The 72,089-nt window shown below is 36.6% G+C and overlaps 2 protein-coding genes and 1 long non-coding RNA gene across 3 annotated transcripts in view; 1 reads left to right on the forward strand and 2 right to left on the reverse strand.

The window, feature by feature from the left end:
- The first annotated feature begins 22,563 nt into the window (after positions 1-22,563).
- Positions 22,564-22,992, forward strand: LOC125179067. The gene is made up of 2 exons (XR_007157137.1): positions 22,564-22,755; positions 22,958-22,992. It is a non-coding gene; the product is annotated as an uncharacterized LOC125179067 (long non-coding RNA).
- Positions 22,993-39,667: 16,675 nt separating this feature from the next.
- Positions 39,668-46,160, reverse strand: LOC108670946 (facilitated trehalose transporter Tret1-like). The gene is made up of 8 exons (XM_047884195.1): positions 46,001-46,160; positions 45,467-45,613; positions 43,929-44,135; positions 42,716-42,915; positions 42,266-42,416; positions 40,947-41,090; positions 40,429-40,532; positions 39,668-39,850 (listed from the first exon to the last, which is right to left on the reverse strand). The coding sequence occupies exons 1-8, from the start codon at positions 46,158-46,160 to the stop codon at positions 39,683-39,685; spliced, it is 1,281 nt and encodes a 426-aa protein (XP_047740151.1). The 3' UTR covers positions 39,668-39,682.
- Positions 46,161-71,416: 25,256 nt separating this feature from the next.
- Positions 71,417-72,089, reverse strand: part of LOC108670948 (leucine-rich repeat neuronal protein 2) — a 9,422-nt gene continuing 8,749 nt past the window's right edge. Inside the window, exon 2 of the mRNA XM_018158438.2 lies at positions 71,417-72,089. This exon is cut by the window's right edge and continues 675 nt beyond it. The gene's annotated coding sequence lies outside the window, so the exon portion shown is untranslated.

A 72,089-nucleotide genomic window follows, 5' to 3' on the forward strand; every position in this document is an offset into this window, starting at 1 on the left:
ATACAGCAGCCAGCGAAAAATAATTCCATAATTTTATATCTTTGGTCGCCAGTCCTAACATCTCCACTCATCGCTCAGAGAAATAAGTGGGACATTGTCCAAATAGTGATGTACAATCTTGGTACCTCATGAGTTTTCACTCAGTTTAACCCGACAAAAAAGCGTATCTGTGCTACGTGCAAAATATGTCTCACTTTTTGAACATTTTGACCCATTCATTTGTACTAGTGCTGCACCGTGTCCTCCCCTATTAGAATTAACAGTCGGTATATCCGTGTTCACTGCAGAGCGTTGATAACTCAAGTGTTTTTTCTTGCTTGTAAATAATGAAGGGATTGGTAATGCGATAAGAGCTTTATTTCAGGCCTGGGGCCATACTTTCAAAATTCGCTAAGTGAGCGTAAGTACTTACGCTCTATTTTCTTGTCTATGATTGGTGGATTTTGCTTGAAAGGCCGTCAATGATTGGCTGATGAACTTACGATCTCTTAACTTTTTTTGAGAGTATGGGCCCTGGTCTGCTATCAGCTGTCATGGATGTGGGCGAGAGCCACTCGATAAATTCTTCAACGCATTAGTGCAGCACAAAAATTTATTGTGCGTGATAAGAATATGATTTAGCGAAGGGATAACCGGCCGCTATTTTCTTGTCTGCCATGAGATGGTGTAGTCTGCTGCCACGAGAAGCATTTTTATAATTCGATGATTTCTGTACAAAGTTAATTTAACAAATGTTTCACCAATTGTTATTATTGATTTTAATGAGACCGAAGTCTTAGTATAGTATAGTATCTTCGGCATTAAATAAATAGGCCTGGATAGGCCTGTCGCCGATTCTTGTACTTTTCTTGACTAGACTGGCCTTACGGACGGAAGATATCAGTTGTTCCGTAGGGTACGAGGCATTTTAAGACTGAACATATGCTCATGCAGTCTTGACGACTATTTCTCTGAAATCAGACGGTCATACATTTTCTGTAAAAACTCTCTGCCACTCAATAGACCTAGAACAAAATAGAGCTTTTTCTGGAATAATCCCTTAAAAATTTAACTAGGAATCGACGCCTCAGCTGATCAAAGTAATTAGATATATTTTATAAAATGATACTCCTTTTCATAATTAGTTTCCGCTCAGTTTGGAATGATCGTTGCATGTTTTCAAATAAGCAGTTATCCCTTTCAAAATAAATATTCAAAAACCTAAGTATATATCAAATAGTTAATTTGAAGATCGTTTCTATGTATTTTGATGCATGATATAAATATACTCAATTGCCTCTGATAAATAAACTTTTGTATTGTACAAAAAATTGGACAGCCCAGTGCGGCAAACCCCAATCTCTTCCATCTCTTCAAAGAACACATAAAGGCTATCAATGCTGCAGATAACGATGACGCATCGACCAGGATCGATGCAATGCATGTTTCCTCGACGAAAAACCCCCGTAAACTCAGGCAAGTCGCAAGTGTTCCTGAGCAGGGCCTATACTTTCAAAACTCGCTAAGTGAACGTAAGTACTTACGCACTATTTTCTTGTCTATGATTGGTGGATTTTGCTTGAAAGGCCGTCAATGATTGGCTGATGAACTTACGATCTCTTAACTTTTTTGAAAGTATAGGCCCACTGGACTCCTGCTCTCAAAAAAATAATCGGGCTATCTTGTCCAAGTTATGACACGCTTTCTTTCTTACAGCCCCGAGCAGAAAGCACATGCCGCACTGATATACGCTCTTGTGCCAGGCCAAGCTGGGTCTTGATGACACTAATACAGAGAAAAAGTTAATCTTTATTTTTACAATGACTCTCTTAGTTCTGTGAGTGCACCGAGAAAAGTTTCCAGGGAGTTGCCCGATACTTCCTCTTAAAAACTGACAAGATTCTCGCTTTAGAGGCTATCGATTCTTGCCTCTTCGTAACCTCGGCGCATCAGTCCAGTGTTTTTATCGAGTTTGTTAAAAGACGGAGAGGCTCCAGCGGCTTCCAGAGTGTTCCGTCGCTTCTGTTAACGACTAGACGTTCTTTTTCAATTAATTGAAACCTGACTTGCAATTAAGACGACATTCGGATTCAGAGCTGGGGAATTATTTCAACGATCAATTTTTCCCGTTCTGGTCGAGTAGCAAGGCTATTATTTCGACGGTTACGTTTTTGCGTTCAGGTTGAAAAATTTGCAGAGCTTAGAGAAAGATTTACAAAGCTTTGCACCAAGCTTAGACTGACTCGTAATATTGTACAATAGACTTAAAATGTCTGGTCAGAAAGTCAATTTAAACAAATAATCTACACTAATTTCGTGTTTTGTTGCTGAACCGAGGTTCATGTTAGCAGATGATTGATCTTACCAGGTTTGTGAACCGTGGTTGCTTAAAAATCGAAATCAGTAATGAAATGAATTGAACACAACCCCGTTAATTGCAAATTTTTCAACCGATTGTTTTTTGAGTTATACTATCCTTCTCAATTTCTCAAAATCTATACCTACATAACCCAGGGTAAGGTGCAAGAAACATATTGAAGATTTCAATGAAATTTTGCGTCCTAAAAATTTGTGGAATTCATCTGTTCCACTACATATCAGTCCCACTCAGTTGCTCAATATTGCTTTGCTTTTCAACGAACTCGTAAAATAGCTCCCATATCACCACAAATGTTTTCGTTTTACCCGCATTCTTGCGTTTGAGGCCCCGTCCCGTTTTCACGCCTTCATAACCGTCACAAGAACAGCATGATATCATTAAATATAAATTCAAAATGTAAGTAATAATACATTTTCAAACTAAGTTTTAAATTAAACGTCATATTCTTTATATTCCAAGACCTTGCCTAGTTCATCACTTCGTAAATGTGAATATTACATAACCTCAAACAGGTTTGTCAGAATGCCTGTTAATTTTGTGCTAGTTCTTGTCCGTCACACATAAGATAGGCTATTTCTTAGAACAGAACCTGGTAAAAATAAAACTCAGTACTCACTGCAATGAGTGACAGAGAGCGCATTTTTTTGTCGACGAAAACGTGAAGTCTCGGACGGACAGACAGATGGACAGACAGACGGACACAATAGTGCATTTTTTCCATAAATGAGAAAATGCGCTAAAAAGGCGCTGTATCTTGCAGGGGATATCAGCAACGGCCGCGGCTTCTTCCTCCGAAGTTAGACGTGACCGACAGCATCTCGCTTCCTTTTGTGTGCCCAACTTTGGCACCTGACGAAAAAATCCTCTGTCTTTGCCTCAGCAGCTCCGAGGCAACGAGACGTCAATAACAATTAGATGTTTCGTGTTCTCTCTCATCCGCAGCGACGTATTGACACATTACAACTCCGGACACAACTCTGACCATCAAAGCAACTCCGAACCTTGTTAACATTTTCTCCTGAAGGTACTTCACCTTATTCATTGCTCACCGCTGATGGGTGAATCAAAGTCAACGAATTATTATATACATTGTTAAACCAATATAATAAATAATATTCTTTGTGTTTCACATAGGGTAACATGGGGCAGCGAGCCCACTGCGGGTCACGGGCCCATAGCGGGTTTCTCGCTAAGTATGATTTCTTGTCTATGATTGGTGGATTTTGCTTGAAAGGCCGTCAATGATTGGCTGATGAACTTACGATCTCTTAACTTTTTTTGAAAGTATAGACCCTGGCCTTCAGAATTTCAATGGACGCTTCGGGAGCGAAAAAATCTGTGCCAAATCTATGTTTAGATTGAAAATTTATCATAATATGTGAATCATATTCAAGATTGTGTTAGTTCGACGATGATTGAGTTGCAGTCATGCACAACTTGGTGGGAAAATTTATCATTTCGTTTTGTTTCGATATGAAATATAAAAAAAACACAATATTAATTTTTTGGAATGGAAAATTTATATGTATTGGTAACCAAGTGATTTTCAATATTATCAACATTCTCAAAGTAAATGAAATCATGGCAAAATCTTCCAGTATTTTGTACTGCGTTTAACATATTTCAAAATAATAATACGTTGAGTATTATTATAAGATCATTCACCATATATTTGTCAAAATTGTGAATTGTCTTGAAACCAATTCACTGCTTTAACTAGTAGTAGAAATCGAAAAAAATTGTGAAAGCAAATTGCTGTCTTGATAAACTGAAAACATCTTAAAAATTGCATTGAACCGAGCTCAAAGTTATTATTACCTCAATTATTATCATTATTAACTCAAATTTAACTTTTCCAATAATGAAGGAGGAATGAAGGAAAGCGTTCTATTGATTCACCCATCCATGATACCATGACGATCTCAATTAAGATATTTTTTTGCAATCGAATCATCAACATCTTTACCATGAGTTGAAAAAATGAGTTATCTTAAAATCTCCACAAGAAAGTGTGTATTACATATAGTGAGTTTGCCGACATGCTCGCCGCTCATATTGAAAAAAAGTGAATAAAAGCAAATTTATAGATAAAAGAAAAGTAGAGGGTTAAGGCAGCGATTTGAATAAAAATTCGTCGTTTGTTCAGGGTTTTTTAAGCTTGATCCAAGTCTGTTCAGTTGATTTAGTGTGCCCATCAAAACTCTATCATGTGAATAGCCAGCGCAGCACGCGACAACAGTAACTACTAGAAATTAACAGTTCAAATGACTGCCAGAAATTTACTAATACAATGAAAGCTAGAAATTAACGAAAACGGCCAGAAATTTACAATTCGAAACGACTGCCAGAAATTAACATTAAAACGACTACTAGAAATCAACAGTAACACGACTACCAGAAACTAAGAATTAAAACGACTGACAAAAATTAAAGTATAAAAATGATGCCAAAAATTACCGACTAAAACGACTGATAGAAATTAACAAATAAAGCTCTAAATTAAAACAATTAACAATTAGGCAGCGGCTAAAGTTAACCTGATGGCAAAAAAATTGGAGAAGAAGTAGTTGTGTATAATGTATCTTAATATGAAACGCCCATGATACCTTATTGTCGGTAACTTCTATCAACTCTATTCCATAAATTTCTATGGAAAAGTATGAGGTATTCTGATCCAAATTCTATCGTTCCTTATTTACGTGAGTCATTCTTAAACGCAATTAAGAATTCTTGAGCAACTATAACTATATGAAACTATAGTTGCACACCCATTGTATAAATCTGCTAGCCCTGTTGCAATAAAATGCAGCAGAGTGAAATAATGTTCGTATATATATAGTGCTTCTGGCTTTGGACATTATTACCGAAGCAAAAGTTTATTTTTCTGACACTCATACTAATTTGGGATTACTTTTTTTAATAATTTACTTTTTTTAATAAGTGCTTGTGCCGTTAAAATTTAGTCGGCTTCCATGGGATATTGTGCGGCATTAAAAGACTTCAATATTTTCCGATTGGACAAGTTCGGTTCGAAGCATCGGTCGAATTTAAGGTCATACCATGAACATTCTTGCTGTTTTTCTCTTTGGTGTGATGTCTGAAATGCTGTCATTCTTTTATATATTAAAATGCATCATATACCGAAACATTCAGTGGGGCTTTTAACCTGAGGATTCCTCCGCACCCGCCACCCTACTGCACCTAGCTACATACAGTAAATAGACTGCGCGTAATAATCTAGTCCCAACCTTAATGATTGTTTTCTCCATGGCGCTGATTGCTGGTCAGCAAATAGGATTAACCTTTAGCTGACTTTTTTCGCAAGCTCATCGACAGGGTCAAAACAAAAGAAGAGCAGGAGCAGTGAAAAGTAATCTAGAGAAATCGAGATTTCGGCTCTACACATTCAAAATATTCTTCGTGGCTTTATGCATTTGGGAGACTTGCTAAACGTGTCATAATATTTGACAACGATTGCTTTTTTATGTACAGCAGTGTTTATATTACAGTTATCCTTTCATGTTCAGGTATATCATTACTGATTCAGTCTTAGGATCAATGTCCAGAGGTTGAAATGAAGCCAACAAACACTTAAAATAGGAAAAAAAATTTAAAGGTAATATTCGTCCGACTGTTTTTGAGTGACGTGAAAAATATTGTATGTGCTTGGCAGTAATGTTCACGGGGACACTATATAGTGGCGGCCAGTACAACTTCTCAATGCTAACTGCTACTAACCTACTATACATGATTATAATATACCGGCCTAGTGTAAAGGTTACTTGGTCCTTCTTTGGCCTGTTGCGCCTATACACGAAGCCAATGGCACTGTAGGTTGTGTTGAACAAATGCTGACCGAGCGTGTTTGGTGCAGGCCCAGAATGAATGTATTCTACAAATCAGTGTTCAACCTCAAAGTTATAGAGTGAATAACATGACAAAAAGATTTATAGTTTTTAGCTGAAAAAGATTTAATCGACTTCCTCAAACCTAAGTCTCATTGGGTAAGAACCGTCCAATAATGTTCGGTAACATCTAGAGGCAATGAGAATATTTGAGCTTGAATCCCTAAATTGAAATTGTGAGGCTGGGAAATACTTCTCGACCTATCGTAATATCCTGCAAGAAATCCAGTCTAGCATTGCCGAACGTAAGCGGTTCGAGTTGCGCTGGTGCTGAACTTGTCTTTTTAGCGCATTTTCTCATTTATGGAAAAAATGCACTATCGTGCTCGCCATATGTCCGTCCGTCCGTCTGTCTGTCCGTCCGTCCGTGACTTCAAGTTTTCATCGACGAAAAAATGCGCTCTCTGTCACTCACTGCAGTGAGTACTGAGTTATATTTTTTTCTGCAACGCCCGCAAGGAAAAAAGAGCCGCAATTGCATCTCTCGTTTACAGGCAGGAAATAGTGACGGCGAATAGGAAATGATTGCGTCTTCGTGGGAACTAAGGGAATATGTCTATAAAAATGTATTACCCAGTAGGAAATGTTTACAAAATGTATTTCCACATTGAAAATAAATAATTTGTAAGTTTGATGAACTCGTTTTCGACTGGAAGGAATCAATCATAGATGTCGATTCGGCTAAAAACAAATTAAATTGAAGTACAAAATCTTGACATAAAATAAGATCTCATTATTATTAAAAGATATAGCTTTAACATAAAAGAAGCACAAATAAAAATTTTCCCGCTTTTATTATAAAAGAACGGCATCTTTCACCCGACAGGATCCAGGAGTCCGACAACCGGCAGCTAGGATCCAGGAATCTTACACCCGACATAATACAGGAATCTTTTACCCGACAGGATCCAGAATCTTCCATCCGGCCAGCTCCAAAAATTTCTCACACGGCCGGATCCAGGCATTTCTCACCCTGCAGGATACATGCATAATGATAAGGCTATAGAATTGTTTCATTCAAAACTTTGTATAAACTGCCTTTTAAACATAACTTCATATTAATGCGACTTCGGTTATAATTAATCCACAAATTTACCTATTTTTGTTGGCATGCGACTATAAGAGGAAGAAACTCTGAATTATGAAAAGTGCATAAAATTTCGCATAACGTTGGTGCGATTTTATTCAGAAAACTTACCTGCCAAGCGAGGTTCAGAAATTAAGCGAAAAATATTTTGTGGGATTGTGATTGAAGTGAATGATTGTTTTATAAAGTAAAGGAATTATTGGATTAATGAGTCGTGGGTTGAATGGTCATGGAAAAAATGCTCTATAAAAAATGGATTATGAGATACATATTCTAAAAATCAAGGGTTCATGGGATAAATGGACTATGGGATATGGGGCTTTTGCGAATAGGGATATATCAAATTTCTTCTCTTTGAAGAGTATAGTTTATTATATTTTTTTGGATACTCTCACAATGCCGCTCTGTTTATAACGATTCATAGGCCCGAACTCATGAAAAAATATAACTCAGTACTCACTGCAGTGAGTGACAGAGAGCGCATTTTCTCGTCGACAAAAACTTGAGGTCACGGACGGACGGACAGGCAGACAGACAGACGGACGGACGGACATGGCGAGCACAATAGTGCATTTTTCCATAAATGAGAAAATGCGCTAAAAATAAGCATAATGAAATATTCTGCCATAAATTCAGTAGAAATTCAACACCAACCTCACTTATTTACTGTTGAGCTCGAGCTTAAAGCAAAAATACCTTTTATATATACTAAAAATATTTTTTATTCGGAAGTCCCAGCGGCCTTTTGAAAAGAGTTTAGGATTTGCGGCTTGATTACGCCCCGTTCGTGGCTGAGCCTCTAGCGAAGGGAATCACAATATTTTATTTAATGCTAAAGGTGCTGCAGCGTCAAATATGAATCGCCTGCCTCGGGGCTTCGCTTTTGATCCCATGCAATTGTTATTGGCACAGTCGCGTCAAATACGAATAGCTTGCGTCTAAGCGTCGCTTTTCATTCCATTCAATTGTTGTTCTGGAAATACATCATGCGATTTTAGTTGGATCATCCCCGATACAAGATTCCCTGTCGAAGAACTTTATTCCTTTCTCTTTGATCTAAAGTACATATAGGGTTTGTTATAAATAGGACCACTATTAATAAGTGTCACTGTAGAACGTGATTTCTTTTCGGAATTAGGAAGGAGCACAGAGTAATTAACTCAGTTCACCATCGTAAATTATTTGTTTTTAAGTCTGAAGTGTCATTTTATCACTAAATTTAAATTTTAAAATCCTGAATTAGTGCCAGATTTTGAAACTGATTTTTTTGTTAAATTATCATAACTTTTTTGTTCTGCTGGAGGAAGCAGAAACGAATTTATTCAGAAAACTTCTTTAAGCCTTTATCATGACGAAAGAACTTTTCGTTACTTTATTTTCATCCACACTGATTTCAAGGAAGTTTTTGACGAAGAAGCTGGAGGAAATCCTCGATGAATTGCACTGGTCAAGTCTCGGATTCTAGCTGATAAATGAATCAAGAATCAGAGAGGTATTGATCTCTGTCGCTCTCTGACATCTTTGAAGATGCAGGAGAAACAGTTTGAAATAACTTATTTCGAAAACTTGGCAAGTTGTCTAATAGCTACCACAGTACTTTTGAGAAGACGAGTCAACTTGAAATGAAATTATTGCGAACACACGATTTTTTTGTCTCTCTCCCGTTTTTCCGCCTTTTTTGCATACTAAGAGAAAACAATTTCTTCGGTCCAGCAAATCCTCCTTCCAAAAAATCTCTAAACGATTCCATCGCCTGGAGTTTTTGTGTTAAAAGCACGAGGCTCAAATATTGCGAGGTTATATTTTAAATACGGGATATTTGGAGGGCTGCTCCCCTGAAATGCCCGCCGCTTACACTGCGGCTCGCCTGAATTTTACGACGCGGGCCGCGAAATTCGCTCATAATGACCGGCGAGAGGAAACCTGCCATTAAGTCCAATGGGAGGTGAAATTTTGGAATCGTTGGTGCCTTTGAAGTTTCCTAAACTAGAAAAATATTCGATTGAAGTTTTTTTACCAGAGCTTCTGTGAGGAGAGCATTTAAAATAATGTTAAAAAGTTTTCTCAAATGAAAAAATTTGTAACGAAGGTCTCAAAAATGAGCGGTTATTTGTTTCAAATAATTCTGTCAAGATGAACTATTTTTTGCTTGATACTGCGGTTTTCAGAAAAAATATTTTTTCATCTAAATTCGCAATTTAAATTGTAATATTTCTTATGCCCCGCAATATTTCAGATTGCCGATAAACGAATCATCGCAGTTAAATGCTAACGACCAGCCGCATTTGTTTGAAGTTCAGATGAAACACATTTTATATTTCACGGTTTTTAGTTGCCTTTTGTTTTCGAGTCTTATGAGCAGACCAGTAAAGTATTATGGATACCAGAATTATCGTACATAAGATCCTATAAAATTATGTAGTTAATCAGGAAATTAGTATAGGTTGGCAGAATTTCTTCTTTCAAGCAGGTTTAATTGATTAACGAAATAAAAATGTCCATCGGTAACCTGATTTTCGATTTGCCAGTTCAAACTAAAAATATTGTTCGATATATTGAAAAAACTAATAAGAAAATTGCGAATAAAACAAATTCTCTGGTCTTCAATGAAACCTGCTTAATCAGGAAATTATACAAATGATCTGGCATGAACTTTTTTTGTAGCATCAACCTTGAATAATTGTAATCAACGATGTCGAGAAAACACTTGCAGCGTTGGCCATCTTCCCAAGGCTGCATATCTTACAAGTTTATTTTATATTTACAAGTTATTATATATTATATATATATTTACAAGTTATTAGATATTTTTCTTCCTTCAAGCGCGTTGTAAACAGTAAATGATGCCTTCTCTATGCCGGTTCTAAAAATTTATTTCTGAAATAACTCTCGCGGGAGTGAGGAATTGATGTTGTTCAACCGCCCATCGCCGGTCGAGCTGAGCGGTGCACCGGGAACGGTTCGCCGGTTCACTTTTATTCAATCGTCGGTTCAGGTAAGGCTTCATTGGAATTTAATCCGTAAAATCTGCTCAAAATCAGGCGTAGTTGATCAGATTAACTGAATGAAGCAAAGCAACACATTAACAATGCATGAAATACGTGTCACTTCAACTATTGAAAAATACCTAAATAATATCTTAGACAAATTCTTACATTTTTAATTCATTCAAATTTCGATTAGATTTTCAACACAATGTGAACCAATTCACTATATTGCACAGTTCATTAGCATTGGAATTTGATCGAGAGAAAGATCGATGCCAAATTTAAGTCCAGCGTTTTTAAGCTTGTACATTAAACACCACGGACACATTACTTCAGATAAATTTATGCTGCGTTGCTGGAATATTGTGCATCGTTCCTTTCGTTAGCCTTGTAAATGGTATCCTTGAGTGCACTGGTAATGCTTCAATGAAAGCATTCAATCAGAATAGCTCAGTTTTATATTCAAAGCTAAACATTTACGGTGCTACTAGCTTTGTTCCGTCAATAGTTTCAGGAGCAAAACATAACACACTTCTATTTCCGGGGTGTTATTAATTTTCTGGGTGCGGCTTCTGTCTTATCAGTAGTTAAGTCTCCCCTCGAGTTACGTACAAAAGTTTTGAATGTTTACGCCAACATTGACGAACGTGAGCTTCAAGCTTTGCCTCTATAAACGCTGCTTTGTATTGAAATAAATAATGTACTTTGAGCTTGAATGGCTGCACTTGTACGCCTTTCCAGTCCACACAATTCTTGAACATGAATTTTATTATAAAGACGAGTACACATCGTTCTTGCGCATATCCTGCCTGCTGTAATAAATGAATGAACCGATAACTGCGGCAACTAAACCTTGATATTAACCATGTTTGGATCCAGATCAATTAAGAATACTAACTCTATTTTAGAAACGGCTGAACTTGAAACTGGTGAAATTATAACTGACTTTTTGACGCTTTAAAGTGTATAAATTTCTGGGTTTGGGAGAACTTTCGAGATGAATTGAAAAAATTATCATTACTAATTCTATTTTAAAAACGGCTGAACTGATGCTCGTGAAATTATAACAGACATTTTACCGCTCTAAAGTGAATTAATTTCTACGTTTGGGAGAACTTTCGTGTTGAATTTGAAAATTTATCAATACTAATTCTATAATAGAAAGAGCTGAACTTATCCTCATGAAATTTCAAACACTTTTTGCCGCTTTAATAGATTCCTGCGTTTTACACATTTCCTATTCGGGACTAGACGAGACGAGATGTCCCGGTAAAAATAGGAGTTTTAAAATTCCCCGGAATTTACATTTTTTATAACGAGACATAACGATACAGTAGTTAATACTTAATATTTAATTGGAATAGTGAATTGTTGCATACATTATTTGATCACTATTTTGTCTGTTCACAACGCTTCAGGCATATTAATATGTAAAATGACATCGCTATTGCCCATCTAGCAAATTTGATGCGCCAGAGTGAAATTGAAAAAATAACTAATTGTTAGAAATGCGCAACGGGAGTAATTATTACAGATTTATACGTCGCTTTGTTTTTGATTAAAACGAAAATAAAAATTACGCAACTGAACAGCTCACAAGTCCCTCAGTTCTGAACAGTTCTGCGTGAAACTTAAAACATATCTAATTAATAGAAAGATTCCGCAGTACCCATCGACACAAATTTCTGCGTTGTATAGTTTTTGATTTTAAACTACGGTCAGTACTAATCGCTCAAAAATTACCATGCAGGCTAGTGGCCTCGTGTACAATGGTACTGCCTGCTTCAGGGGTTATAAAAGCGAGTAGCGACCAGTAGCTGCCCTTTGTGAGCCTACTCACAGCTAACAAGTTTTTACGAGACATCTGCCAAGGAAACAATTATGTTTCTTTTTTTAACAATCTTATTTGGTTTAAAATTAAGTGACCGAGAGCTCAAACTAATAAGTTCAGAAAGCACAAGGTGGTACGTTTTCTACTTGATGGCTACGAATTACTTACATCCGTGGTAGCCTACAGGGGGTGATGGGATAAGAGACTTTCTTAAATGCTTCGCTAGGGCATAACCTTTGGCTTTGGTTAACCGACATATAAACTTACGACGTATCCGTCCAATATTCACATGTAAGTCTCGACTTCAATGAAGCCTCATCTTAATTGCAGATGTTCTCAAGGTCGTCTAATGCTATATTAGAGTCTGTTTTGACCGGCATAGCGTAGGCACGAAGAAGGTGCACTAGCTCTCTGAGAGAAAAAGGCCCCGTGTATTGAAACACTTGGGTGTTTCAAAGCCTCCCAGAGCTTGACGCGCTTATATTTGTGCGGCTAGCGTCGCGTGGTCAGTGTGCCGAATGCTGTCATAGGAGGTGGTTGTGTGGAGCCGCCGCTAATGAATGCCACGAATCTACACTACATACGGTTAATTAATTGGCCCAACTCAATTCGGTTAATTTTTTCAACTCACTGCTGGTCTTTTGTCAATAGTAATGTTAACGAGCGAGGTCTATACCATTCAATCACACAAGAAGTTGATCAGAAAATCAAAGATTTATTCTGGTAGTACCGCACGCAAGACAAAACTAACACTGCAACTCTATGTAGTTGCCGTCTCCGTAGCTGAGTTGACTAAGGTGCCTGCTCGCGAGCGTTTGGTTGAAGTCTTGGCAGAGGTTCGCATCTTGCCGGGCGACTCATAGTTTCTTCAATCAGAGTTCGATAGAGGTGAGAGCTAAGAGTGTAGTTTCATGATAACTGTACATACCGATATAAATTGTGTAATAAATATGTGTATAAGAGAATGAATATGTGACTAATTCTGCTGTGAAGGAGAAAAGCGTTGAAATCAGATAGACGGAGAAATATAGTTTTCATAAATTTGGTAGGGAGGTGGCCACTGATTAGACTGGGATTGACCGGAGGAGTAGAATATGTTGAAATAATTTCATCAGGCGCTGGAAACTGGACATGGATATTGCAGAGATTCCGAAAAGAAGGTCTCATTCTCCATAGACTTTCAGTGTTCTACCGTTGAAACACCTAGGTGTTTCAAAATCGCAAATTTTGAAACACCTGAACGTTATTGAAACACCTGGGAGTTTCGGTTTGGGCACGATCACTCCGGGAGGATTTGAAACACCCAGTGTTTCAAAACACGGGGCCTTTTTCTCCCAGCATATCTATGCATGCCCGGCGTGCTGCCATCATTGAACTTGTAAATATCGCCACAAAGATTGCACCGACTATTGGCCTGGATACTACCTTGACCATTAACTTGACCTTTAATTTTATATGCCACGTAATTGATATTTTATTAGCTTCATAATCGCCAAGCAGAGGTCCTTAGCTATGATCTAGCATTTGAAATTTATATTGATTTTCCGGCAGAAAACTACCGATGATTATTAATTCGCGCCATGAGATCAATATGTCAATATGAAACCTCCATGTATGATTACAAAACAAAAAATTTTATGATTTGGCTCTGAATATTTGATTGTGAATATTAAATTTGTAAATGACAATTGATCAATGAGTTCTCATTATGCGAGATTTTAATTTTTTATATATTTACCAAAGTATAGTTTATTGTTTCTTGGGATGGTGACTGGACCTGAAAATTTGTTCTTAGGGGAAAATTGTGAGGCATTCTACAACCAATATTGAAAATGATTTGGAAGTTTGGTTTTATAGTAAGAATATTTAAATTTATTTTGAAAAGACAGAAAATATGAGTACAATTTTCTTTACAAAATGATTTTGTGAATATTTTTTAATTTCAATAACACACATTAATTTCATCATAATTTGCAGAATTTGGGATTGAAGGATTCTAAACTTTTAATGATCATCGAGCCCGAGCAACACTTGATTGCTCGGACAAGTTGTTAAAAAGACACAATTGATCGCTCTGACAAGTTATTAAAAAGAGTTCGTGTCTCTATCGTAGTTCTAGTGCTTTATTGTGTGGCAGTGAGGAATATTATGGACCTGATTAATTAAGCATTAACACTCGATTTGTTAATTATTATTCAACATTTGAAGCTTCACTGCATTGCCCTTTCAAAACGTTTGATCACTCTGTGTAAAGATCTAAGAGAATTAATGTTCTCGCTTATTGGAAAGAGCTTCTGATTATATGAATATGAAAAAAGTTGAGTGACGTCATCCTTGCACATATCAGTCAGATGATCAAGTGATGATCTTTGTTTATTTGACCACCTCATTTCAATAATGCAATTGGATTGAGTTAAAAGTCACAATATGCAAGAGAACTTATATAAACGCGAATGTTTAATATGAAGATCAGTCTGCGGCAAATCTTCAAAGACATCACTGCAGGCAATATCTCTCTCGACAGTATGTTTAGAATAAAATTACTTGGCTCTGCTTGCATTATTAAGTTATGGAATTAATAGCCTATAGTGTATCTGAGTTGGTCAATTTCTTTGGATGCAATTAATTGATAAATTATCTCATTGCTCTGAACATTGGTTGTCAGAAATTGTATAATAATAATAAATGTTAAAATTTTCAATAAATCATTTATCAATATTAATAAATTTTTTATCATTAATTTATAAAATGGTACCGTCACAGGCCATGGAGGCTCCGTTGGCAGGCGGGTCGTCTGTCTGCATCAGAGCTACGATGGCCAATGTTAGTTACTACAGTCTTTAAGATACCCCTTACTTTGTTCATTATTCAATTTATGTTCCATTATAGGATTTTTTTTCAATTACCTAGTTGAAAAATATCAAATTTTTCATTACATCGATGCAATGAAATAAGCAATGCAATGAAATAAGATTTCATTGCATCGTAAACTTGAAGTACGAAACATTGAAGACTGAATATTTTCTTCCTACAGTTTGCACCCTACTTGACAATCAATGCTGATTCATCCCACGGTGCCGTTGGAGTAATTGTGGATGCTATGGAGATAATTACAAAGAAACTAGGGTGGTGGTGAGAATTTATGCAGAAATTGCTTTCTGCTGATTGCCGTCGACAACTGAGCGGTCAATTGACTTGCACGGTCACTTCATAATATTAAAATTTTCTGAGATGGCCGTAACAGGACTGACCTAGCTGTCGGTTGTAGCACAATTCTAGCAGCACAATCCGAAAAAGAAACCATGCATGCATTTCAAAATACTTCAGAATTTGATACAATGAACTATATATTATTTGAACTATTAAGGTTGGCTAGTGTATTAACTTTAGATACTTTCAGCATCATCTCTAAACCAGCAGCGTCAGGTTACATCGGAGGCCTGCTTCCTAACAATACCTGGGACGGTGCCATTGGTGAAGTTATTCGCCACGTGAGAATTACATTGATATTCTCTGTGTTCATAATATTTCAATGCCAGTTTTCTAGAGTAGGCTATTTACAATGAAATGTATTAATTCTGGAGGAATCCATTACACTTTTAATTCCATCTAGATAATGCGAATCAGCACTAGTGGTAGGCGCAACTAAACTGATTAACGACCATTAGTATCCTTAGTAGGCCTCATTGTTTCGGACGTAGCAGTCCCAAGCCACGATGGATCGCCGCCTCTGATTATCGCGCATCCGCCCTCATTTGGCCAGCTGACGCACGATGCTGTTGCTTGCTTCTCGCCGCTGGTAGTGTTGCAGGGGAGGTCGATCTTGGATTGTGCCCAGGAATACGTCCAGTCGTTCCTTGAAGGTCTCTAGGGTGAACTTCAAGAGAACTCTCTTAGATCCTTTGGTAGGACGTTAAACAGACTCGGTCCTGCCACGGAAAGTGATCCTTCTCACAGGGATCGAAATCTTTCTGAAGACCTGTTACGTAGTGGGGTGATCTTGCACAGTCTCCCCCTTCTCCCGTTATGATATTTCTCAATCCTGGAGGTCTCGCTCTCGAAGTTTGGCACAATTCCGGTTATCATTTTCCGTGCATACAGAATGACATATCTCTCCCGTCTCTTCTATAGTGAGTACAGACCCAGGTGCCTCAACCTCTGCCAGTAGTTCAACTTTTCCATCCCTCTGATCCTGGAAGTGAAGGTTCGCTGGACACCTTCCAGTTTCCGCACTGTGCCGAGTGTGAACGGGGGTCCAGAGCTGGCAGCAGTATTCAAGAATTGGTATTAAAAGGGATATAATGAGTGTGATCATCGGTTCTGCTTTTCTTGTTCTGAACGTCCGCCAGATCCACCCCATCTGTCACCTACCTCTTGCGGTTATTGCCGTCAAGTGATCACCACAATTGACCGGAGTATTCATCAATACTCCTAGATCGCAAACGAGTCGCTTCTTAGCGGCGGTCCGGTTTTGCAATATTGGTAGAATCGTAAAAGTTAAAAGAGGTGTGTAGTGTCGTCACTGAGGGGACTTCTAGCCCTATCTCCTTGTGGGTCAACGTTGGTTGAAAATACTCAGCCTTGCCTAGTTGACTCGACGCATTCATTGAAGCGAATGTTCAAATGAGACCGTACCTGTTGTTTTGTTACGATATTGAAATGGGGTTCAAGCAGTACTTTTTCACAATAAAGATTAATATCAATCCGTTTTCGTGGTTTTTGTTAGGAAGCCGACATGATTGTTTCCCCTATGCTGCCGAACTACGCGCGACATATGGCCGTGGACATCACGGAGTTCCTATGGGAAGCGTCTCACTCGACTATACAGAGGAAGGCACAAGTCCAGCCTGACATTGCTGGCTTCATAAAGCCTTTCTCGGCTACGGTGAGGCTAGTAAGGTTCATACATTAATTCATATATTAATTAGCAGAATGAATTTTTATTGCATGCTTTTTTCAACACGTCGAGTAGATGTTTACAGGCTAAAGCGCGCCGAATATTCTAGATTTATACATTATAATATTTTCCCTTGTCCTAATGACTGTAAAAGTTTCAATGCAATGAATGGCTAATATTAATTATTGAAAAATGTTATCACCAGCATAACAATGAAAGTTTATCGATAATTTCGCCGACCAATTGAATATCCAAACAGTCCCCAAGCACTTGGGTTTGAATCGTTAAAACTCAAATCTGCTCATCAGACTTGGCTGAGCGTTCTAGCAACGTTTGTTGCTTTCGTCATCAGCTTCATCTTGACGTTCAAGATGCGAGAGATTCTGTCGCCAAAACCCAGTTCAGAGTAAGACCAGTTATCCAAATAAGCGTGGAACGGAAATGATGCTTTAAAGTGGAACAAATATTATATCCTCATCCAATTTGCTTTATTTACAATTTTGTTCAAGGGACGAATTCAAAATTTACAATGTAATTTCTCATATTGTACCTGTTCTAACGATTGTCGATTGCAATGGAAAAAGTAACGCGTTCGATTGAGATATTACATTATCTATAGGAATTATATATTTTTCTAACAATATTTTATGATATGATATTTTGATATGTGTTACTTTTTCAGTAGACGCGGCCAACACCGCGTGTCGTCACCTGACTTCCGAATCTCCGTTCTCTCAGTGCTTAAAATTCTGCTTAACCAACGTAAGCGAAATCCGATGAGACGTAAGCGAAATCCGATGAGCGTCTGCTTCGTGCGATAAAGCAATTTTTTTTACCTTAATTGAGTCAATAATGTTGACCCAATGATTCATTCAAATAAGCATCGTATGACCATGTATCTGTAAACGTAACTGCATGGTGTGACTCGAGCTGATTGACAAATCATGATTCGAAAATATCTTGTATCTGAAAGTGAACTGAATATGTAACCTATTGCTACAGCCCTGGAACGCGACAAACGCTTGCCCGTGACGCGACTGTTGCTAATGACGACGATGCTGTGGGGCTTCCTACTGAGCACTTTCTACAAGACCTTCCTCACGTCCATGCTCGTCCTGCCGAGGGTTGTCGAGCCCTTCAACAACCTCGAAGAGCTCGTCACCAGGAGGCCCATGCCGTACATGATCGTTCCCGGGTCTTACATTAAAGCTACAATCCAGGTTTGTTTCATATATGTTGGCTTCAAAACAAGACTAATGAATTACGAACGCCTCGAGAACCCGCTGCCCAGTTCCATTGGCCCCGTTCTTCTTGGGGGCATTGCGGTGTTGCTACCCAATAAAAAATTTAGGTTGCGGAGGAACGTGTGCATTATGGGCGTAATAAGATCTTCAAAAAATATTGATACAACTCGGCTAAGCGTACGTGAATTGGCATGATAGCTTATATGCAATTAAGTATGAAAATTTACAGACACAAAAACCCAACAAATACATATGACTTGTGAAACTAAGCCGTACCGAGCAGAGTTGAAGTTGAGTGAGCCCTGTGCAGCCTCAATTCTGCTTCTGCAAATCTTAATTCATTGTTAATGTCCTCGTTTTAAACTAGTGTCCTGGATACGTAGTTCCTAAATTTTTAAAATGAATTAATCACTCACACAAATTACAGAAGTTTAGTCTTTTCTATAACTTCCACATAATAACATTGAGTAGAAGGCTTGCAGTGTAACTGCCAACAATTGACCCTCCAACATCAGAGGATGCGACTCTTCGCATGTCTTGCTGTACAGTCTACACGGTAGATTTTCTTGCGGTTGGACGGACATGGCTTTTTTTTACAGGTATTTCAGCCTTGGTTGATGATCAGTATACTGATCATCAACCAAGGCTGAAATACCTGTAAAAATAAGCCATGTCATATGAACATAGGCTGGCTATTGCGGGCCGATGATAATACGCGCAGAACTCAACGACTCGATGACTGCCGATGAAAAATATTAATGATGGTTAACGGTCGTACTTTAGACGTAGGGAGAATATTTGATTTATAACTGGATGTATGTGTAGTTTAATCGAACAGTCTTAACAACGAAATAGGCTTAATATACAATATTCTTGGAAGCTCCATGGTACAGAGTTGAAGTATGAATTCCTGACGGCTGCAATAAAAGTTACTTCGTGGCCTTTTTGGTTACTTTGTCAGGGGTAAGCGTCACGAATGTTCTCGTGTTACAAGTTGTCTTATTTTAGAGCATGCGAAATTAAAGAGTTGTTAAAATAAATACGATCCAATTTAATTATCTTATCGTTGAAATAGTTTCCACAAGACTAAATACTATATAAGTAACGAAAATCTCTCATAAATTCGAATATTATTGTCCGAAGATATTTATTATTTGAATTGAAACCTAAAGTCACAAATTTTTGGCTTCAGGAGGCAGAACCTAATTCTACATTCGGCAAGCTGTATCGAAACGTCGATTTATGGGAGCAGGATTATTACCGCCAAATCAAAAACATTGCATCTGGACAGGACGCTTTCGTTGGCATCAAATCCAATATGTACGGGATGATCGACACCGTTTTTGCAAAGGTGAAAGTGCTCCCGCACAATGCTTTTCTGTTTAACTTCAACAGAAATTAACTGTTAACAAACTTGATTATGGAGGTTCGTCCTAATATCGCCAAAAGTGCACTCAGGTTTTTTCGTAATACTGTCCTGAAATAAAATGTGCGACCTAACTCTTAAAGGGGATTATTCTAGAAAAATTCAACCTGTAAATGTTACACACATTAAACATTATCCTCCTACCAACAGACCCGTACGTGCCCTTTAATCATCAAAGACAACTTCCTCTCTTCCTGGATCACCGTGTGCTTTCGCAAAAATTCTCCGTACACGGCTCCGTTCAACAAACAGTAAATATTTTCACTTTAATTTTGAGCCACCTCGGCATAAATGCAACTGAGGAAAATATAATTATGGTGATACTAAGATATTATGAACATTGAACATGTCAAAATGAGTACAATGCACTCGTGCCTAGAAGAATTTTTAGCGCATTTTCTCATTTATGGAAAAAATGCACTATTGTGCTCGCCATGTCCGTCTGTCTGTCTGTCCGTCCGTCCGTGACTTCAAGTTTTCGTAGACGAGAAAATGCGCTCTCTGTCACTCACTGCGTAATGAGTTATATTTTTCTAAGTAACGCTCGCCTAGCCATCAAGTTTTGTTACCTTGCAAATTATAAGCAGCCACTTACTTATACTGGCTGCCACAAGTCGTCTCATGTGCACGCTTTAAGGCAGTGGTTCCCAAACTTTCTCTGCCTGGCGTCCCCTTTGGCTCCCCAGTGAATCTCTAGCGCCCCCCCACTCCGACAGACAAATATAAAAACAAAAGCTTCTTTCTTGATATTTAGTATGCTACAATTTTAAAAGAGAAAGGTTAAAGCAAACACAAATGTGTATTTCACAAATAGAGCCACATTTAGTAAACCAATAAATTTTTTTTTTCAGTTTTAACTGTTTCAGCACTAGAAATTTAAGACGGCTCGGACAAATTTATGGCCGGACTCGTGGTTGGACTAGCAGCCGGTCTCACGGCCAATCTCCAAATTCAGTGACCAAGGAATATCTCCCAAATAAATGAACGCAGCTCGATAAAACTTGGATCAAGTATTCATTAGGTCCTAACGGTGATCCTTAGCTCGTGAAAAAATTTTAAATTTCACCTTCATTCGGAAGTTATATGGTGATACGGGCCGAAATTCGCAGTGATCAAAGAATTTCTTCCCAACTCCTGAACAGATTCGAACGAAATTTTGAATATAAATTTTTATCTACCAAACGGTGATTTTTAGCTCGTGAAAATTTATTTGATTCGGAGTCATGTTCTACACGTGTTGTGTACAAATCGTCAAACAAACGTACGAACTTCTGACTTCGACTTCGTGGACTGCCGCCCCCCACCTGCCACTTTTTCCTCCCCCCCTAGATTTTTTCACCGCCCACAGATGGGCGATATCGCCCACTTTGATAACCACTGCTCTAAGGGAAGCTGCATTGTTGGAGCATTTGTTAACCATCACGGAAATTGTTGCTTGGGGATAGCGTAAAATTGAATGTGTTTATTTACATTTTCTAACAATGACTTATTACGTAGGGTGCTGCTGAACGAGAGCAGATTTTTGCGTGCACTAGCTGTTAGAAAAAACGGTCCCACCGGTATCCTAGTGGCCGGTCGCCCCTTGAAAATAAACTGTTTCGCCGTTTTTATCAGATGTTTTACGGATTTCTGGTGTTAAATTGGAAAAAAATGTGAAACGGTGTTTCTTTTCACGTGCCTACTGGCCACTGAAATGCCGGTAATACCGTTAACGGTCGTTTTTCTAACAGTGTGCATTCGTTTATTCTGAGAGCATTGATTTGCTGCGCAGGGTGAAGCGCCTGAGGGAGAGCGGGATCCTGAATATGCTCGAGAAGAAGGGAATGAGAAACGCAATGAGGTGCTTGTCCGCCACCAACGAGGTGGAGTCGCTTCGACCGCTCGCGTTGAAGGACTTCTATGGCGTCTTTCTGCTCTACTTCGGTGGTGAGCAATCAATGTAAACAATTCTTAAGGCTATAAATGTTTAAGCCTATAATGCATTCGCCTTGACAGGCTTTTATGCATGGCATGCTGGCAAGATAAATATTAAAAGTTGAGTGCAAAGGCAGATAACAAGACGTTAATAATTGTTAAAAACCTTTTTGATGTTTGATTTACACGATTTGTCGTGAACACTAAGATTGTTATGAAATTAATTTGCCTACCTAACAAATCAAACAATGGAACTTTGCCGCATCTGCATGAGTAAAAGTGTTCCTCATCAGCTGACCCTAGATGCATGAAAAATTATTAACAGTTTGCATCTGTAAGGAATTTTTCTGAAAACTTATCCTTGCTCTCAGGTCTTTTTGTATCTCGTGTATTGATTACTGCAGGGGATATTTTTTTATCCCCGGCAGGCTTGGGCTTGGCTACAATATCGTTTATCGTTGAATTAAGCTTCCGCAGCTGGATGAAAGACTAAACCCAGCAGGCATCTGACGTTGAAACAACGTTGATTATTGGTTGATTTCATGTTGAAATGTTGAACAACCAAAATTAAACGTCATATCAACGTCGAAATTTGACCAACACTGAAAGGGACGTAAAACAACCTTATGTCAACGTTGAAATAACGCCGATATTGGTACGTTGAATGTTTACTAATTTTTAAACGTTGAATCAATGTTGATTTCAGGACTGACACTCTACTGCCATTGTCTGACGCACTCTCCTTCCATTACCTGACACATTCTCCTGCCATTATCTGAAGCACTAATAAATTATTATCTGAAGAACTTATCTGTCACAATTAGGCCCAATGTCTCACCATTAATCGGAACTCCAACCTTCCATTTTACTCACATTGGTTGATAGACGCTGTAGCTGCGCTATACGTCTGTCTTTTGTTTGTCCAGGTTCACGCTGGCGACGAGTAGGATGCGTTGCATTCGACCTGTCTCTTTTTAATGATCAGCGTTGAGGGCGACTGCAATCTCGTGTCGCGTGAATTTTGGAACATTATTTAGTAATTTTATCGATCCTATGGTTGTTAGATTACCGTAGCAGTGACCTTCCTTTTCTCTTTGAGTGGCGGGTAAGCCTTGAGAGCAAATGATGTCTGTACGAAATGTCGATACTCTTTGCTTGGATTTGTATTAGATAGTTTGGCACAATTTCCACCGTGTTGAAATGCATAGGATAATTGCTGATGTACACCCCGTAATTTTCTCATTTTGTGGCAGAGCGTAGGTTGATAAGAACATTATGCTACTTCGTGTATTTAATGCTTATTCCAGGTGGACGTGGGCACCAGACTTACCTTCTCTCTTATGGTTACGAGAACTTCCAATGAGACACCTTGAATTTCCAATGCACTGGAGGAAGTGAAGAGCCCAAGCTTTATACGAGTGAAAACCGATACTTCATGTAGTAAAGTGGTTCACGCTGGCCGGGAAATACACCTGGAGACCAATGCTTCTACTGCGAAGTTAGGCGTTCATCGCGCTTCTGGTAGTTTGTTCGTGCATTTTCGCATTGTGTTTCAATGGTGTATGACAAGTGGATTAGGGTTAGTGTTTCTTGCAGATTTTAACAAGGTCTCATTATTGTATGCTGNGGAAGGAGTGGGAATTTCGGAAATCCGACAAGAAGGTTTGGTAGAAAAAATATGCGTACGTCTCTGTGCCAATTTTCATGAGATTCTAACGGTTGAGCTCCTGGGAAAAACGGCTCGAGTGAAAACTTTGACCTCAAACCCCCCTGTACGTGATTATACAGCAGCAGCATATCAAAAGTGGAGAGTATAAGTTTAGCGTCCGCTTCGCTGGCTGTAGGCACACAGAAAGTGAGCCGCTCCTGCCGAATCAAAAGTGGAGAGTATAAGTTTAGCGTCCGCTTCGCTGGCTGTAGGCACACAGAAAGTGAGCCGCTCCTGCCGAAACATGTGAAGAAAATAGGAGAAAATTTCACGACATTCACTTCGACTATTGCATGTACCCGAATAATATGATTAATTGTGTTTTCGAAGCTTGAGAATATACCGCAAGAAAAGTAATATATTATAAACTATATATTCCATACTGCAATAGATAAAATATCCGTTATCGGAACATTTTTAAATTTTCGCCTGTTTCTGTGGCTCAGAAAAGCGAGCAGGTTGAAATTTTGTCGCTGGAAATTCATATATGTATAATAAATACAATAAAGCATTGCAAATCATGTTACTTTACTTTCGACCATCGTTCGCCCTAACAATAGATCAATGTACATAGAATTCATAAGGCAATGACAATATTAATAAGGCAATAAGGCCTTAGACCATAAGGGCCTTAGACAATATTAATAAGCTCTTAGACAATATTATTAAGGCAATGAAGAGGGATTTCAACACATGTCCCTCTCAGGATAATACAGTCTCAATAGATAATATGAGGCAATGCAGCGCATCCTCGACTGTCTAAATACGGCAGAATTCACTTCATGCCTCAGTCGTTGTTAGCTGAATGTTGTTCCCGTGTAATGTCATAATACTGGCAACTTCAGCATTCTTCCAGTTTAATTAATTCAAAATTGAGTCTTTCAATACTTATTCTGATAACAAAATAATTGAATAATAATTGAATAATTATTTTCAATAATCATTCTGTTTTGTTCTATATCTATCATCTTTTAACGAACGCGACATCGGATTTTCATTCATAATGTAAATATTACAAGTAAACCGCGAAAGCTTGATAGTCACTCGTAAAACTAGTAACTCGGGACACAATTAGTGCAGCAATATTGAGAAATTTGGGGAATTGTTCCAGATCATTTTAGATTAAGCGTTATCTGAGGATCGGGTTCGTTGACTAAGGTAGTGAGGGATAAGTAAGACACGTCTGTCCAGATAACATATCTTATAAACGAGGTGGTATTATGTGAGAGTTACAATAGATATATATGCGAGTGCCGGCCGGTTAGGCCGGAGCAAAAAACGCGACGCGTTACATCGCTGAGCGCTTATCAACTACTGCGGGGGGCTTTACTTAAAGGTTGCTAGCCCTTATATAGGCTTCGCTTCCGCCCACCGGATTATTGTCCTCGTGACACATGTGCTGTATGGCAAGGTCTCAGTGACACCGTGAACTCTATAGCTAAATAGGTCTGCTGGTAAACACTTGAGGACTTGTTTACACAACCATCTCTCGGACAGAACTGCGTATCATTTAATCGAAAGATGGAAATACTTCTTTAAAAGTTGTATTTTGATCCCATTTCAACTGTAAATATGAAAAATGGTCGTTTTGGAGCAGAATATGAATTGTTTTTACATCCACTGGAGTAATCCAAAATATGCTCTGTGCGACTTTAGCTGCTCTCTCTGAACTCAGCCAATTTTATCATTAGCAGCGAGGGCACGGGTGCCAAGGAAGAGAAAGGAGTTCGATAACAAGAATTATCGCTGAAGAAATACCTACCGAAATACTAAAATAAGAGATAATGGCTGTTGAAGATAAGCCATAAAAGTTGGTGAAGGTATCATATGTATTAAATAAACTGTGAAAATTCTCTTCATTTAGATATGTTTTTTTCGCGTGGTTGACGTCGTAATAATGCTACGCAACTATCGCAAGGTTTTTAATCATGCTGTGAATTAAAGAGAATAATTATGCAAGTCATGGGAAGCACCGTTCAGGAATGGGAACCAGAAACGTTGGACGTGAAAAATTTCCATGCATTTCGCTACTCTGAACTCTCTTAGTTTACCGAGTTTACAGCCTCCCAATCGTAAAAATGCGTCTTACTAGGAATTAGTGAAATAGTTTTTCTGTGCTTAGGTTCCAACTAATTTGTTGCATATCTTTCCAGCTGACTAGAAACTGAACAAAATTCACTCCCACGTCATTCAGTCTTCTGAATCTCTAACACAGTACTTGTGGAAATTTACCGTGCCAGAAATTAGTTCAAGACACATCTGTCTCAATCATCACGCACAACTTCCAAGGCATAAAACTGTCACATCACGTCAGAACATAGTCCTAGCAATCCTACGAAACACCTGCAGATTCGTCATCCTTCATCCTCACCCAAAATACAAATTGAAAAGGGTATTTTAAATCACCACCCTACCATTCACCACTAATTTATCCTACCATTGAACACCCGAAAAAAGTACAAACCCGATCACTTGGAGTTTTAACCAATGCTCACTGGTCAGACTTCATTCCCTTTTAATCACTCCACGAACAATACAATGTAAACACCTTTAACACGTTCTTTCAGTGACACGCCCTCAACATCCGGAGCAAAATGCTGATATTCGACCTGATCAACCTTCTCACTTGTCTAATCAATCAACTCACTTTTCCACCAGACATTATTATTTATTCACTAACGATACCAACGGTTCAAAAGTTCCAAGATAATATCATGGATGCAACACCACCCTCTTTATTGATAAATAACCCACAGGGTGAAATAATTTCTAGGTTTGGGAGAACTATCGAGTTGAATTGAAAAAGTTATGAATACTAATTCTATTTAAGAAACAGCTAAACTGATACTCGTGAAATTATAAGACTTTTTGCCGATTGAAAGTAAAAAAATTTCAGGGTTTGGAAGAATTTTAAATTTAAATTGAAAAAGTTTACTGCTTCTATTCAAAAAGTGAATAAATTTCTAGGCTTGGGAGAATTTTAATGTTGAATATAAAAAGTTATTAATACTAATTTTGTTTAAGAAAAGGCTGAACTGCCAGTCGTGAAATTTGAACTGCATTTTAGCAGTATCAAAGTGAATAAATTTCTAGGTTTGAGAGTATTTTCAAGATGAAGTAAAAAGTTTTTATTTCTAATGCAATTTTTGAATCGGTTGAACCGACACGCGACATTCTAGAAGCATTTTGCCGTTTTAAGGGGAGCGTCGTGGCCAAAAATCGAAAATTTTGAATTAACCGTTTTTAAAAATCCGGAAATTGCGCATCTAAAGAGCCCAAAGTCGTGTTTGCGCGTTCATTTGTTCGTTCACGACATCCATCGAAGCGCAAGTAAAACCCATAACTTTAATGTTCACAAATTAAGTTTTTTGGTTCTCCTTGAAAAGTTCGAATTTTCCTCTTAAAAGTTCGAATTCTCATCTCCTCCTATGATTTCAACCTACAGCATTGAGAGATTTACTATTCGATTCGTAATAAAAATTTCTAGCTATCATCCAGCCACTTTATTGATTTCTTTGTAGTTTGGATTAAATATTGAAGAAACGGAGGGAAGGAGGTTCAAAAATTGAAAAAATATAAAAATATCGCGCCACCCAAAAAATGTGAATTTAGAAAAAGTGACCGGATGTACGCTAAATTTACGACTTTACAAGTGACTTAACTAATGGAATGATATGTCTCTCGATTTTGTAGCACGTTAAATGAATGAGGAGATAGAATATTACACGAAGAATTAAGTCTCAGATTTTTATTTAACAAATGAGCACGAAGTTTTAAAACGATCCGTCCGTAAATAAGAAAGTTTTTTATTGGCCAACACGCTTCCGTTACTGACACTAGTGACATTTTAAAAGCATTCTTGCCGCTTTAAATGAATCAATTTCTATTTTTGGGTGAATTTTCAGTTGAATTAAAAAGTTATTTATTTTTAATTAGCATTTTTCAATATCAGTTTTTCTGACGAGTGTCAATATAACTGATCGTTGTGTCAATATTCTGACAATCGTGATACATAAACGGCATTTTGAAGCCATATAATGAGTATATTTTTATTTTTGGGAGAATTTTTCACTTCGAATTTACCCTACATTAAAAAGTCTGGTTGCGAAGAAAAATGATCCAACCCCACATGTATTTATTATTATTAGGCATACATAGCAATCATAGAATTTTTTCGGGTATTTTTTGAAATACAATGTTTTTTTTTTCAAAAATGTTTGTTTCTTTCAAATTGACATAATTATGCTTCCTAGTTAATAGCTGGCAATACATGCCAGGCAATTATTCTGCATTAAGTAATAGAGCGCTCAGGTTTTAAAGCAACAGGGTTCTCGTTCTCTACAAAATATTAATATGATTAATAATATATTAATTTTACTCCTGCTTATGAGCGGGTTCAACTCCATTTACATGGGTTTAATCGTTTTAAAATAAAACAGTTAACCGATAACTGCCTCAAATAAACTTAGATCTCCACTATAATCGAAAAATTTGTTAATTTTTCACTTGCGCAAGATGTGCAAGCTGTTATTTTTAGATGCGCAAGCTGTTATTTTTAGATGCGCAAGCTGTTATTTTTAGATGCGCAAGCTGTTATTTTTAGATGCGCAAGCTGTTATTTTTAGATGCGCAAGCTGTTATTTCATGCATGTAAATCTAGTCGTTATGTGGCTTCTAAAATATGACAATTAACTGGTAACTTTTGAAAATGGAAGTAGATCTCCACCATGATCGAAATATAATTTACATATACACTTGCACAGAAGCCGTAATTATTTCAGTAATGTGGTTTTAATCGTTTTTAAATTAAACTATTGACTATGTAACTAGGTTTACTTTGATCTCCGCCAAATTCAATAGAATACTGAAATGTTATCCAATATGAGAAATCTAATGTTCATTACAGGCTTTTTGCGAGTAAATATATAGTCATCACCTGATTTACTTCGGAATGCAATGATACGGCTACAATCAAGAATTTTTTGCCATAATATCGTCTCTCAACCTGGCGGAATACATTCTTCTATCCTATGAGAGTAGGCTAGGAGAATCGAATTTAGGAAAATAACAAAAATTTATGGAGTTGTGTCTCTAAGAATTGGCTGAGTGACAGTGACTGGGGTTACGAAATAACAGTCTACACTGTTATTTGTGCGAGTGTGTCAGTAAATTAGTTGATATTTTGTGACCGATTTAATTTATTTTTGAGCAGTTTGTATTTGAATATCATTTGTTAGCTAAAGTAAGAAAACAACGGTAATGTAAATTACAAGCGGTAACCCAAATAGTTATTGCATAATACGAGTGGAAGTCAAAATTCCGCGGTTTTTATACGGTAAATGTGGCCAATTTTCCATCCTGGCTGCTGATCAGCGGGCAACATCAATTTTTCCGCGTCGGGAGTGATTGGCTGGCTAATGTACCAATCCTTCACCGCAGATGTCCTGATTAGCCACCCTGATTGAGATCCAGCAATCCATGGCTGACGGAGCGGTCCAACACAGGAATTTCATATTTTTTTAGCGTATTTTCTCATTAATTGAAAAAATGCACTATTGTGCTCGTCATGTCTGTCTGTCTGTCTGTCTGTCTGTCTGTCTGTCTGTCTGTCTGTCTGTCTGTCTGTCAGTCTGTCTGTCTGTCAGTCTGTCCGTCCGTCCGTGACCACGTTTTCGTCGACGAGAAAATGCGCTCTCGGTCACTCACTGCAGTGAGTACTGATTTACATTTTTGTTTTATACAGAATTCAGCACATATACGCATGCTTTATATAATTCGCAATTGCAATTGGGCAAATTTTTATCTTTTGATCGGGACTGACTTAATTTATTTTTTTTAACAAGAGAAAAATTGGCTAAACAAGCAGCAGAAATGAAGGCAATTTTGAATTTGAGTTAAACATATAGTGAATTGACTATATTGGATTTAATCCTGATTGACTGAACATCATGAACACGTCACTATTGGAAATAATGAATTAATCCCTTACAAAAGAGTGCTGAAAACAGTAGGAAACTACTTGGAACTAATTTCCGTCCTTCAACTATCTTCTCTCTTCATACAGGAGACGCCGACGCTGCAGCTATAGGTATTTTTGCACTCAAAAGTCCTTTTAAACTCTTCATTTCATATTCAATTTTACCGTAGGAATAGATAAGAGATTCTCCAGTGCAAATAAATACAAATTTTGAAGCTGAAATTTTATCAGGAAAGTTAACATCATACACTATTTCATCAACAATGTGACAAACCGGCATATGATTTTCGTGTGACCGGTCGCGTCACCTCAACCGTTCGGTTGGTCTAATAGCCATTCCTTCCAATGACCGAAGGTTATTATGATAATAATAGCGGTTTCAGCGTTTCGTAGGCCGTAGGCCCGTCGCCAACTTAAAATTGCTGGACGTTCACAGCTTTGATTGAGGCCACCCCATTCACAGAAACCACTGGACCACCACTGTATCCATTGTAACCACTGCTCCACCCTGCCCTTGTAGCCACTGGGCCACCCTGCCCTTAAAGCCACTGTCTTTGAAACATGCTTCCAAATTGGTTTACTAAGCAAAGCTTTAGGCACAATCACCACAGCTGAGTTTAATGTTTATAAAGATAGACGGCAAATAGACTAATGACTAATTGGACGCTTAAGAAAATAGTAATCAGTAAGACGAGACAAGAGATGAATACTCAATTTACAAACCGGACACGAATAAAGAACTTAATCGGTTGCGTATGGAGAAAGCCAGAGCTGGGGGTTCGCGAGATAAAGCACGTAATTCTACAAACAGAAATCTAGGAATGAATACCTAGCCACGACAAACCAATTATCTGTTCAGTAATTTCATTGCATTTGAGAATAAATATTAATTTCAACACTATCATGCTCAACTTGTCTTGGCATTAATTGGCATTAATTTCCTATAAGAGATGAACACGCACGCAGGTCGGGATCAAGCAGCTTAATTAACTGACGTAGAAAATTTTCAACCTACTCTACTATATTACAGACATCTATAATTTTGTTGGAAATTTTTGCGTGACCATTCTCTTGAGATTGTAATGCCCTTTCTTAAATGCAGTCATATTTCTAGCGGATAAAACCCGTCAAGCATTTTTATGGTAAATATTTGTGAATATGTAACTGGGACGTAAAAATAACGTTTTCAGATAGTCACAACATGCCTAACGCTTGGCAGTCGAAAGTCGGTACTCAAAGAGCCGTATTGTTAGCAGGCTTCGCTTGGAGCGGGGACTACGTTTTCGTAATAACCTATATGCCGCAAGCATACACATTTGCGAATATAATGCAGTATCCCATCAAATTGCGCTCTAACGTCTGCACAAAAGTGGAATGTTTGCGTCCCAGGACTGATCAGTGACGGCTCCATTTATAATGCATTACTATTCTGAAGAAGGAATGCAAATGGCATAGCTCACGATATGAAATGCAGTGTGCGCTAAAATTCTAGGGACTTACCGCTTAGTGATTCATGATTTCCATTATAAACTTGACCGGTTTACTATGCTACCATTATTCAAGGTATCGAAAATTAGAAATTTGAATTCTGTTGAAAAGACTTAAAGCATAGGATTATTCGTGCAGTAAATTCCATTTGAACTTGTGTGATGTTTCCCATGAAAACACCGAATGACGACGTCTTGTTCTTTCACTTTATGTTGAGAAATTGAATGAATTTCTCAGAACTTGGGACAGGATTGATATAGTGTAGACATCACATTTTAAGCTAAGTTTACCACGTGTCAATGCGGCTGTATAAAGAAAAATACAACCGATCTGACAGCAATTGCAGGCAGAGCGATTCTCCAGCAGCGTGTTGACCACGCCGTTCCTTTCGTGTTTGATTAATGCTAGATAACTTAAAGATTTGAATAGCTCTGCCAACTTAAAGATATCTTAAAGTTTGCGATTCGATCTACGTCCGCTGCGGCGTTTTAATTGGGATGAAAAAGACGATCTGAAGGTCGTACTTCTCGACTGCTAGGAACCAAGTAAAGTAAAACCTGTACTGTTAGAGTACACTTAAATAAGTTTGACTGAAGACAAGCAGTGACGACTAGTCTGAAAACTAGTCTTTGAGATGAGTCGTAAACCCAAATCTTTAGGGGCTGTAAAAGAGAATCATTTGGGCACCTATTATTTAGTAAAATATTAAGTCATAATAGAGTCGGGAAAAATGAAAGTTGATCTAAACGTGGCTGCAGATAAGTAACAGGTTCAAACGCTGTGAAGAGAAATGGAAACCGGCACATTTGAGCAAAGGTTAACAATACTTAAAAATTTTTTTTAGCGCTTTTGGACCTTTTTACTTAAAAACGCAATCTTCATTTTAATAATGCAAGTTCAACAATTCATGAATATTATCTACTTCAAATTTTGGACAATTTTTTCTATATAGTTCTTTTGAAATTTTCACGTGCCTTCGATGCTGATATATAGAACCAACGTTCGTTAAGGGAGTATCCCATCCTCGACCAAGTTATATAGCGTCGGGAAGTTCAGAACGTTTGATCTCGCCTTCAACTCTCTCTCGTTTGGTGTCAAGATTGATGGAAAATAACTAACCGCGTCGATTTTAATTGGATCTTGTGCCATCGGAAACTCGAATCGGCCACTGATCGGAACGTGGGCATCATAAAAATTTAAAGTTGTCAATATTGTTGGACAAAAATTTGTTTTCATAAAATCTCTACTGTTCCGAAATTATGTGAAGTACTGTGGGTTGAAATTGGAAGTTCGCCGGATCAATTTGTAGGATAAAGGTATGAAAATGATAAATAAATTAATATATTTTTCCCCACAAAGACCAGATCTGCTAATAAATTTTACATTTTAAGGAAAAAAATATTCCTTCACGAAAAACGGTTGCAGGCAGGGAAAAATTAAAACAACTTCAGACGCGTCTACAAATACCTGCTTGATAATTGATCTTTTATCAATAAATGCCATTAGGATACAGAAATAAACACAGGAACTTGAGGTATGAGTAGGGGAGCGACTCATAATGGGGAGCTGGGTTTCGAGCCGGGGAGTGCCTCAGCAGGGAGCTGAAGTATGAGCAGAGGGACTATTCAATAAATAAGCAAACAAAATTTTCGATTCCCCCAAACATTTAATGAATAAATATAATAATAAACAAATTATTGATACGTAAATACAGATTAATTGATTAATTAAGCGTGTATTCCCTAACAACGTCAGCGCAACTTCACGTCGAACTCTCGTGCTGTCACTTGCAATCCGGCCGAGGGAAGGAGGGGAAGTCCAGAGAGGAAAAGGGGAAGTCCAGTTGATTAGGTCCTGCCATTGTAGTGAGTTAAAGAATTTGTACTCATTTTTAGAAATGATCCCAACGATAATAAACTTGATGTGCATTATATACATGTACGTGAAGTTATACAGAGATCTATTCTCCACACATTGTGAAAAGAATGAAATATGGATAATGTTTTAGCAATGATACCGAGATCGCTTCTGCACACAGTGTGAACGGAATGCATTGTGTTCAAGTTCTTGCAAAAGTTCTGATGAAAATTAAAATTTCTGCACCATGAATCCATTAAAATGTTTCTCCTGCATTAGATCGATGTTAGCTTCTATTGGTCAAGAGTAGGCGCTATATAGCAATACATCTAGAGTGGTGAAAAATGATTGTCACTCATGAGTGGTTAAGTCAACATTGCTTTTGTCATCATGCATATCCGTATAAACGACGAACAGAAGTTTGATAAGCAAGAAAAAGTGACTGTAGCAGTTAATATAATAAAAACAAATGTACTCTCATTCGAAATTATTATGATGAATTTTATTTTATAATATGGAAATTTTAGGCTTGATATAACTTCACCACTGTTTTCTGACATTTGTCTTTACCCTAATTTCTCCAAGTTCATCTCGTGAACTTAATCATACCTAACAAAAATGGTAGACTTGATCACCAAATTTTTTTAGAGATGATCAAATTTCCAAAAATTCAAAACCGTTTTTTTTTCATTTTTACTACCGTGCCATTGCGCAAAGAGGATACGTTCTCCACCAAAAATGTATCTTTCGGCTATCAAACTTCCCAAAATTCGAACAAACAAGCTAGACATGGAAACGTTTGAGGAAAATACGCTGAAATGTAAAATCTCTATCCCCCGAGGTCGTGTGGTCTCGCGGCATACAGTAAGCGCTGTCACGCAATCAACCACGCCTATTTTGCTTTTAGAACTGACAGCTACGTTTTTGTATTTTCAAAATAATTTCTTTGGACTGTAGAAAATGGTTTCACAATGATTAACGCTCGTCTGATCACAATTTTATCATTTCGGGGAAGCAAGTTGATGCATCAAACTTGCTTTAAATTTAGTAATTTAATCAAGCGGACAAGAAAAATCAGATTTGAATTGTTCGTTTGAAAAAGGATTTATTCTAAAGTTTTATTTGTTTTTGTTTTTCCGAGTACATGAATGGCAATTTTAGGGCATTACTTTATTAGCCTAAATAGGTCGCACAGACTTTACTTCTAACTTTTTATACACCATATACTAAATACACTTACCCACATTTGTTAGAAATTCAATTGAATGGAAATCCGCTAACCCAGAACCCATAAAAAAAGTCATGGCTTCTTCTTGATCTTGGGAATTTCTCAACCTTATTGCTTATTTCCGTGTTGGAAACATTTTAGTGGTATACGCTCAACAGTTTGGGCGAACGTTTACGCTCAACAGTTTAGGCGAACGGTTAGTGGTGCCTACAATTAAGCAGAAATGAAGAGAAGACATGCAACTCGTATTCACTTCTCCTGCAATTCGCTAACGCGAATTCAAACCCAATATATCACCATAGACGCATCGATTAGCATAGTTTGTGCTCGCATAATCCTCTCGATTTATTGGTGTTTTACTGTCGAGTGTTCGCAGAAGTGCCAACCAATCGTTACGCCATTTGAAATCCGTTGTAAGTTTTTATTTATGGCAGACGATATCGTTAGGATCAACGTTCCCAAGTTGGCCAATCGATGCCATTTTTACACTCTTCAAAAAGTGAAAACTCTACTGAGTAAAAGTAAAACTTTAATGAGTAAAAAAACTTTAAGTAAAACTCCAGTTAAAGGCTTACGGAAAACTGAAGTGAAGCCAGGGCAGATCTATTCTGAGCATGTACTATTATACAAGTATTATTATACAAGTATAATTATACAATTATTATCATACAAGTATTACAAGAGGTCCAATAGAGACAGAAACTCGGTAATAAATTGTGTGGCACATGTGTGCATGGGCTATTTGTGTTTGTTTAATACAAGAATACTTATCAATAATTGAATCAGTAATTTTACTTTGGAAGCTAGAGTGGACTGGAAAGGAAAAATGATTCCTGACGATGCAACAGATTGAAAAAATATAACTCAGTACTCACTGCAGTGAGTGACAGAGAGCGCATTTTCTCGTCGACGAAAACTTGAGGTCACGGACGGACAGACGGACATGGCGAGCACAATAGTGCATTTTTTTCATAAATGAGAAAATGCGCTAAAAATAGCATTAATAGCATTAACAGCAGAATTAATATTAAGAATGAACCTGTACTCTAACCTGAGTGGTCCACCAACACGGTGATATTTTAGTTAATAATAGTAAAGTAACAAAGCAAAAGGCAAAGGTAAGTTATTATTTAGCGCATTTTCTCATTTATGGAGAAAATGCCCTATTGTGCTCGTCATGTCCGTCTGTCCGTCTGTCCGTGACTTCACGTTTTCGTCGATTTTGAGAAAATGCGCTCTTTGTCACTCACTGCAGTGAGTACTGAGTTATATTTTTATTTTAAGGTATTCTGTGAGATTAGTGTACCCGGAACATGTTTTGAACGATGTGTTGGATCAATTATTTTCTGAATAAAATAGAGTCAAATTCAATCAAGTCAATGACCGAGAATATATCGCAAACTTGTCGATGTGGCCGAAAAGCAACGAAACAAAAATATTAATCAAGCTGTCAGAGCGTGAAATTTAATTTACTTAACGCAATACCACTGACGTATAAAACTGATGCCTCAGTCTCAACTAACATGAACCGAATTGAATACGGTCGATAACGAAATAAAAATACTATAGCGGCCTAAATGAACTAACAAATAAAACGATTGTCTTCAAAAATATTGGTTTTCGATTCACATAGCATAACTCTTTCAATAAAAAATCTTAGCGGCGTGAGTTGAAAGTGAAAATTGCTTTATTGAAGAATATCATAGTAGGTTTAGTTTAAGGTGAAAGAGTAATTTTCAGTAAAAATTATTCTCTTATTGATCATTGGAACTTGGCGAATTCAAATTTTTTTAGGATTTAAAAGTTCAAATAGCAGGAATTTAGCTACACTAATTTTTTGTAATATTATGATTTTTAAACGTAATAACGACTACCTAAAGTAACGTTTAAGCGACGGTATCCATAATACTCTGCTAACTACAAGAACTTTCACCTCCCGTCGTTCTTGAAAATTTGCAACTGCGTTTTTTCCGAGTGACTGTGCATTTAATCGGACGAATACACTCCTTATTTTGAAGAAGTATAACACTCGAAGGCGTATCAATGAAGATCACGCTCATTCTCCCCATCGGCAGCCAACATGAGGTAAACTATCACACGGCGTTATCGGTTGCCTAAGAATTATATAGAAGAATAGAAAATTCCGGGGAGTGAAAATAATTAAGGAGATCAAAGTTGGTTTATTGAAAGTGAATTCAGTATTCCTCGAAGTGAACATATTTGTGCTTACGGAGGTGAACGACAAATAAGTGACGTCTGATAGTCTTGTGCAGTGAACTAAGCTCTAAAAATTTGAATACACGAATCAAAGGATGCCACGTAAAGATTTAACAGCTTCGTGCAGTTAACAATATTTTAATTTTATATCTGATTAAACAATGATTAATTTGTTTCAGGATTTAATAGCGTTTTTCAATAATTCTGACATAATTTTGGAAGATACCACTAATGTTCGTTTGATTTGAGTTTTCTATCTATTACTGACCATTCTTCAATCTATGACCGCGTATACGTGTAAGACTAACTAATATAAAAAGAAACTATTTACGTTTAATTATTTTTCTTCAAAACTTGATCCCTGTTTTAAGTTCTAATAAACCTGAGAAGCAAAAACATATCATTTTATTCTTTGAAAACTTCCAAACATTAAGTTTATCTTACATAAAGTGTAACATTTGTATAATTATACAATTCCGTATTGATCATAAGTCTATCTTGCATAAATTAAAAATTAGTATAGGTTGGCAGAATTTCTTCTTTCAAGCAGGTTTCATTGAAGACCAGAGAATTTGCCAGTTCAAACTAAAAATAATGTTCGATATATTGAAAAAACTAATAAGAAAATTGCGAATAAAACAAATTCTCTGGTCTTCAATGAAACCTGCTTGAAATTAAAAATTGTGTATAATTTTAAAATTCCGTATTGATCAGGTACCAGTGGTGCTGCACTGGCCGGTGCGGGCGCTGAAGCTGCAGTTGTGGCACCGGTTGGGAGTGCCGGCGCACCAACAGCGGCTACTGGTGCGTGATACGGAGCTGCTAGACGACCTCACGCTCACCGAGCAAGGAGTGCGCAATGGTACGCCGGTGCACTTGGTGCTTAATCTTTGCACCGGAGAGTGATGCAGCTTACGCCGTTGCATTTGGTGCTTAATCTATGCACTGGAGAGTGATGCTGCTGCACCAGTGCGAACCCCACAGAGACGTATCTCTGATGTGTTGAATTTGGATTTTTGATGATTTTTTGAATGTTTATAATAACTCCTTTTTATTAACAGCAAAAAGAATTTGGCATGGAAATTTATGACTTATTCAGTTATATTTTACCTTAGAAACCACATCAAACGCTTTTCAAACTCGACCGTTTCACAGTCAAGTAACCAATAGTGCTACTTTCTGGCAACTTTGTCTCCACGTTGTCAAACTTTGCATCGTTTCAAGATTTTAATGTGCATTGTTTAAGCAACTTTGTAAACATTAGATGTTTTCTTTATGGACCTAAATTATTATCTTCTGTTGAAATATTTTCATATTGATTTCTTCAATAAAACTACATTTGCACTATACTTTTTCATTTAAACATAGTATCGAACTCGTCAGAAAATTATTAATTTCCAGTTTCTGAAATTACAGTATTACGAAAAAGACAATTTTAGTAGTGTGCATGACATCTCAGTCATGTACGTAATTGATTCTATAAAGAAAATGACATTCTTTTTCGTAGAAAATGTAATAATGTTGATGTAAATTCTTATTAATAATTAATGTATAAACGGAGAAAACTTAACCATTAGAGAAAATATGGCGATGCCGTGTATTAAAAATATTTCTTAGTGACTATTTAAAGAGTGCATTGGAAATGATATACAGGATAGTCAAGGCAAACTACTGTAGTCACTTTTCCGTACAAGTCGGACTATGAAATGACATGGAAGGCCTCGTGGGTACATAAATTGAATTACTCGGTTAGTTAACAGAGCGTTGTTCAGAGCGGGCTGGAGAGACAGGCCTGGTGACTTGATTTAACTTGCCGCTAAAGAACTAAGTGGTAAATTATCATTGACGACAGGAGAGGTAGGCGTGGTGACTACACTTGTCTTGTCGTTGTAAGAACTAACTCACAAATCATCATTGAGGACAGGAGAGGTAGGTCTGGTGACTACACGTGACTTGTTGTTGCAAGAACTAACTCACAAATCATCATTGAGTACAGGAGAGGTAGGCCTGGTGACTACACTTGACTTGTTGTTGCAAGAACTAACTAACAAATCATCATTGAGGACAGGAGAGGTAGGCCTGGTGACTACACTTGACTTGTTGTTGCAAGAACTAACTAACAAATCATTATTGAGGACAGGAGAGGTAGGTCTGGTGACTACACTTGACTTGTTGTTGCAAGAACTAACTCACAAATCATCATTGAGGACAGGAGAGGTAGGCGTGGTGACTACACTTGACTTGTCGTTATAAGAACTAACTCACAAATCATCATTGAGGACAGGAGAGGCAGGCGTGGTGACTACACTTGACTTGTTACTGTAAAAATTAATGCAATCAAATGAGTTAATTTATTATTGTTTTAAGCTGGAATGTGAGAGTTATATAAAATGTAAAGAGCAAAATACGCACGTGGGCTTTTATAGAAAAAAAAAGACGATAAGGAAATGTATAAATAAAAGTGAAAATGTTAGAAGCTGGAATGGACTAGGCCAACGTTTTCAGATCGATACATGATGTAATAAATATGTGTTTTAATCAACTGTTTATTCTGGCATTATGTCATGTATGATTACTTCTCATGTTCTTCTATTGCGAATCAAAAAAAAAAAAAAAAAATTTCCAGATGGAGTGCCACGGGCATACGAGCTTTTAAAAAGTTATTGCTCAGGGCCTACACTTTCAAAAACGGTTAAGAGATCGTAAGTTCATCAGCCAATCATTGACGGCCTTTCAAGCAAAATCCACCAATCATAGACAAGAAAATAGAGCGTAAGTACTTACGTTCACTTAGCGAGTTTTGAAAGTATGGCCCCAGTATCACTGCTTTGAAGATGACTCAGAGTTACATGTTTTAAAAAGGCAAACATTTAGTGGTGAAAACGGGCACATTTCATTATATTGATGATATAACTTATTAGACTATGAAGCTATAAATTCAGAATCTTACTACATATCATACCTTATACACACAGAAATCGAAATAGGCATGAGCGACCAGCGTCACACCAATCTCAACATAAGTTCCCGGCCTCCGCAACGCGAGAACTCTCGTGCCAATAATATTATTAAAAAAAGATAACATAGAATAATAACATTTTTTTTTATTTCGAATTCGAGAATTTTGCTCAAACGGTTAAAGGAATATTAAGAACCTTTAAGAGTAAAACTCCAGTAATTAATAGCTAGTATTTATGAAAACTTGTTTGTTATTGTTCCGACGCAGACTTATAATATGAATTATTTTCAGCGCTTATTTTGTAACTAGTGCTATAGTTTGTCACCAATACTTCTTCATTCAGCGCCTCTGCATCTAAGCCAACTCTATCTCTCATGAATTTCGACGTTTCATCAAGTGCTGTAACGATTTTTAACATACAATATTTCGCCAATATTATATAAATTCATTATAAAATACCACAATTTTTCTGTAATGATAAAAGTGTGATTTTTCCGTGTATAGTCTTGCCATTTACTTCACAGTGCACCATACTGCGATGCAGTGCCATGTTCGTCGTCAAAGAGGGAAGTTCTCGTGCATCGTCTTGCCATTTACTTCACAGTGCACCATACTGAGATGCAGTGCCATGTTCGTCATCAAAGAGGGAAGTTATCTCGTGCATCGTCCTGCCCTTGGTTTCGACGACGAGGGTAGCGGAGAAGATCAGCGCCAGCACACAGAAAGTCGAGTACAGAAAGTACACGCCGTGCATTCCTATGGCTGCCTGCACATGGTAATGTTATTTCGTCACTAAATTTATTCAATGAATATATTATTCAATGTGGAGCGCGGGATCCTCGATCATACGCCTTGGCATTAGTTTGAATTTGATGGATTATTTTATTTATCTGGAATGAGAGGGATTTTTATGTTTAGCTGGAATAAGAGGTTTTATTATATATAGCTGGAATGACAGGGATTATTATATATAGCTTGAATAATAGGGATTATTATAGTTAACTGGAATAAGAGGGATTATTATATATAGCTGGAATAAGAGGGGTTATTATATTTAGCTGGAATGAGAGGGGTTATTATATATAGCTGGAATGAGAGGGGTTATTATATAAGGAATGACAAGTTACTCACAAGGAGGGCATGGCTCGTGAGGAGCTCTAGGAATGACAAGTTACTCACAAGGAGGGTATGGCTTGTGAGGAGCGTAAGGAATGAGAAGCTACTCACAAGGATGGCATGGTGCGTAAGGAATGAGGGGTTACTCACAAAGAGGGCATGTTTCGTTAGGAATGACAAGTTACTCACAAGGAAGGCATGGTTAGTGAATAATGGCAAGTTACTCACAAGCAGGGCATGGTTCGTGAGTAGTGTGAGGAATGACAGACCCCACAGGACGCTCACGGACAGACCGGACGCCAGACCCTGATATTCACCACACATCATCTCGGCTGAGGAGAGTTAGATAGTTCACACTTAATAAACTACATTACAATGCATAAGGTAATTTAGACTTTCACTACTCGACCATTGTAGAATCTATGAGAATTTATGTTATCTGATCGTAGAAACTTTATTTGGCTCGTAGAAAAGAAAGAAAAAATATTTACTTCATGATCAGTTTGGTTGCAGTTCATTTTTGCAAACAAAAAATGCAAATTTCTTTGACCGGAGCAGCCATCCAATTCGGTAACTGCTCAGGTAACATCAAATTGGTAACAGTTCAAATTTGTATTAATCAGTCATTCATTTTTGTCCATGGCCTCTCCTTAACTATATCTTCAGCTACCGTCATATTCTCAATCTACCCTCAATTACCAATTAAATAATTGTTTATTCTGCTCAGCTCAGAATTACTGTCTTACACATCAGCACGAAGGTTATACCACCGAAGCCAAGACCGAAGGCGAACATGTATATGGTCAACGTGGTGATCGGTAGCCACCAGAGTGTGGTTGTGGTGTAGCAGAGGTCGAGGTGTAGCAGGTAGAAATACACTCCTACACTTCCTGTAATACAGACCGGCAATTAATACAAAATACAGACCGACACTTAATACAAAACACCCTGAAACTTCCTGGAATACAGACCGCTACTTAATACAAAACTCTCCTACACTTCCTGCAATACAGACTGGCACTTAATACAAAACTCTCCTTCACTTCCTGCCATACAGACCGGCACTTAATACAAAACTCTCCTTCACTTCCTGCCATACAGACCGGCACTTAATACAAAACTCTCCTACACTTCCTGCCATACAGACCGGTACTTAATTCAAAACTCTCCTTCACTTCCTGTCATACAGACCGGCACTTAATACAAAACTCTCCTACACTTTCTGGAATACAGACCGGCACTTAATACAAAACTCTCCTACACTTCCTGCCATACAGACCGGCACTTAATACAAAACTCTCCTACACTTCCTGCCATACAGACCGGCTCTAAATACAAAACTCTCCTACACTTCCTGCAATGCAGACCGGCATTTAATACAAAACACCCCGAAATTTCCAGCAATACACTTTAATCGTTCAAGTTTCATTGTCCTAGTATACCACAAAACTTAATGTTAATAATCTGATTCCTGATTTTTTGAACAATAATAAAAATACAAACCGCTCGGATTGGATGGGATGAAATTATGCAGCAAAGAGCATCATGGAAACGGTAATTTCAACATAACTATAAAGGACGAAGAAAACACGTTTAGTATCATTTTGTAAGTCATCTACTGGTATTTCCAATGAAATCAACATACTACGAATAATATTAGTACGTGGAAAAATAAATTCGCATCCCCAATTTTTGACATTAATACGAAATTACCCTGAGATTCCTAGTTCCTTCAATCCCATTGCCTCATCCATCAGCATTACTCTCACACACGATGAATTATGCACATTCTCACCATGCCTTACTCATGTCTTTACTCACCAAGGCAAGGCGCCATGATGGCAGCCGAGATTACAAGGAGCGTCACCGACGCCTCACTCACCAAGGCAAGGCGCCATGATGGCAGCCGAGATTACAAAGAGCGATACCGACGCCTCACTCACCAAGGCAAGGCGCCATGATGGCAGCCGAGATTACAAGGAGCGTCACCGACGCCTCACTCACCAAGGCAAGGCGCCATGATGGCAGCCGAGATCACAATGAGCGTCACCGACGCCTCACTCACCAAGGCAAGGCGCCATGATGGCAGCCGAGATAACAAGTAGCGTTTTCCTGCCAACTTTATCCACCATTACGGTGACTGCCACTCCTGATACCAAAACTGCCGCAACCACCAAGTTTCTACTCAAATTCAACGATAAACCCGTCAAAGATTCCTGCAATTAATAGAGAAATTGTATCTTTTTGTATTCCTGTATTGAAAAAGTTCATTCTGTTTTGGTTCGCACACAAGGTCTACGGGAATGAAGCTAGACACAAGAAAAAAAAATAGCATTCCATGGACTTGTAAATTAAGATGAACATCATCGTGATCATCGTGGCTAGTAACTGAAATGACAGTTTTGATAAGTATTTAAATATGGACAAGCATTTCAAGTTCAGTTTTTGAAAAAAAAGGGTTAAATGGAGCAGTCTGAACCATATGAAGCAAAGACTTTTCAATTAAGTTGCTTACCTCAAACATAATGTCGATGTAAGATTGGACCATTTCGCACCCAGTCAGTTTATAGAACAGTGCCACGAGAAGAACGATCATCAACGGCTTGTAAACTCTTGGTTTCTTCAAATCAGACATCATTCTTTTCTTGCCTGTTGAATTCTTTTCAAGCGATGACTTAATCCCTTTCAGCTCTTCATCGATATTGAAATGCGGGCCTGCAAACAACCTCCATGTCTTGCACATATTTTTGTTATTATAATGAGATGGAAAATAAATGTAATCTCGTTGAGTCAAAGCAACTAAGTACAGATATATGCAGAAAAATTTATCTTCCTACTTTCTCCTAATTCATTTCTTAGTATAATAAAATTCAAATCCGCTGTCTAGAAAATCAATAACGTTGACCTAATCATTTTTCGCCCAGTTATCTATATTATACACGAACAGGAATGAGCATTTTGAAAATGAAATACCTCTAAAATGCTGCAGCATTGCATTCGCTTCTCGTTTCTATTCTTCATGATCATTTGTCGCCTATCCCTAACAAAATTTAGATACGGGATCGACTCTGAAATAGGTTCCGCCTACGCACGTAATCAGGAGCTCAGGGCCTATACTTTCAAAAAAAGTTAAGAGATCGTAAGTTCATCAGCCAGTCATTGACGGACTTTCAAGCAAAATCCACCAATCATAGACAAGAAAATAGAGCGTAAGTACTTACGTTCACTTAGCGAGTTTTGAAAGTATGGCCCATGTTCGGTATGATTCGGCTCAACCAACTCTTTTCATACTCTTAGGCGACTATAAAATCGGAAAGAAGATTCTGTCCAGAAGCTGATTTCGATCGGGAGACCAAGCTAACCCAGAAAAACTTTAGGCCGAGTGCAGCGAGTCTTCGGCCGAAGCCCAGACGGTACCCGAATTTGTCAGAACAGTTACTCATAAAAAAGGATCCTTTTACATAAAATAAAATACCTCTGAAAGTCGAAACCCAGGTGATACCCGAATTTGTCAGAAATATTACCCAAGAAAAAAATTCACATACATAAAATAAAATACCTCTGAATGTCGAAACCCAGGCGATACCCGAATTTGTCAGAAATATTACCCATGAAAAAGAATCATTTTACATAAAATAAAATACCTCTGAAAGTCGAAACCCAGGTGATACCAGAATTTGTCAGAAATATTACCCATGAAAAAGGATCCACATACATAAAATAAATACCTCGGAAATGCTGCAGTGCTGCCCTTGCTTCTCTCTCTCTGTTCTTCATGAGCAGGAACACGGGAGACTCGTGGCAAAAGAAGGTAAGCAGGGCACCCACCACCCCGGGGCAGGCGCACATCAGTGCCAGGTACCTCAGGGGGGTCCAGCCTCCCGCCATTATCGCCAGAAAGATCCCCACATTCAACATCAGCTCGTAGAAGCTCGCTTTAATGCAAATATAAATTGAATCTTACTGAATATGATCAGAATACAAGGATTGAAATGTGTTTTGGTCAGTTATTGATGAAAACATGCGTTTGATTGTCTTCGATTGACTTGTCTTCCTTTAGGAAGTGATGTGAAATTGGGCATATCAATCACAAAATAAATTAAAGGGCTGCTCTTCAAAAGAAATACATACATGTTTTTGGCCATGAGATGCAGACATTCATGTACTCAGCAAACTATGTACATTTAATGAAAAATTCATTATTTAAAATTCTAGCTCCCTACATATATTGTCATTGCACAATGTTTTACTTAAATAGGGAAGCAACATCGATTGGCTCTATCTGAGCTGAAATTAAATTACTCTTAATTAAAAATAATGCCGATTGAAATGATGTCTACTGCATAATGTCCATTGAGACAACTAAATAACTCGGTCTGAACAATCAAGTAAAAGACGCAAGAAGTTAGAAGTTCCGTTATCGAACCCGGTGGAAGTCTAGTAGCTACTTCAAACTATCGTCAGTCATGAAAAGATCCGGTCAAATGACACGAGTTTAGATCTATGAACAAGGCACGAAAAGGAAAAGAATCGGCGACAGGCCACATCAGGCCTACATTTCAGCGCCGACATCATTATGTTATGTTATGTTAAGTTGAAAACATGAATGAATACCTTACACCACAGACACCAACTTTATTTTTATCTAAAGTATAATAATTGGCTGAAAATTTTGCCATGAATATATAAGCCTGACGGGTCTCTCAGTCGATGGACATCCACATAACGGGTGTTGACATATCATTAAATAACACATAATAACACACCATAAAACGATTTCTTCATATTTTGAACGTATCGTATCCAAATGTATTCAATAGCAACAACATTAACGACATTACTGTAGTATGTCATAAATGTGTACCGGGTCTCATATGCGCCTAAAAATATAAATGAACTCTCATACATCACAGTTCTAAATACTAGCTCGGGTGATGAAGCCTCATGTCCACAATGCGTAATATCAGATCCTGATTCATTGCCTATTTGTGGGTTTTAGTTCCTTACAAAAATACTGAAAAGTACTCACATATATTAGTTTTAGTTTAAAAATACTGAAAAGTACTCACATTTATTAGTTTTAGTTCTTTATAAAAATACTGAAAAGTACTCACATTTATTAGTTTTAGTTTAAAAATACTGAAAAGTACTCACATTTATTAGTTTTAGTTTAAAAATACAGGAAAGTACTCACATTTATTAGTTTTTGTTCCTTATAAAAATACCGAAAAGTAGTTTTAGTTTAAAAATACAGAAAAGTACTCACACATCGCCCCCCTGACGTCACAGAACGCCACCTCCCCCACGTACGTCACGGCAGCAGCGTTCGCCACCCCGACCACCAAACCTGTCAGGAAACGACCTGCCACCGCCATAGCGTAGTTGTAACCCAAACCTGTTGCAGTGGTCGTTAAATGTCGGGTTAAATTAGGTTTTTAAAACTTTGGGGTTATTTGGGTGATTGAGCATGACAATTAAAAGAAAAATGAAAAATATTAAATGAAATATGGAGACAAACTGCAGTTTAGAAATTGACAAGGGAGAATAGAAAATGATAGAAAAGGATATAAGTCAACAAGAAAAACCAGGTAGAAAGATTCAGCGATATGCGAATCTTGTGATTCTTTCATGGTTCAAACAGTGGAATAATTTTTGTATCAACGCTTTCGTGACTGAAAGTTGAAGTTGAAGACATCTTGGTCCCAAACCACTAGGTACGAATAGCATTTACCATGGTAAATTTATCCGAGTTTAAATGTTTAATCACCCTCTCCGAGCCATGTCCCAGCAGGACGTTCACCTGTCATGAGCCAGCCCAGCAGGGAAGGAACGCATGTTGCTAGGAGAACTCCTCGTCTCCCAGCGGTGTTCATAATGGGTCCGCTGGCAAGACCTCCCAGCAGCCCTCCAACAGACAGCATGGCTACATACACCGACACTTGCCACTGGCTCAGTGGCATGATATATTCGATATTTAGTGAAACATTCACATACATTTCTTCAATGATCTTATCAGATTTTAGGTTGTCAGTAAAAGAGACCGCGCGAGTTGAAGGTCTCTCAGGATCAGTTGTGTTTAAGTTTTGTGTTTGCTGTGATGCAGAAGATGTGCTTGTTGCTTTACTTAATTGTGCAATAGCCGATGAGTTGAAGCCTATGGCGACTCCGCTACTCAGCGCTGCAACTGAAACTATGGTAAAGAAATAATTTGGTTAATCCACAATCAATAAATAGAATGACTTTTATTATTATCTAATTTTTAGAATGAATAACTTTACTGCAAGTTCAATTAAGAATTCGAAGTAACTTATTTCAAAATTTTCCCTGCTGTCTTGAGTCTTGAATTTTTTTTCCAACCGAAAAAGAAGAACTAGAATGATATAAAGTATTAACTTAGCACTTCAATATTATACTTTTGCCTCAAGAAGTTCAAGTAACATGATCAAGTAATACCACATGAAGTTTCCAATGAAAGCTATGTAATGTCAATTTATAAGGACTTGTGATGTCGATTGAAAGGACTCAATCAATAATTAAGTTCGATTGCTCATTCAATAATGATATAAATGAATGATAAATATTTCCAGACTGTAAATTCACCTGCTAGGGCAGCAAAAATCTGCGTCCGGTAGGTAGGGATCTGTCCACTACCGTCTGGTCTCTGGTCGCAGCGCATGGCTCGTCAAGACTAGAGTGCAACTGGTGGACGAATGGAATACTTCACCAGTTGGTTGATAGACAGAATTTGCTAAATACAGTCATAAATTTTGTTAATCAAGTTCAACAAATTGGTTTACAGTCTATGACAGTCCTAACGGGACGAGTCGCGCACGCTTTATCGTCTGTTCCAGATACCGCAAGTTGTTTTTCAATACCTGTACAGTCCCACCCGTTTCAGTAGTTGGGTAACATTCCAAAATTCGGTTAACAGTCAATAAAAGTGCTACTGCAACGCTGTAGCAGTAGGCTAACAGTCCAAGAAGACACTTCGTTTGCACGGCTATTCGCTTTTTTTCAAGGGATAACTAAACTTCATTTTCATTTTTTCAATAATTATCCTGAAATAAACCATTTCTAGATTCAACAGATATATTTTACCGGATTTGACGACATGTCTTGAAGGTCTCATAATTTCTTTTGATAGGGGCAGGTATGGAACGGCTTCCGTTGAATTACACGTAAAGGTTTGATCACAACAACAGTGAAATAGAGAGCTGGTGATGATTGTAACATTGAATGAGTTTAGATAATTACTGCCTGATGAATCAGACAAACTTCGGATCTCAAGAGAATGCATAAAAGGCGCAGTAAGGAAATATGTAAAAGGAACCATCTGTAACCGCAAAACTCATTCTTCAGCCTATTGTTAGTCACTAACCATCCTATGCGATCTTCACGTTTCCTGACAAAATAATATTCACACAAAGGTATGGTTACTAAAACTTTGGTAACTGAACACGGAAAATTTAATCCCAATAAACAGAAACAAATTTTTGCCAACGCAGGCCTCAAACCATAGCCACAAGTTGTAATTATTTTGCATCTAGGTCTAAAAATTTAGAAGATACCATTACGTTTAGTAATAAATCCTACACTAATATTTAAATCAGACACAAAATAATATGAAAATAAATATTTTGCGTCTCCACACCGGACCACAGTGTACAGTGTCGAGACGTTGCCTCCGAAGGTTGTAATTATTTTGCATCTAGGTCTGCAAAGTTGAATTAAGATACCATCACCTACAGTAATAAATCCTACAGTAAAATTTAAATCAGACACATAATAATATGAAAATAAATATTTTGCGTCTCCACACCGCACCACAGTGTAGTGAGTGTTACAGCGTCGAGATCAAAAGTGACACGTTGTGACGAAGTGATATTGAAAACTTCTCAGGGCCCATACTTTAAAAAAAAGTTAAGAGATCGTAAGTTCATCAGCCAATAATTGACGGCCTTTCAAGCAAAATCCACCAATCATAGACAAGAAAATATAGCGTAAGTACTTACGTTCACTTAGCGAATTTTGAAAGCATGGCCTCTGGTGAATAAATGCTACACGAGATGCGTTAAAGCTACGGCTACACGATCTATTCAAAGAATTTGACTGCAATTTTTTAGAGGAGTTATCGAAGGATCCTAATGATGCCATATGAAGGATTCACCTTGGCCCTCACCTTTCTTAAAGTGATTGTCTGCATCCATCACGCACTCATCAAAATGAACATTGGATTCGAGTGACGTATGCGTTATAACTTACAACGAATTACACTTATATAATTTATATCATTTCTATATATATTAATAAGATAATTGATAAAAGACTTCTTTGCTCGCATAATAATTAATGACTTCAAAGGTTTCCCCAAAAGTTTCGTGAAAGTGATAAGATGATTCAACACTTTTACCAGGTTTATTGATGGTGCACGAGTTTCTGCACATAAACAAACGACAATTTGTAATACAAGAACAAAATAACTCAGTACTCACTGCAGCGAGTGACAGAGAGCGCATTTTCTCGTCGACGCAAACGTGAAGTCACGGACGGACAGGCAGACGGACAGACAGACTGACATGGCGAGCACAAAAGTGCATTTTTTCATAAATGAGAAAATGCGTTAAAAAGGTTAACGTGATATTAAACAATATGATGCAAGAATTAACATACGGAAGAAAGATATTAGACTTCATTAGCTCACCGAATCATCGGAGGAACTGGGGTAAATTTCAAATAGGTAATAATTTAACGAAACGAATAGCGAATTCAAAGGTTTCGTATTGTCGTAGGTCTATAAACGTTCTGTCTAGTGATTGACATTGGCTCCTGACGACACCTCCTATTAGAACATTAAGGGATGGAATCAGTGCACGAGAAGACTCAATAATGACCATTGATACACTGTTAGAAAAATTACCGTTAACGGTATTACCGGCGTTTCAGTGGCCGGTCGGAACGTGAAAAGGAACATCGCGTCGCCGTTTTTATTCTAATTTTACACTAGAAATCCGTAAAACATTTGATAATAACGGCGAAACAGTTTATTTTCACGGGGCGACCGGCTACTAAAACGCCGGTGGGACCGTTTTTTCACCGTTTTTTCTAACAGTGTAGAATATTGCCGATTAATTGAAAGTCGCCAAAACCGAAGCCCATCTAAACTCTTTTGATAGAATAGAGAAAAATGTAATTCGAATCATTCATTTATATATAAGTGTCTTCGGTAAAATGAAGTATAATCTACAGACAATTTTTAGAATTTAATCAATCGAGGTTCATCTTGAAAAATTCTCACGTTTGAAATCTTGTGCAAAACTTACTCAATAAGATACCGCGGTATGTCATTCACTCCTCAATATTGATGGTATAAAGGCTCAAATAAGTAACCTGTGTTTGGCGCATTACCAAGATGTAAAAATTAGTTTTAAGTGGGCGATGTTACACAATATCACATTTATTTATCTAAATATATGACGGTTCATCGCCCTCTGCTAATTCAGTCTCATCTTTCTTTGGTATTCATCATATATTCTTAGATGTAAAATATCATTTAAAAGTGGAAGAATTGGGCTTCGAATTAACAAGCGCAAATCTCTGTAATTTTGTTTCAATGAACTGAAATTCATCACTAAAATTTTCTTCCCTAACAAAATTTAGAGCCGAGGGCGGCTCTGAACTAAGGAACGCCTAGGACTCGGGGAGCATAGTCCACCAGCACCCCTATAAGTCCGCTTTTCGGTCTACATTCCGGTCCCCGAATCAGACAGCTACAAGAGCCTGGTCCTTATTCTGCTAACTCTTGCCCTACTCTCAGGAGACTATAAAGTCGGCCAGGAGGTTCTGACTAGTCGCTGATTGCGATCAGTTGGCCAACTGACCCAGAATAACTCTAACGCGAACATAGCGACTCTGGGGTGGAGGCTGAAGCATAACCCAAATTTTGTTAAGGCTAGTTTTTAACTAATGTTCATCAGTTAAACGTTCATGTTTAAACGTACAGCCGCGACACAACGCACAACAAGTAGCCTACAGAATTTTCACGTTACGAGTTTCTATACAATTTCCTAATATTAGTTCTTCACTTATATTTTAACGATGAGTGTATACCTGAACTCTTGTTCAGGCATCACGGCGAACTAACTGTAACTGTGTTTCTAAGTATCAAAATTGGCTCATCGATATTCTTACATGTGTTAACGACAGCTGTGTTAACAAGCCGCATGCAGTTGTGCACATATAATACATCATTTAATTGCGTATGAAGCCTTTGCTAAACAAACTTTTAACATTGATTGTTCTCATCACTTGTGAAGATAGCGCTACCATCCATCAAAGCATAGACGATAGCCAAGATCCGATATGATGGGTCAATATATGTCAATATATTGTTTAACCATTATTTTCAGTGTCTTGCGAATGTATTTAAAAAAAAACAAATTTTATTATTTATTTACCTTAATTTACAACTTTTGATTTTTGCTTAAAACCGTTGTATTAATGTTTCAAGTTTTTTTTGTATTCCTAATGAACTTCATATTATTTGTGGATATTCTAGTTTTGATTACATAATATAGTGAGGTACACAAGCTCTTCATTAATCCGTGTATTGAATTGTATTCTTGTATTTATATTCATGCTGTTTGTGTTTCAACGTTGGGATAAACAAAAGCTCTCTATTGTTATCTTGAGCTATTACTTAGACCATTAACAACGTAAACGGGACTGTGAACCACATTCTGTAATAGAAGAGAAGACATCGGAAACTTTTAAAATTTTTTAATTCAGTGTCATAATTTATATTAACTCGAAATATATGAGTTCGTATAGTTGTAGCCTATAGTCTTCTCAGCACCTGATTTATATCACCCAATTGTTTTCTCACGGTATATCAAGCGGTCCAATGTCATACAGACAATTTCATTTTTTTATTGGTGGCATATAGTGAATCAGACAAATGATTCCCTTCGAATCCAATTCGTGCACAGAAATTTCCAATATAAATGATAAATGCATTTAGTACTGGAATAAAAATTAATTTTTTTAGAACATATGGCAATTTTCATAGACTTGTTAATTTTAATAACCGGTCCCATCAGTTAATTTCTGTAATGAGATCTTAAGCTCTACCAAACAATAATTATCGACTGTTTCTGTACTGTAGCAATTGCTTTTAGCCAGGCCTCCGACACGGAACGATCACGTCAAACTTTCATCACATCAATTTAAGTTTGTTTTGATTATATAAAGGGAGTGCCAGACTTGAATTAAAAAATTTACTTCCGCTGATGGCCTGCCGGCGGCAGACCGTGCCCATGGTTGAATTAATATAATATAAAAATATTATATTATATTATACGACTGCATGCAGCATTCAAGCATGTAATTTAACATTTAGTCTCCTTAAATAGCAACTTCACCAATAATTTATCAAGGAAAATTTAAAGTAACTTCAAAATATTTTCATTGAGGCACATGAATCTGCATTGGTCAAAATAATGACCGCCATTCATTTTCATGTATTTGAATAGAAAGTACGATTATATATAGAGGTAAAGGTCGATTTGCATTTATTGTTGTAAAATATTGCGGAAGAATGGGAAATTTCAGGCAAATTACAAATACTGAACATTTAAGGTTATAGAAAAGAATAATAATAAAAAATAGGATAAAAAAGTTACGATTTAAAGCAGGCCTTAGCGAAATTAATTGTAGTCAAATGCATGCAGGACATCATTAGGACTTTACACAATTATTTAACTTCAAAAATATTTATTTTGAATGAAATTCATGTATCGATAATTATATAATTATTAAACTAGCATTGGGACAATATAGTTTAGTGGGACCGACACGTTTTGTTGGTTTATGGAAAGGTAATTCTGATGGCGACTTACCACAGCCCGCGACAATTAAGGAGTGCAAAGATTTTATAAATACATATAAGCATTATATATATATATATATATATATGTTATATATATATATAATGCCTATATATATAACGCGATGTTAAAAACATCAGATATTTCCTATTATAATTGTCTTCTAATTGATTGAACAGTACCACAGGTGCGTCAGGTTGCCCTTGATGCTCGCGTGTTTAATTTCATCAGTAAAATGATCTTGAATGATTTACTGCTGCCAGCTATGTTACAAGCAGATGTTTTATAAAATTGTAATTTAAATCTCATTAATTTAAAATTTAAATGTATCAATTATTGAGAATAGTTTATGTTTATAAAAGCTATTAATGTGGCAGTAAATTTGTTTAACTTTGATTTATTATTACATGTATTGTATTGCTTCATTTATGTATGTACCGACAATGAATCAAAATTACACATTTAAAATATTTGAAAAATCATAACGTGTGAATGTTGAACAAAGTCAACATTAAAATGTGCAATATATATAGTGTAGTAAACATAGTCCTTGATCCAATAGTTTTGGGGAAATCGCCCTTTCATAGGTTCGAGTACCTTCTTTGGCTTCATTATATTAGAAACCCGTGCCGGGTTCTCAACATACATCAATACATACATACAAATATCAATACATCTATTACTAAATACATTATCTTTTGCTTGCACTCAATTCTCCGGGCAGATGATGTATTGAAACGGCCAATATTATTGAATTTTGCTGTAGCTCTGATCTCAGGAGACAGTCTTTTGATCAGAAATGATTCAAACTCATTCAATGGCTGACATAGATATTCGTTCTCTGATATATATATATCACTAACATGTACGAAATTATATGGACAGCATTTCACATTTCACCTCGCACTAAATAATTCTTCCAAAGGAAAAAATGAAGACAATATGAAAAATCTCAAATAATATCACTGAGATATACAAATCGAATTAGTGTAATTTTTATAGCACTAATGAACACGCGAGGGACATGTTCTATATGGATTGATTGACCTACTGATTACTTTGGAATAAATCATGAATGATATCAACAATCAGAAATAATGATCAATTGGGGTCAAACTAATACGATAGTTTCCAAAGAATAATTTCTAAACGAGATCGCAGCCGACCCCGGCCGCTGCGTGATGTCTGATTACTGCAGCTCTGCAAAAATGTCACCTCGAGTGTTTCTTCAAAATAAATAAACATAAAACATTGCCTAAGAACAAAGAATTTTGATGACATTGCTGCTGAGCAATGTGTCGCTTCAAATGTTTTTATGTGAAGAACAAGCATTATATTAGCATAAAGAACATTGATGCCACTGCTGCCCTAGAAATCCCCTGAAGGGTTTTTATGTAAGAAAAAAACATTGATTTAGATCGATGAGTTTTGATGTCTCTGCAGCTGAGCAAAAAGTCGCATAAATTGTTTTCTTCTTTTTGAAAGGAACAAATATTATCCTAGAACTCCGAGTTCTGATGCCATTGCTACTGGAGCAAACCCTGGGAAAGTTTCCTAAGTTGTGCCTCTAATGAGCTACTTAGCACGTGAGAATATTCGCTGTCTGCTTACTAGCTTTCGTCGGGTTGTTTCAGTGGCTAGAGGAGCTTGGGTCGATGATGGAGTGCTGCGAAGTGAGTTGGCTGTGATGCATTTATTGGTAAATATATTTCTAAATTCATGCTTGTGTTGCTTTAACAGCACTTGGTGCCAGGTTGTTGTTTTAATTCGGTGCCGATGTTAGTATGGCTGGTTGGACCCTTACGTTATATTTTGGGAATCAGAATACAATATCTGTGGATTAATAATCTAACTGTAATTAGTGTTCACAGTTTAGTTTTGCCAAAAACAGTCCCAAACAAATGAAGAAATGGGATTTCGAATATTAAACGAGAGTAAGGTATGTTCAACATTGGTCAGAAATTATCGAATGAAATCTCTGACGCTGCGCTGAAACTCAGATGTTGGTTACTCGAATGATTAATTTCGAATAGGAATCTGTTTGAGCGTATTATCTGTGATATTTCCTCACAAATATTTTCCTAATTTTATAACTTCTTGTGAAACCTTCTTAAACAGGTGTAATCAGATTGGAAATATCGGCTGAAATGATGTCAAAAAATTATACGTTCAGTGGTCATTAAACTAAAGGGTCATGAAACTTTAGCGGTCATGAAATTTAAATTCAGAGATACTTCAGCAAATATGATACATAATGGTCTTTAAATTACAGTGGTCATGAAATTTAATTGTAGTGAAATTTTATTGGTAATGAAATGTAAAGGTCCTGAAACTTCAATGCTCATAATACTCTAGGATAATAAACTTCAGTGCTCATGGAACTAAATTGTCGTGTAACTTTAGTGATCAAGACAATTAATAAAAGATCAGTGGTCATAAAACTTCAATTGTCGAGCATATTTGATAAATACAATTTGGAAAGTTTTTCCGAAGTGGAATGAAAATTTTTAATATACTATTGATCTATCAACCATTAGGTGCTTCTAATCGGACTTATTATCAACACAATAATCATTCCACTTATCACTTTAAATCATATACCTGAATACTGAATGTTTTTAAAATAACTCATTTTTTACTAAAACCCTTTTTTCTATAGAGAGCCAATCTCAGTGCCGAACACATCGCGCATTTCTGTCCGTGCGGTATAAAGGTTCATGCAGAAATTACCAATATTTACGCGCGTAACGTCATTTATTTAGCTCGTAACGTGACCGCTAACATGCAGGTATGCGTGAAGCTATCAGCTTTCCGTCATAATTCAATTTAGGTGACTTGCCGCCCGTATTTTTTACCCGCCCGTATTTATTTACCAGCCCATATTTATTTACCCACCCTTATTTATTTACCCGCCCGTATTTATTTAACCACCCATATTTATTTACTCCGCCCTTATTTATTTACCCGCCCGTATTTATTTAATCGCCCATATTTATTTACTCTCCCATATTTATTTACCAGCCCATATTTATTTACCCGCCCGTATTTATTTACCAGCCCATATTTATTTACCCGCCCGTATTTATTTACCAGCCCATATTTATTCACCCGCCCATATTTATATATTTACCTGCCCGTATTTATTTACCAGCCCGTATTTATTTACCCGCCCGTATTTATTTACCCGCCCCTATTTATGTTATTTACAACCCTAGGATTTTTGAGAGCCATTAATTTTTCCAAAAATAAATTTTTCACACTGGCATGTAACTCATCAGGAAAATAAAAATTAGTTCCGTCGATAAATCAATTATTCATATAAATGTCGATTATTAATCCATGCAATTACTTATTTCTAATTCACTTTTCTGACTCTACAAAATACGATTTCAATTTCGCCAAATTTGCGACATTTTTGCAATTGCAAAAAAAGGAAGATGATATTCAAATGAATTTTTTGTAGCCATAGACGTGCCGACTTCATATTTGAAGCGCGCTGAAGTATAGGCAAGATAGCGTCAAATATTTCTATCTTTGTAACAGTTTATTATTTGTGAGATAAGAACTTTCATAAGAACTTTGAATTGAGTGCGGGCAATTAACAAAAACCTACCTGCAAACGAATAAACCACATCGGGTTTTCGAAATTTCCTTTATGAAATTTGAATTCGTGGCGTTATATACATTGTTTCCATCTACTTAGTTTCGATTGAAGCAATCAAAAAAATTTTGATTGCTTCAATCGAACTGAAAAAAACGAATAAATTTTTTTGATTGCTTCAATCGAAACTAAGTGGATGGAAACTATACTGTATATAACGCCACGAATTCAAATTGCATTGTGGTTTATTCGTTTGCAGGTAGGTTTTTGTTAATTACCCTCACTCAATTTTCTTGTTTCACACGTGCTTCGAAAGTTTTATTTTTGAAATACTTGTTGAAGAAATTTATATTTCAGTCAAAAAAATCATAATTGCTTAAAGGATTAAAAGTGACATTTTGAGATGCACCACCCGCCGTTGAAAATTCAATTTAATTCATTTAAATTAAATTAAAATGAATTAGATTAAATTGGTTTTATTTTTATTTCTAATTTACTTCATTGGAATTTCAATGTTGCACATATTTCTTAAAATTTAACTGTCGACTAAACCCGTTTGTCGATAATATGGGTGAATAACATTAATTAACGTGATTATAATATTCGCGAACAGGAGGTTCGTCAACAGCGAATTTAATTAAACAAGTTCGGCGAATTGCTCCTAGTTTGCTCAATCGAGCATTGAATTTCACGGCAGACCTAATAACTAATAAAGTGCCTAGTTGGACGGACGCTTAATTGATAGTTACGTTCGATGAAATTATTAAAAATAATGAAATAATTAAATTTTAATTAAAATAATTAAATACCCTAACTAATTATCACAAACGTAAAAGATATTATAGCTACCTTTATCACGAGTTCAGAATGAAAAGCAAATTTAAAAAAAGTGACTTTGATTTTTTATTTTGAATCACCCACATTTAAACTTTTTCCAGAATTTGTAGTTATTTTTTTAATTTACGTTATTAATATTCAATATTCACTGGATATTCACGGAGGTTTCGTTTGTTGTAGAATATTTAGTCATGTTGAGTTTTCGATGAAATTTGGAAAACTGAATGGTAATAATTTCATTTCAATCCACCTAAAAAGTTATTGCTTTTTATTCCTACTTTAAAACGAAATAACAATGATACTGAACATAGTAATCTCAGTCAATAATTTCTGATGAGCATCAATAGTTAGTTCTTTAAAGCTTTCAATTTTCCGTCAATAACTTAAAGTTACACGTAGCATCATATATTCGTATATAATTTCATGTTACACGTAACATCATATATTCGTATATAACTTCAAGTTACGAGTAACATCATATATCCGTATATAACTTCAAGTTACACGTAACATCAAATCTTTGTATATAACTTCAAGTTACACGTAACATCAAATATTCGCATATAACTTCAAGTTACACGTAACATAATACAGTATATCCGTATATAGCTTTAAGTTACACGAATTCTCATATATTAAAGTAAAAGATGACTGAATGAACAGCACCATGGAAATATTGCTCATAAGACATCGTTAACAGATTTAAATAAAATCCCACCAGTAATCGTCTCAGTTCGTTTAACTGGAAAAAGGTTCATAACAAAAACAAATTTATAAATCTTCTACCTGAAGAGCTTCGCGGTTATTTAAGGAATCGAGGTTATGAACCTCCTTAAATTTATATTTCGACATTAGTGAATCGCTGCATTAATTATTTATACTTACTGTATAAAATAATTTAAGGCTTCAGGACGTAATGGAATACGAATAAGAAATGCAAAGCTACACTTGAAATACACGCTACAAGGAGAAACATAATATAGGCTCGTACAGGAACGGGCTAGGTATTAAATGTATTCCATATTCTGCAAAAGTAGGAATTCAAATTCATGTAAATTCAAATTTCAACGTTTATTAGTGTTCACCACAAAATAATTTTGTATTAACAAATTTCATGCAAGTTTTTTCATACAAATTAATTATCGCAACAATTACCTTCCGCTAAGTTAACGTGAAGATGCCTATCTGGGACCTTTCCCCGCCTTTCATTATATCTTTTGTCTGTTACAGTTTTGGAACTTATTTGGGACCTTTCCCTGTCTTTCATAAAAAGTTTCTTCGATTCAAATTTTGAAAATTTTTGGGACCTTTCCCTATCTTTCATCAAATTTTTCTTCGATTAAAGTTTTGGAAATTATTATTTCCGGGTTTAGACTGCGGCTGGAGTTTGGAGAGGCCGAGTCGCTAATCAATTTAGACGGGTAGGCTGATCAGCGCTGCTGACTCAGCAAAACTCAGCCTCAAAACGTGACCAGAATCGGCGCCCACTGTGGTCTTGCGAGCCTAACCTTGCTTGTCCGTGTGCAGGAACCGTGTTAAAAATCTTATTTGAGTTTCACCTTCTGAATTTTTTTCCTCTTATGACTTCATTAAATCCAGGCGTAATTTGATAGAATTGAGTCACGATAAAATTAGTATACTTTTCACTATTGCACAACTTTACTTGGTCATTAGTAGTAGACGTATTAAAAATAAAATTTTAATTACACATTATAAATAGATGATCTTCTTACGACTTTATTTAATGTATTCATTATTTAATACAAATTATATATAGGTCCACTGCAGTAGTGGACCGTGTTAAAAATCTTATTTGAGTTTCGCCCTGTGAATAGCTTATTCCTCTTATGACTTCTTTAAATCTAGTCGTAAATTTATAGAATTGAGTCGTATTAAAATTAGTATACTTTTCACTATCGCCTAACTTTACTTGGCCATGAGTAGCAGCCGTGTTAAAAATAATATTTTAATTGCTCATTCTAAATAGATTAGATCTTCTTCGACTTTATTTAATCTGTTTATTATTTCAAATAAATTATATATAAGTTCACTGCAGTAGTGGATTTATGTATTATAATATAAATCCACTACCGCAAGTCCAACACAGTTGCTGCAGACGCAGGCTAGTGCAGGTACAGGGGGGCGGGTGAAGCAAGCTACTCCTTCAGTAGCTGAAGATGCCGGAAATAATTAGAAGGCCTTGCGTTAGGAGCATATGCGTCCATACCCCACACCCGTGACAGGTGGTGTAACCGGTGAGCTGAAGAACTTTCAGCTGAAAGCACGTATTGAAAAGTTTTTAATAAACGTTAATTGAAACTTTCAAAGTTAGAGTACGTTCGTTAAAAACGTTTGCTTGGAAGTTAAGATGCTTGATTCATTCATTATTGGCTTGAATGAAATGCATTCTAGCCCAATAAATGGCGATAGTTTGAATTATGTTTCACTAAAATCAGTATATAGAATGGTTAAACACATGTCATAACATCATGCACTTGCTCAATGTAGACATTATGCAGAACGGCTTAGGTCATGTCTAACTTGAAGCTCTGCAAGTTTCAACATCGCTCTCCATAGACATTTTGTAGAGCACATAAGGAACTTCTTGCACGTCAAGTTGCAACATCGCTTACTATAGACGTTATGTAGAACGGCTTAGGTCATGTCTAACTTCATAAACACTACAACTTCCATCATTGCTTGCCTGTTTCTGCCATTGGACATTGTCGTATTTCTCGGCCTCTTAATATTGGGACGAAGTTCTGGCCAAATTGAAAGCCGTTGGCAGTTTTGAATGAGGCCTGCGACCCTTGATTGCTTCTCTGAACGCCATGTAGTGGAATGATCGACACGTGTGCGGCGTAACTAATGATGAAATTCAGAGAATTAAATGCATTTTTGCAAGCGCCGTGTAGGGAACACTGCATATGTATTGATATATTAATGGAATACGTAGAACAATGTTCTTCATCTTGTTCAATTATGATCTTCGCGGCAATTAACTCGAACACAAGACTTGCTGGAATAACAATTAAAACAAGTACCGTTCAGAGCTGCGTCTGTGCTTAGTTTGTTAAGGTGCAGTTTACCGCAGCGGCAGCGCTGCTCGTAGCAGAAACGGCGCAGTTTACCGCAAAGACGGCGCAGTTTGCCGCAAAGACGGCGCAGTTTACCGCAAAGACGGCGCAGTTTACCGCAAAGACGGCGCAGTTTCCCGCAAAGACGGCGCAGTTTAGCGCAAAGACGGCGCAGTTTACCGCAAAGACGGCGCAGTTTACCGCAAAGACGGCGCAGTTTAATACGGAGACGCTGCAACCTACAGCATTGACTTGACGGCGCAATTTACAACAACGGCGGTGTAGTGAAGGGGTTCACAGAAAATCTAAAGAAACACTACAGATTCATTAAAATTCTCCATGAACAATTTGAACAACATAAATAAATACTTCATCATTACTAATTAAAAGCCCCATAAAAACTAAATTATCACCATCACATCAATTATAAATAGATACTCGATCACCATATCATACATTATAAATATATACGCCATTCCCATTGCCTAATCTGAACCCTATCACTTAGCTTTATCTTCCGTATTAGGTACAATATTGAGGGTGGACAGATCCAAAAGCGTATATTGACTTTTTCTCTGGAAGATTTTTTCATGAGATGATAGTTCACATCTTATACTGATGCCACCGCCAATCATTTTATGCTCACAAATCTAAAGTTTTTCTTGTTATGTGCACAAAATTATTAATAGTTTATCATTAGTTTACTGTTGTAATAATAATTCGGAAAAAAGTACAGAAATACTATAAATAATATTGAAAATGGCCAAGTCTTTTTATAAAACTAACATTTTTTCCTGTCTGTCGGAAACCTCGCCAAAACATTTTCGGCTCGAGCTCAAGTTTTGAACCCTCAACTGAGCTTGAAATTTCTAATTTATTCGGATGTTTTAAAGCTTTCCATAGAAGTACACGAATAAATGATGGTTCGAAGGTATTTACTTGGTGACGTAACCCTGCAATAAGGAAATAGAAAAAATACATTTTTTTATTTCTCCTCTACATAATTTTACATTCAATCAATTAGTAGGATGGCGACTGCCTACTCGTGGTTATCATATGTCTCCATCATACTAAAGTTTGAAATAGTTGAGCTAGTTCTAAATAATCATTTTATTAAAAATTATTTTTGCGTAACAAGAACTCAAGCAATTAGTGCCAAGTTATAAACCGAATATATTAATTTCAATCTTTGTATTAACAAATAAAGCATAGTTTAATTACCGAGGTTTGAGTCAAACCGACTCGCTTGCGTCTATCTTTGTATATTGAAGTTTTCCGTGACGATGACGAAAAAATGTACACTAGAATGTTCTGTTTACAGCATTGACAACCAAATTCAAATATACAAAAAATGATTTTCGTGTTAAGTTGCAAAATAGCTTCACCTCTCAACAATAACAATATATATTAAATATATTATTACCAACCATAGATATCAAATATCTATGGTAACATAATTCTCAGAGAGGACTGAGCGATCATGCAAGTGGTAATAAATGTAGAGAGCGTAGCAATGCGTAGCGGGCTCGAGCCTCAGCGAGCTGTGAAAATTCCAGTGAGACGATTGTAGACGGTAATTTAAGCGTTGTCATGTGTTCATTATCAAAAGTGGTTTGAAAATTTCCCAAGTATCTCATCTTAAGACGATAAATTTGTTTACCGTGAGATCCACTTCTTCGAACAAACTTTAATGTAACCTCTATTGCGTTCTGGAAAACATTATAACAGTTCATGATGCTCCCGAAAGGTAACGGTAGTAGCCTATTGAATTCTTCTATTTGCATTAAAATGACTGATAAAGCTAAGCATGATTAGCGTATAGGAGAAGATAAATTTTACGATTTGATGTATTTTTAGCGCATTTTCTCATTTATGGAAAAAATGCACTATTGTGCTCGCCATGTCCGTCCGTCCGTCTGTCCGTCCGTGACTTCACGTTTTCGGCGATGAGAAAATGCGCTCTCTGTCACTTACTTCGGTGAGTTAGATTTTTTAGATTTATCTTAAGTTAAGTTTAATTTTTCTTTTCAATAAGTTATATTTTTCTTTTGTAAACTGCAATGAACCTCGTTCCAAAAGCATACTCAGGCTTTTCATGATGTGAGTGTGAAAATTATACACCATACCAATGTTGAAAAATTTAAAATTTCACTTGTAGCAACATGAACTTAATACGTCGGGTGTCGCTTCTGAAATGTTACTAACTTATCAATTGAAATAGTCTAAAAATAAAATAGACATTGACTGATGTATAATAATAAAGTAGATATCGAATGATGTGGACAAATGAAGTAGACAATAAAGATGACAAGTAAAGTAGAGATGTAGACAAACAAAGTAGAAAGTCTATATAAAGTAATATAAAGGTTGACAAATAAAGTAGACATTGACTAATGCAAATAAATAAAGATAACACTAAAGTAGATAAATAAAGTAGACATTGACTGATGTAGACAAATAAGGTAGACAATAAATTAAATAAATTCAATAGCCTTCTCTTCCTAACAGTTGATCAATTCTCTCCCGGCAGGAAAGCTGTAAATCTGCGCTTCCATTCTCGAACAAATCCAGATGATCTGCGCTCAGCGGCGAAATTGCGAGTTCTTGCAGCGAATTAAACTTGAATTGAGATTAACTGCACGGACTTCTTTGTCAAGGAAAGAAAACCGAGATTCTCATAGCGAGAACTTCGAAAAAATGTAACTCAGTACTCACTGCAGTACGTGAGTGACAGAGAGCGCATTTTCTCGTCGACGAAAACGTGAAGTCACGGACGGACAGACGGACGGACGGACGGACGGGGACGGACGGACATGGCGAGCACAATAGCGCATTTTTTCCATAAATGAGAAAATGCGCTAAAAAGCGACTGTTGTTACGAACATCACTGCAGTATTGAGCAAATTATTTCCAAATAAATTTCACCTATGATTCCTAGTATACAAGAATGTCATAATGTTTAGCAATATGAAATCGTATTTTAAGACTCAAAATAACACGTGTCTTGTTTAGTTTTAGTGTTCATTTTAGTTTGTACAGAAATTTTCACGTGCCAGACTAACAGACCAGAGTGTTCTGCCTTGCACTCTCCATTTCGCTGCGAGCCAAAAATAAATATTTCCATTACAAAATTCGTGTAGTCAATTTCTGTGCAATTCAAGCGTCTTACCGCACAATTTAAAACGCTATCTGTTTAAATTTGAGATTTCCAAGTTTCACTCCAGAAGGTAATTGCAGCATTTTACTTCTGAATTTCGTATTCACGCATTCAAAATTCCAGATATGCAATACCATTACATCGTCAAATAACGGTGAATTTGGTGAAATGCAGCAGTTAGTCGATCATCTAAAAATATTCGTTTTGGTAAGGAAATTCAATAATTTTTCACCATCCTTACCTTCGACCATTCGACACTTTGGCTACTAAATATTTGACGATACTCTCATTAATAGAGTTATGATTTGGTTCAGTTCTTCAATTTAGTGTAAAACAGGTGAGCAAACTTCCTAATTGTATTAATAAATAGATAGGTGTTCTATACAATCCGGTGTGCGACTGAAATATATAAAAGAAATTTTTCCTTTTTTGTTTTTGAAAAAATCTACTTTCCTCTCACAATAAATCGTTCATTCCGAACTCTTCCGCATCTTCTGCACCAACTTATAGCTCTGGGTTTTTCAAGAACAGACTAGACAAGGCCATGCATGAGCATATGTTCAGTCTTAAAATGCCTCGTACCCTACGGAACATCTGATATCTAGAAGCGATTTTAAATCTACCGTCCGTAAGGCCAGTCTAGTCAAGAAAAGTACAAGAATCGGCGACAGGCCTATCCAGGCCTATTTATATAATGCCGAAGATACTATACTATACTACTATATAAATATCAATATCTGCACACAAGCGTTACAATTTCCGAGAAACGATCTCAAAATGTTCTGGAAGCTTTATTTGAATTTTCTATTCAATTTTACTCAAGCGAAGAATTTTGCTCTCTGGCTCAGGCAGTCACAGTTGAATTTAAGTTCATAAGAAGCGCTTCATTTCTCCAATATGATCGCGGATAGGAAAGTTTTGCGTAGCCCAGTTTTTAACTACGGGTGAATTTTTTTCACTGCATATGATGGCAGAACTCCAAGCAGTTCATGCTCATTGTTTTCTGAAATGACTTAAAGAAGATATCTCGACTTCTTCCTTAAGCAGATAATGCGGCGAATCTTGGAGGGATCAAAGGATTCAAAGGATTCCCGGAGATTTGAACTGAGATAAAAAATGAGAAGATTTTAGCCACTCCTTGGAGTGTGTAAACTTTAGAATTTGTATTAAGTGTCTGAATGGCCAGTGATTGTTATTAGTTTATATTTTTGTTTGGCAAAACAGATATATTGTGTTGGCTGTCTCTATGCACTTTGCAAATAATTATAACAGAGACTGATTAAATAAGTTATTGTAGTAATAATTTAAAAACAACAAAATTATATTGTTTTACTGGAGCTTCATCTATGAATTTTTCAACAATGACTGGATATCACTGAAATGATGATGATCTACAAATGATAATCAAGTGAATGCAAGCAACCCTTCAAATGCACGAGTCTCTTAATAGGATTAGTTTTATTACACGTCCTTGCCATAAGCTCTGATTGTAAAAAATATTTACACTGGAATGGCGGAAAGGAATTTTCCTCCAGAATCGATATTATCTACACACAAAGGGGTCAATTTTTCTCATTTCATATAGGATCATAAGCATGATAATTTCATATTAATGATGCATGAATGCAAGGAATAATAGTTATATATTTTATCTTGCTGCGGAAACATTTTTCCACGCACTATTAATGGTTGTCAAGAAAGAACATTGTCTGTTCCAGCCACGTAGTTTAGGGTAACTTTTGACATCACATCGTCCTGTGCGCTCATCAGACTCATAGCACCGGGATTTTTATCCGTAGAGTTTCTTAATCAGCGCACAAAGCACAGATTTCCCTGAACTTCCGCTACGTGCCGCCTGGGTAAGGAACAGTTTTTAGCGCATTTTCTCATTTATGGAAAAAATGCACTATTGTACTCGCCATGTCCGTCTGTCTGTCTGTCCGTCCGTCCGTCTGACCGTCCGTCCGTGACCTCAAGTTTTCGTCGACGAGAAAATGCGCTCTTTATCACTCACTGCAGTGAGTACTGAGTTATATTTTTTGAGGTTTCAAAGGCATTAATGAGGCAGATCGATGCCATGCCTTGCATTAAAATGCACTAGAACAAGACGAAAAAATCGCCTGGAAATGTCTTTGGTGGCTTTTAAAGGCATTTTTGTTGGTGCAAGAATAGAAGAAGAAGCGTCCGTTTATTAATTTTCCTATGCAAAATTCTAATAATCTTGTTTGTTGGTCTACAATTGATAAATGATTCATTTAGATGAAGGCTACGAGCTTGTAATTTGTACATGTTGTGTGCGCAAAATTGAAAAAAATATAACTCAGTACTCACTGCAGTGAGTGACAGAGAGCGCATTTTCTCGTCGACGAAAACTTGAGGTCACGGACGGACGGACAGACGGAAAGACAGACAGATGGACATGGCGAGCACAATAGTGCATTTTTTTATAAATGAGAAAATGCGCTATAAAGGCCTTCATGTTTGAATAACGAAATAAATAAAAGTTTAAAGAAGGTTAAAAGAATCACATTCCTAATTCAAGACGGTAGCCACGAGGGAGCCGGAAACATTCTACATTGTTTTAAGGCTAGAGAAAAAAAATCCAGAAAAAGCCGCTTCAGATTAAGAGAACTGTAAGATAGAGTTGAGTTCCAGGGAGTTCGGGACAAACTGCGAGGTTCTTAACTCTGCGACCGAGCTTTCCTTTTCTTCCACGTCATTGGTAGCATTGTTCGAACTGAGCCCAGGAGAACTAATTGAAATTTTTTTCTACCTTCTTCAAATAATCCCGGTGAGGGGATCGCAGGGGAGTCTTTCGGGAGATGAGGCTTGTTTAAATAGCTAAACAAACAGCACAAAGAGAGAGGAAAGGACCAGCAGTCATGTAATGAGAAAAGGTGATTTTATTTAGAGGCTTTCTGGTAATAGAGTACGTGAGCAGAAAGTCATCGAGGACAACTTATGATCATAGAGGAGAAATTCTACTTGAAGAATTTTTTTTAACTTTTATTAACTTAACCGTTAAATGTTAATAACAATAATTAATTAATAATAATTAAATTGTAATGACTCAATGTTTGAGAACAGGTGATTTTCATTAGAGGCTTTCTGGTAATAGAGGAATAGAGTACGTGAGCAGAAAGTCATCGAGGACAACTTATGATCATGGAGGAGAAATCCTATTTGAAGAATTTTTTTAACTTTTATTAACTTAACCGTTAAATGTTAATAATAATAATAAATTAATTAATAATAATTAAATTGCAATGACTCCATGTTTGAGAACAGGTGATTTTCATTAGAGGCTTTCTGTTAATAGAGTACGTGAGCAGAAAGTCATCGAGGACAATTATGATCATGGAGGAGAAATCCAACTTGAATTTTTTTAACTTTCATTAACTTAACTGTTAACTGTTAATAATAATAATTAATTAATAATAATTACCTGTTAATGACTTAATGTTATTACCTTGAAAGACGATAATGTTATTACAGTGCAAATCATTTCTTAGTTGACTCTTGAAACTAATCATGAGCTACAGACCTAAAAGTAAACCACATGTGAACCAACATGAATGGGCCAACGGCACATTCGTAAAAATTTGCTACCCTGATAAAAATTTGACTTTGATTCTTTTATATTATTGAAAACACTTTTACTTCGATTTCTTAAATTATTGAAAATATTTTCACTTATATGACCTGATTGAGATTGATCCAAAGCTTCATAAGATAATTTTTTTATCCCCAAGTTTACGCTATATTGTGTATCTTTTCAAGACGTTACATATCAGTTTAAAAATTCCCGATTGAGTTGAAATGAATCAGTGAGTTCAGTTTAGAAAGTCTTGGAATTTCCTTTTTGTTTTGCGAGCTCAAACCATTTTTCTCAGCCTTGGGCTAATTTACGACTTCTGTTTATATAGATTTCCTCTGATAACTTGTAAATTAACTCAATTGTGAGGCAATTCGATTTTTCGTTCACACAAAATCGGCTACTTTTCGAAGAGAGGCTAGAACGAGGTTTATCTACCATTCTTATTAATTAAGAAAAATGTAGAGCCTCCTCCCACAAGTAATGGAGATGAGGTACAATTTTCATTCTCTCCTCCTGTCGGGCAACTGTCGCCGCTACGATGTGATTATTATATAATAACAAGTACTAAATCTTCACATTTGATGAAAAATAGAATCAATTTGAATTATTTTTCAAGAAATTATAACGTACAAATTGTTCGGTACAATCTCAAGGCAAAAATGACTCTTCAGAAAATGGGTAAATAGAATAATACAATCGAAAGAAGTAAAAATGGAAACAATTTAGTCTGTAAAGCTGCAATTTGTAGAGGAAAAATTCTATCACTCTGAGGATTATATCTAGTAGATGCTGGGAAAATTACCCAATTAAACCAATGTTAGATAATTCTTGCTGATTCACACGTAAATTCGTTTTCATTCTAGCTAATTCACTCGTGATCCGCAAAAAACTTTATTATTCATAGCAAACTCAAATTTCTCGTGAAAATTTGTCGGAACCAATGAATTTTAGATATTTCAATCATAAGATGTTGTTTTCCCGACTTAGATTTGTTCGATTTATAAAATTTTTATCCTTTCTTCAAAAATTTATTTGAATACAAATTTTAAATAAGTGAATCATGAAAATCGACGCGCCATCAATTTCGTCAATCGATATCCAGACAACGAAATAAATTGTATCAGTCAATTGTCCATTTATCGGTAGGTTGGATACGGCTTCATTTATAGCCGTTGTGTTGCAGGGACACTTCCATTAAGTCCAACTGAATTATTATGGGCTAGACCGGCGCTTGTGTTTCAGGGAGCGTTGGCAACAAAACTGAACAATTTAGATTTGCAAATAATTGCAATTTAGAAAGGTGGAAAAGATTGAAAAAAGTAGAAAAAGGTTTAAAAAGTAGAGGTGGACCAAGTAGAGGTGGACAAAGTAGAGGTGGACAAAGTAGAGGTGGACAAAGTAGAGGTGGATATTGAGGACAAAGACCTCGACGTATTTCCGAAAACCCGATGCCAAGTAGGCGCAAAATTCTGTCCCGAAAAATCTTTCAGTGTCAGTCGTCTGCTAGCCATGTGGCTTATTTGCATTTCGAATATAAAAAATTCAACATTAAAGACCAATATGTGCATAGTTTAATATCTATTCATTCGATTTGGATGGCTATTGAACAGGTATGGCGCACCTTTTCACAACAATTTTTCCCGGACCATTTGACTATGAAAATAAAATTGATAAAGATTAGTGACAATTCTTCTTTGGCAATGTTGTATAAAACCGTATTTTATCTGCATTTCGATAACAATTAAATTTTTACTTGTATTAAATTGCGTGGAATAAAAAGTTTTCTGACAGTTCATTCTATCGGCATTATACATTCGGCGAATATTCTATTTGCTGGAGATTGGAATACAGATCACTGCTCATTCCCTACACGAGAGAGGCTCTTGCTGAACGAGATAAATGAATATGAGAGCCTAGCTCCAGCCGACTCTCATTTTACTCCAGCCGACTCTCATTTTACTCCAGCCGACTCTCANACATTATATGAATATATTATATTCATGACGGTAAGACGCGTTCAGCGCCGGATTAAGATAAGATTTTATGCTATATATGTATATTTCGAGAGTTATATATTCGATAAATAAATATAACGTTATACTAATATATTATATATTCATCTCAAATTTACCAAGTTTTCTGGCACATGAAAATGATATAAATTCACATGCCTTCAGTTAATGTATGTCTGTCACAGTTGGAGTTTTTGAAAAATTCAGACGACTTGATATCTTTGCAAACCATGCAATCTAGCGTGAATCTTCATGCTGCATACACATATCTTTTTTCCATATCCTTTTACGCAACTATCTCTAGACGTAAACCACGCAAAAGGATTCGCAATCAATGTGTAAATATATGTAGGTGCATCACCGCACCTTTGAAAAAATTGCTCGTTGGCTCTCCATTATAATTTCAATACAAATTATTATTAGTATTATTGGTAGAAGTTTTCGTCAAATTCTTCATCTAGATTGAATATTAGTGCAGATTAATATGGCTTACTATTTATTTTTAAGAAGTATTGCAACATTCCACAGAGCCTGATTAATTTTAGCCATAGAAGTTTAATCCCTTATCAGTATAATATTTCTACTATTTTATGTTTTCCTAACAGTGTCTTCATCGAATGTTTAGGACATGAAAAATGATGAGAGAAGGCTGCGTTTTCTCACTGGTACAAAGCAAGCATTAATAAGATGGACGAAATTGTCGCCAGAATTTCATCATTAACCTACAGATCTTGCTAATTTGGAGACGCCCATTAAATAAAAAATTAGAAACGCTGAATAGAGGTGTGATAGTAGATATATTCACTGTTGTTGGAATAAAGTATGCAATTTGATTAATAGATTATGCGCTTCTTATGCAAACGAGATGTTTGCATAATGTTTAGAATGTAATTAATGAAATTGAATGTAAAAAAAATTTACATTCAAAACAAAACAGTGACGTAAGGCAGAGTTAAAAAAGACAATTAAAAATTTTACTTCGTCATTGCCGTTTCTTGTAGCAATTCAAACTTTAGTTCCGAAGAAATCATTTAGGTTTGAACGTTTTTAGACCCACGACTAAACTTCTAACACGCAGCGAAACTTTTCCCAATAATTTTTCTGTGACTCAACATCAAGTCTTCTCTCCCGGTTGCCGTGGAGTTACTTCAAGGTCCTAACTTTGCAATGCCCATCAAGCGTTATTCCCGGACACCTTTGGGGTTACTTTAAAACTCTTATTAAGTCACGCCCATCAAGCCTTATCTCCCGGACGTAATAGGGTTACTTCAAGGCTTTAACTATGTCATGCTCATCAAGCCTCTCTCTCCCGGATCCATGCATGAGGTAATATCATGAAACATTGAAATTTAACCTCCACCTTCTTGATTATTTCTCCTATTAGCTAACCAATATATAAATTGAGAAGTGCGAGAAAGCGTCTGCTAATAGTGTGAAGTCTAGAAGTGTGTACTCATAAATTTAGAAGCTACGTTCTCGTATTTTCTCTTTCGCATTGTGAGCCCAATACTGTAATTTGACTTGTTCATTTCCAAGTTTTAACCCAAGCGTCCCGTTTAGGGAAATAAAACATTGCAATAACATCTCCACGTTTACACTGATTTGCATCCTTAAACGTTGATCATAACGACAAACTTCATATAGCAAATTATCCATAATTGTTCATAAGACTACGAAGGACGAAGCTAGGAAGCCACTTAGAGCGAACTGCGATATGTACACGATCACTGCAGACATAATGACATAGCATGGCTTGATATTATTTTCAGATATATTGAAAATATTCATTCATTAAAATGGCAAAACCTTAATATCACTGGTATATAGGAATTAAATTCCTACGTTGAATTGTAATAATTCAGTTGTGCATTTAAACTTTCTGGGCAATAATCATGGATAACTGAGGGCAATATGTTTCATACTTCAATATTTGTTAACATGAACTCCATCAATGTAAAAGATTTGGCAATTTAATTCTTGACTTTTATAACTTTTCAAACGACTAACAGTTTAATGGGATGATTAAGTCATATGAAACCATTAAAGAACAGATATATCAAGTTAACGGTTGGCCTTTAAATGTAAATGGTTCAAACGCTGCATGAAACTCCATCGAAACGACTACGATTTTATTGCTAGGTTTGCTGCCAACATTAAGCGTTATCTGATTTCTTTTAATTCACTGGAATATTAAAAGCATGTAACAAACTGCATATTGTTATATTATTAATGATTTAGTATATTTATATTTAGTAATTATTATATACTAATATATTTAGTAAATATATTAGTATATATTTCAATGTCATCTTGATATACAACTACCACACACGTAGCAATTTTATCAAACGATTTCATAGCTCTCATCCAGCAATTCTTTTCAATTGAATGAAAAGTTTATCCGCACATAAAATATATTTTATATTCAAATCGCAACAATATCATAAAGATAATTAAAAATTAGTAAACAATTCATCAATGCAATAATCCCCATTAACTATTTCGATTTACTCGTTTCGAAATTTTTTTTTGTAATAAAAAATACTTCGAGCAACCATTGTCTCTATGCACATTTGCATAAAAAACGAGAAAAATTTAAACATAATTTCGTGTTATCAGCACATTAGAATAGAATTTAAATTTTTCGTCTAACGATTCTCAGTTATCACCACTATCCTGATTTATTAGTCATCAAAATTACCAGTTAGCGGGTATGGAAGCTTCAAACACTTACCACAGAAATTAAACATCTTTTCATAAAGCACACTCCGTGTACAAGTGCACGCGAGAGGAGAAAATCTAGCGAAGCAACTCCGAAACATGTACGAGCTCATTTTTTCATCATTTTGTCCATTTAGTTAATAAAATTTTGCAAACATTCTGCATGTCTTTCGACTCAGGTGGATGTCGTATTTAATTTTATAATTCAATTATTTTTAGCGCATTTTCTCATTTATGGAAAAAATGCACTATTGTGCTCGCCATGTCCGTCCGTCCGTCTGTCCGTCCGTGACTTCACGTTTACGTCGACGAGAAAATGCGCTCTCTGTCACTCACTGCAGTGAGTACTGAGTTATATTTTTTTCTAATAAATTCATCCCATTTTTAACATAATGAGCTCATACGTTGAATCAGAACGCGGAACGGGCAGAAGCCTATAGTAACATGCGTCTAGTTGAAGGCTCATAAGCTCAGCAGAGTTTGGTTCAGAATACGATGTATATATACCGTATAAGCTTAATATATATGCGATAAAATTCAAAACTTTGTTCGCTCTACTGCAACCTCAACAACAATATGTCTCATTCTAACACGTCTTAATTAGAAGGAAGCACTCTATGGAGGAAAATTTCACTCTCTCACTGTCTCGTACGTAAAATTCAAGGTTTAATAACGAAACCCTCTTGGATTTCTGAATTTCGTAAATAATTTCAAACTTAGCGAGGAAAGCGCAACCAATAAAGAATAGATTCCAATAATTAAATTATTATGAATCAGGAATAAGTATAAGTTTCTGGAACCAAGAAAATGTAAATCCAACCTAAATATATCATGTCATCGAAAATAGGCCAGTTTTTAAATTAAATTAAAGTTAAAGAATATACAATGATGTTTTTATTTACTGATATTGTGTCAAAATAATCCGCATAAATGGGCCTTATAAATTTGAAAAATACCCTTGCTAACATTTCTGTGATCACGATGAACATACAGTAGTGCATGAG

Source organism: Hyalella azteca, unplaced genomic scaffold (assembly GCF_000764305.2).
Source record: "Hyalella azteca isolate HAZT.00-mixed unplaced genomic scaffold, Hazt_2.0.2 contig14817, whole genome shotgun sequence".
NCBI classification, from domain to species: Eukaryota; Metazoa; Arthropoda; class Malacostraca; order Amphipoda; family Hyalellidae; genus Hyalella; species Hyalella azteca.

Bases quoted from the DNA above. Each gene is read 5' to 3' on its own strand.
- LOC108670946 (XM_047884195.1), bottom strand. From the start codon at position 46,160: ATGCCACTGAGCCAGTGGCAAGTGTCGGTGTATGTAGCCATGCTGTCT. The intron at 45,614-46,000 runs GTGAACGTCCTG...TAACCCGACATT, and splicing joins GCTGGGCTGGCTCATGACAG to TAACGACCACTGCAACAGGT. The intron at 40,533-40,946 runs GTAAGACAGTAA...AACTCTCCTCAG, and splicing joins TATAACCTTCGTGCTGATGT to CCGAGATGATGTGTGGTGAA.